Genomic DNA, 72089 nt, shown 5'->3' on the forward strand with positions numbered 1-72089 from the left:
AGAGCTTCATTACAGAGTGATTCTTACGATAACTATACATGACTCTTCTTTGGCCTTTGGTAAAAAACCCGTGTCCAGGAAATATCTTTGTCCTTACCCTGCCCAGAGGAGCTTCTGCCTTTACTGCCCTGGTTCCGTTTCATCCGCATCAATACACATTGGCTTATCCTGGATAACACCAGGCTGCTTCCTTTTTTCAGAGCTAGTATGTTAATTATGAAAGTTATCTTTCTGTCTGAAATTCCTTAGAGAAATCTCTAAAGCAGGAGATATAGACGATGACACGGTTTTCATCAGTCATTTCTCTTTTTGAAGATACATCCACTACAATTTCTTACACCTGCAAAACAACAAAGGTAGGCAAAGAAGATCTGTTAGGGTCTACTCAGTAACCCTTTCCAATGGAATCCCTTCCACAAAGTGCTCTCTGCAAAGTGTCTACTTCAGCTGTGGTGGAACCATTTTATTCACCTCCTTTATTCTTGGCGGGAAAATAACATCTTATTGTTATTGTTTTTAGGTACTGTCAAATCAGTTCCAACCATTAACGATCCTGTGTACAACAGAACAAAACACTGCCCGGTCCTGCGCCATCCTCACAGTGGCTGCTATGTTTGAGACCGTTGTTGCAGCCACTGTGTCGGTTCATTTGTTGAGGGTCTTCATTTTTTTCACTGACCTTCTGCTTTACCGATTATGATAACCTTCTCCAAGGACAAGTCCTTCCTCATAACATATCCAAAGTATGTGGAACATGCCTTGCCATCCTCACGTCTAAGGAGCACTGTAGCTGTATTTCTTCCAAGACAGGCTTGTTCATTCTTCTGGCAGTCCATAGTATATTTAATATTCTTAGCCAACACCAAAATTCAAAGGCATCAATCCCTCTTTAGTCTTCCTTAAGAATTGTCCAGCTTTAGCATGAGGTGATGAAAAATACCGCGACTTGGGTCAGGTACACCTTAGTTTTCAAAGTGACATCTTTGCTTTTTAGCACTTTACAGAGGTCTTTCGAAGCAGATTTGCCCAATGGAACACATCGTTTGGTTTCTTGACTGCTGCTTCCATGGGCATTGATTGTGGATTCAAGTAAAATGAAATGCTTGACAACTTCAATCTTTTCCTTGTTTATCGTGATGTTGCTTATTGGTCCAGTTGTGAGGATTTTTGATTTATATTGAGGTGTAATCCATACTGAAGGCAATGGTCATTGATATTCATCAGTAAGTGCTTCAAGTTTTTTTTTTTTTTTTTTTTTTTCCCTCTCAGTAAGCAAGGTCGTGTCATCTGCACATTGCAGGCTGAGTCTTCATCCAGTCGTGATGTTGTCTTCTTCTTCATATACTCCAGCTCCTCAGGTTATTTGCTCAGCATGCAGATCAAATAAGTATGGTGAAAAGGTACAACCCTGATGCACACCTTTTCTGATTTTAAACCAGGCAGTATCCCCTTGTTCTGTTCGAACAACTGCCTATTGCTCTGTGTACATGTTCTGCATGAGAGTACTTAAGTGTTCTAGAATCCCCATTCTTCCCAATGTTATCCATGATTTGTTATGATCCACACAGTCAAATGCCTTCGCATAGTCAATAAAACACATATCTTTCTGGTATTCTCTGTTTTCAGCCAAGATCACAATGACATCCCTCTTTCCATGTTCTCTTCTGAATCTGGCTTGAATTTCTGGCAGTTCCTTGTCAATATACTGTTGCAGCTGTCTTTGAATTATCTTCAGCAAAATTTTACTCATGTGTGATGTTAATATTGTTCAATGATTTTCACATCCTGTGGGATCACTTTCTTTGCAGTGGGCACAAATATGGATCTCTTCCTGTCAGTTGGCCAGGTAGCTCTCTTGCAAATTACTAGGCATAGATGAGTGAGCACTTCCAACATTGTATCTGTTTTTTGAAACATCTCAACTGGTGTTCCATCAATTCCTGAAACCCAGTTTTTGCCAATTCCTTCAATGCAGCTTGGATTTTTTCCTTCAATACCATCAGTTCTTGAAATGGTTGAACGTCAACCAATTCTTTTTGGTACAGTGACTCTGTATATTTCTTCCATCTTATTGGTTGTTCTATATTTTGCCCATAAAATCCTTCCAAATTGCAACTAAAGGCTTGATATTTTCTTCAGTTCTTTCAGCTTGAGAAACGCTGAGCGTGTTCTTCCTTTTTGTTTTTTTAATTCCAGGTCTTTGAACACTTTCTTATGCTTTACTTTGTCTTCTCGAGCCACCCTTTGAAATCTTCGGCTCAACTCTTTTACTTCATTTCTTCCATTTGCTTTAGCTACTCTGTGTTCAAGAGCAAGTTTCAGAGTCTCTCCTGACATCCATTTTGGTCTTTTCTTTCTTTATAATGACCTTATGCTTTCTTCATGTATGGTGGCTTTGATGTCATCTCCTGACTTGCCTGCTGCTCAGTCATTAGTGTTCGATGATTCAAGCGTATTCTTGAAATGGTGTCCAAATTCAGGTGAGATATACTCATCTTACCTGCTTAATAGGACTTGAAATACGGCCTACCTATCTTATCAGCTCTTCTCTTTATGGTGTTTCCCCCTTCAGTTAGCAGAAAACTCTGTCTTTGTTCCACGCAAGAGGTTGCTTGGATTTAATTGTATCCACTTGTACTTTTTCCAGGTGCTTATTGTTTAACTGGAAACCCTGGTGGTGTAGTGGTTAAGTGCTATGGCTGCTAACCAAAAAGTCAGCAGTTCGAATCCGCCAGGTGCTCCTGGGAAATTCTACGGGGCAGTTCTACCCTGTCCTATAGGGTTGCTATGAGTTGGAATTGACTCAACGGCAGTGGGTTTGTTTTTTGCTTGAGTGTTTAACTATTTAATGCTTACTTGTATGTGAGTCACACACATATTCTTCCTCTATTAGGCAGGGTATATCATCTGGCTACTATCGCATAGCCTCCACAATTAGCATCTAGTAAAAGCAATTCTGACCAGGATTTATAGAAAGTAAAATACCCTTTAAACCTGCCAATTTGATTCTTTTGACCATACCTTGGCAATGACTGTTAAAATATTCATTGTAGGATATCTTTAACATGAAGAAAAAAAAAAATATTCTGCATCTCAAAGTCCTTGACTTTCCCTCCTATATTTCAGAAAGAAGAGATTTTTCTTCGGCCACCATCGTCTCCTGTGGATTGCAATTTGCCACATTGAGAAAGTACATTGTGACTCCATGAAAGCCTTTGCCTTTCGTGTTGTTCTGTGAATGGGTTCTCACTACCAGCCTTGCGTGTGTCTAGTGATGTCACGCCATGCACTGCTGGATAATCTGTTGTAAGTCACAGTCTTTGGAACCTGTGAAATGTGTTCAGGGAATGCCTTATGGAAGAATACGATTGTCTTTATTTTAAATCAAAGAAAAGAAGAGTGACGAGAGTTTTTTTGGCACAATGCTAACTCTGTGTGACATTAACAGCTACAAGTATTCTATGCAATCTGGAATCCTGAGTCGAACAATGTTGATAGTGTCACCAAACCTATCATCTTTTCAGCTTTTTTAATAAGGCTGTTGAGTCATTGAAATCTAGGATTATCTCTCATCTATGTTCTAACAATCTCAGTGAAGACAACTAGCCACCTATTTTTGGCCCCTTTTCCTTTCCAAAATCAAACATATTATGCATATTAATTCACCACTGCTTTAAACTGCTCCTTGGGAGAGGCATAACCCCAGTTCTAGAAGCACTATGCCAGTACCAACTGCCTGTTCATACCAGAAAAGAATATCAGTGTTTTACTTTTCTTAAATAATAAACTGACTAAAGCTGATTTAGCAGACCATGTCTTGGTGATCTTTGTAGCCCCTCCCATCAATTTTATGGAATATCCATGTAATGTAGAATATGTTCTAGCTCTTTCTCTTTCTACATATGTGTGTGTATATATATATGCACATATATATATGATTTTTACTGTGATAAATACATACAACAAAAAATTTATTGTGATAAAATATATATAGCAAAAAGGTTGCTATTTCAACCATTTTTACGTGTACAATTCAGTGACATTAATTACACTTACCATGTTGTGCAAGCATCATAACTATCTTTTTCTGATTTTTTTTTATCATACTTAACCAAAATTCAGCACCCCTTAAGTAATATTGCCTCTTTTCTCCCTCTCAGCAGTCCCTGATAACTACTAATAACTACTAATAAACCTTGATCTGGGTATTTCATATAGGAGGGATCACACAATACTTGCCTTACGTGTCTATTTCACCCAGCATAATGTTTTCAAGGTTCATCCTTGAATTCCATTTTTCTTCATGGCTGAATAATGCTCCATTGTATGTATATACCACTTTCTGTTTATCCACTCATCTGTTGATGGACACTTGGATTGTTTCCACCTTTTGGCTATTGTGAATAATGTTGCAGCGAACAGTGGGGTACTAGTATCTGTTTGATTCCCTTCTCTCAGTTCCGTTGGATATATACATAGGAGTGAAATTGCTGAGTTATATGGTAATTCTATGTTTAACTTTTTGAGAGAAACCACCATACTGTCTTCCACAATAGCTGCACCATTTTGCAGTCCCACCAACAGCATATGAGGCCTCCAATTTCTCCACATCCTCACCAGCACTTAATATTTTCCATTTTTCTGATGATAGCTATTACAGTGTGGCTGAAGTGGTATCTTATTGTGGTTTAATTTGCATTTTCCTAATGACAAATGATACTGAGCATCTTTTCATGTGCTTATTGGGTATTTGTATATATTCCTTAGTGAAATGTATATTCAAGTCCTTCATCTTTTTTAATTGGGTTTATTTTTTTCCAAAGATTTAGTTAGAATACAATATGGTAATCTATAACCATATACAATTGTAAATCAAGTTATAATAGCTCAGAATGTCCCTTTGGAGAGTGGGATAACTGTTTATCTTCTAACAGTCTTAAAAAAATGGCTGAGAATCTTAAGTCACATGGCCCATTAGGAGAGTTTATCCTGAGGAAAGCCAACAAGAAAAAAAGGAGACGAGAAGGGGAATATGGGGCAATAGTGGGTGTTGAAACAGTTAAGACGTGATTAATACCTGACAGAAAGAAGGATTCCCAGATGATGTTACAAGGAGAACAACAGGAGGATCGCAACAGCAGAACAGTTAGGCTGAGTCCGATATTTGACTGTTCATCTGAATAAAGGCTATGAAAATATCGCTAATTATCTATAATTGAAAAGAGGGAAGAAATCAAAATAATGAAAAATGGAAGAAGGAAGAGAGACAGAACAGAGGCAGGAAAGTGTTACCGAATAAGAAGAAAAAAAAAAAGAAAAACCAGAGGTGTTTTTGTTTGCAGGTTTCTTTCTTAAAAGGCCACAAAGAACAAGATTTTCAAAGAGGAACAAAAGAAAGTAAAAAAAAAAAAAAAAAAGTCATAACCCTGCTGGAAGGGAGGAGAAGAGATACAAATTCTTTCAGAAGAAGATGTTGTCAGAGTCATTTTTATATATATTTCCACAGCTTTCCAAAAAGAAATCATGTACTGGGTTATGAATATTTATTCAATTTTAATGACACTAAAACTGCTACTAGAGTAATTTCATTGCTTAGGGCTTTAATGAAAGATTTGGGTTAGGAAACAACAAATATAAATAAATAAATAAAACTTTATCATCAAGAAAAAGGACCAGTTCAATACTGGCGGGGTTCTACTTAGTAGGTCAAAACCAAAAATTGTTGTTTCCCTTTTATAATGTGACAGTCAACACAAGGGAAATGGTGGCCTAGTTAAGGCAAGGTGGGATAAATTATGAGTTGTGGTAAAAGTAACATGTAGTTCTGGGATTTGGACTAGGTCATAGGATTATAAAATAAAGCTATGGAAGAGGAAGATAAGTTAGTTACTTTATATGTGCTTTTCATTGAGTGATGCATGTAAATGCAAAATTGTGTCCAAATAGCACTCAAAATGAGGCCTAGGAAATTGAACGTGGTGTGTAATCAGAGTCTGTGGTATAAAGAACAATTACACACAGATAATAACAACTACTAAATAGGAAGTTTATTTTTTATTTATTAACTGTTAGTAATACCCCAGGTATTTAGTAAAGAGCTCTACAAATAATATTTAATGCAAACACAAGCACCACGAGTTTTCATATGTACTAATAATATTACATGGAGCCATGGTGGCATAATGGTTAAGCACTCAGCTGCTAACCAAAAGTTTGATGGTTCAAAACCACCCAACAGCTCTTCGGGAGAAAGACTTAATGATCCACTCTCATAAAGACAAAAACAAGCAAATAAACAACAACAACAAAAAAACCCTGTTGTCATCCAGTTGATTCCCACTCACAGTGACCCTATAGAATAGAGTAGAACTGCCCCATAAGGTTTTCAAGGTTGTAATCTTTATGGGAGTGAGCAAACTGTCACATCTTTGTCCTTGGCAGAGGCACAACCCCAGTTCTAGAAGCACTATGCCAGTACCAGCTCCCTGTTCATACCAGAAAAGAATATCAGTGTTTTACTTTTCTTAAATAATAAACTGACTAAAGCTGATTTAGCAGACCATGTCTTGGTGATCTTTGCAATCCCTCCCATCAACTGTATGGAATGTCCATGTAATGTAGAATATGTTCAAACAACTGACCTCTTGGTTAGCAGCTGAATTCTTAACTACTGTGCCACCAGGGCTCCTTACTGCCTTACATTCCTCTATATCATTGAATGCTTTCATGTTGTCTTTGTGGCTCATCTTTCCTTGATACCCACCAGTCATTCAGTGGGAGAAAAGACCCGTCAATCTGCTCCCGTAAAGGTTACAGCCTATGAAACCCTATGTGACAGTTCTATTCTGTCACTTGGGCTCACTATGAGTCACAATTGACTCTTTGGTATCCAACAACAACAACAATAATATTATTATTATAGATGGAAAAAAAAATGAAGTAAGAAAGGATAAATGAAATTCCCTAAGAATTAAAGTATAGAAGTGGTAAAGTTGGGAGTCAAAAAAAGTTTGAGTCCAAGTCAAATATCCTAAATATTTATTTAAACTACCTCTCAGTTCTTTCTCTAAAATTCAAAGTGGGTATAACCTTTGTGATTAAAATTTCCCTAGAATATTTCTTAATAAAGCTGAGCAAACAGAGTGTGGTCAGTTTTATGGGTCTAAGGAGGAAAGATAAATTTGCCAGTTCATATCATGTGCAGGCAAGTTTTGGGGGGCTCTAAAAGACAAAGAAAACAAGAGCAGTTTTAAGAATAGATGTGGAAAATAAAAAAGATGGATTTCATGTTGTGATGAGAAAAGATGAGAGGCACAATGTAAAGTAGCTAGGAATGAACAAGAGTAAAGCAAGAGAACAGCAGGAGGAAGACAGTGCTTGCAGAGTAAGTGAGATAGAGCATGTTTATTTTCGAGCACACAGCTTTGTGTGAAGTCTAAATATGAGAAAAGCAAGGGGGATGGGGAAGGAAGACATTAATATGAAGCAAGGGAAGGAAAGCCAAAACAAAATCAGAAGGCAACTACAGATGGAAGCCAAGCTCCTAAAAAGGCATGATACAGGATAAGAAGCACGACATAGAAATCAGGTAACAGAAAATAGTCACATTTGAAGGGCGGAAAGTGAAAAAGAAAAATCTGAAAAACTACACAAAGTCATACAGTTATGGGTCAAGCAGTTCTTCAAGTAAGGTCATGTAACGCAAACAGCATAACCAGAAAGAAGGCACAAAAATGCAACTTTAGGGGTCTCTGAGAGAAGAGAAGAAGAAAAAAAAAAATTCAGTACAAGGAAAATTTATACGAAAAAGAAAATGCTAATGAAACAATGAACTCATTTTGGAGCTCTTCACAATGGTTAAAAAAGAGAGAAACACAAGCACAAAAAGGGGAAAATTGAATTCAGTGGATTTGTTTCCACAACTGGTAACCCTGGTGCCATAGTGGTTAAGAGCTACTACTGCTAACCAAAAGGTCGCAGTTCAAATCCACCAGGCGCTCCTTGGAAACACTGTGGGGCAGTTCTACTCTGTCCTATAGGGTCACTATGAGTTGGAATTGACTCAATGGCAACAGGTTTTTTTTTTTTTTTTGGATTCCACAATGTGAATGTATCAGGATGGGTATGCTCATAACATGTGTTATTAGTAATTTTTATAAATTTATACCATCCTCTAAATTTATGCTAAAAGAAAAATTTCTCAGACAAGGTATTTTTTGTACACCTACATAAAAGATAGAAATTCAGAGCTGATTTAAAATACAAGTAAGGACAAAATGATAGGACTTAAAATGACCTACAGAGAAAAATATTTGAAATCAGACTTACTATAAAAACATCAGTGCTTGTCAATTAATCTGAGACAATTCTAAAAGAAGTCGATATTGATAGTTAAAATTTTATAAACTATTCCCCACAGCTGCAATGTGGACCTTTGAGAAATTCTACATCTCCGCTGAAGTCTGATAGGGTATTCCCAAGACTATCATAACTTCTCCAAGTCACTCCAAATATCCCTGCATGCTTCCTTCAAAATTTTGTCAAGGTGGTGAGGATGACCTCCGGGATCATTATTCTGGGGTAGCAATCTAAATGTCCTCAGATCAGTTTGCAAAAAAGCCATTCGCCAACAGCCTTTCATCATAAAATCCATTTACTGCATGACCAATTTGACAAATTATTAACTCCTCCCAAATGTATATCTATTAACTAGTTATGAAGTTGATAGCAATCTCTATTTCACCGAGGCCACAAGGCCACCCAATTTTCAATGTCAGTTTAGATATTGCAATTTCTTTTGAACTTTGAACTTTAGTATAGGATATACCATTTATGTCCAAGATTTTTAATGCTATAGAGTGATTCCCTTATCACAAAACATTTTTAATCTAGTTGACATAAGGAATGAATGTAGATGTATTGCCTGGGGAATTTTCCATCTGTATGCTCTTTTTAGATATCCATGAGAACTTATACTAGATTCATACAAATCTTTAAAACAAAATTAAAATAATTCACAACGAAAGCAAAATAAAAATGCTTCAACCTTCAGGTGCTCAGGCTCATTGTGACATAGGAAACTAACGTTGTGCATGAAGTGTTATTTCTACTAGAACTGTTTGATTTATTTATTTACCAAAAAAAATAACAGCAATTGAGTAACATCAACCTGTAGCCATTATGAGCAATAGTTGACTACACAGACAAATGAAATAAGGAATATATATATATTCCAAATTTTTGGACACCCCTAAAATATTTAGCGTTTTATATATAGATGGGCAGATTTTTCCTTAATTGCATTTTAGACTGTCATGGATGTGTGAAAATAAACACTTGGTTGAAATTTTTACTTGGTGACTTTAAAAACAAGTTGGTTTCTGTGCACTTCTTTATCATTGTGTACCCAATCCAGTGTGTAAAAATGACACATTCTTACTACTCGGTTCTGTGGTAAATAATATTTACAAATTACTTTCATAAAGGTTCTTCATTGTCTTTGAGTATGGCCCCCCGACACATTTAGAGCTCAGCAATGAAGTCACTCCTGAGGTTCACTCTTCAGCCAAAGACTAGACAGCCCCATTAAACAAAATGAGACTAAATGGGCACACCAGCCCAGGGGCAAGGACGAGAAGGAAGGAGGGGACAGGAAGGCTGGTGATGGGGAACCTAAGGTCGAGAAGCAGAGAGTGTAATCATGTTGTGGGGTTGGCAACCAAAGTCACAAAACAATATATGTATTAATCATTTAATAAGAAACTAGTTTGCTCTGTAAATGTTCATCTAAAGTACAATTTAAAAAAAAACGCTATTCCTCGGGTTACCTATTTATAATATAGCTATAGAAAAAATAGGTCCCTAGGTGGCACAAACAATTTGCACTCAAGTGCCAACCTAAATGTTAGTGCTTTGAACTTTCCCAATGGTGTCATGGAAGAAAGGCCTGGCAATCTGTTTTCCTTAAGATTACGGCCAAGAAAACCCTATAGAGCAGTTCTACTCTACAACAGATGAAGTTGCCATGAGTCAGAATCAACTTAAGGACAACTAAGAGGACAACAGAAAAACTATGAAAGACAACTATAAAAAATTAAGTGTAACTATTGAAAAAAGTGCAATCTTAAAAGTAACTATTGGAATTTTGGAGGAGGAAACAGAAATGAAAGAAACAGTGAGCATATAATGTTCATCTTTCGTAGCTTTGTGAACTCAGTCAACAGTCTCTATGGATCCTTAAAACATAAAGACGGCTACTCACAAAACCAAAAATTACAGTATAACAAACCCTGGAAGTAATAGGAGAATGATAAGGCTTTAAATTCTCAACATTCATACTAAGAAGTAGAATATGCTTGCAAATTATAAATCATGAAATAGAAGCTTAAGGTCTGTGTTACCATAATAAAGACAGAAAAATCAGAGAGTTATCCCATCTAGAGTGGTCCCTGGGTGGCACATAGGGTTTGCTCTTAAATACTAACATGAGTCATTTTTTTCTTTTTTATTCTAATTTGTCAATGTGGAGGGGGCAGAGAGGTAGAATATAATGTAAATAAATTTACTCAACAAATATTTACACTTACTACGAAAGGTTGGTGGGTTACTAAAGTTTGATAAGTCAAGAAAAAGAGATACAAGAAAAGTTTGTGGCTAAAAATGGCAATTAAGAGTTCCAGCTTGTTTTTAGGATGTAGAAAGCATGCTGCTCCCACCTTAGCTGAAAGATAAAAAGTAGTGCAATTTTACAAAATATAATTGTTCTTCAATCCATCAGAGAGCTGAGGTCACAGGGCAACCAAGTAGCATGAAATTTAAAGAAAGGCAGAAGCTTCCAAAGTAAAATGTGGACATGTGCACCAGCTTATTTGGGGGAGACCAAGACAGGAATACGGGACTGTAATAAATGCAGGTGAGAAGATACCAGCACAACTTATTAACAAATTTCTAAAGGCTGTATGCCAGCTAACGTAAAAGTATAAAAGCCCTGGAAGCAGCAGACCCAGGGAGAAAATGTGTCTACTCTCTGGATTTTAACTCATGGATGCTCATGAGAGAGATTCATGCTATTGTGGGAGACCAAAGAAAGCCTTCCTCAAGGTGCCAGTAGGAGAAAAAAAAAGAAAAAGAGCCAAATGCTGAGGGAAAGGCAAGAAGCCCTGCCTAGATCCCTCTTTTCTAGGAAAGAAAAGCCTGAATTGCTGGAGGGAGAATGTCAAAAATGTCAAATTCTTTTCCCCCCCACCGCCTCCCACCCCCCCATTCACAGGTAAAGACTTACTGTGACTGAGGAAAGAAAAGAGGAGGGAAAAAAAAAAGAGGAAGAAGATTAAGTCAAAAACCTAAATCATTTGGAAAAATGTTAGGAAATCATCCTGCACCCAGACTATTTGAGGTTTTGGGTTTTTTTTTTTTTTTTTTCGCTCTGGGCTATGAGTCAGAATCCACTTAATGGCAGTGGGTTTGATTTTTTTTTTTTTTTTTTGTATAGCTCTGGGAGGAACAAGATTGCTAAAAAAGCGAGAACTACTAAGATTGCCAGCACAAACCCTCCTCACCAGGCTAGCATGTATCAAGGAATAATTATAGCAGTCTATTAATGGGAAAGGTCAAGAGGATGGAGAGAGACAATTTTTGACTTGCACATTCACAGGGGAAGCCTAAAGGTGAGATTAAAAAAGGAACATTGAGAAAAACCTGCCAACAATTCAACCCCTATCCTAAATACAAGGTAGTAACAGGAGAATTTGAAGCTGATGGTGTACTAATATCAACTATAACAAGAAAACTCAAACTTAGATCAATGCCTGAATACATTGATTCAATATCTTACAATAAAGACATTGCTGACAAAGAGACATACCCATTTCTACTTATAAATACATTTACTTTGCTCTCTACTGTTGTAAACGTATTGACTTGATGGCACTGGGTTGGGTTGGGTTGTAAACGTTATGTCAAACTTCAACTAAAAAGTACGAAATGTGAAAAAGAAAGGAAAAACAACGCATAGAGAGAAAGAAGCAATCAAAAGAATCAGACTCAGATATGACCCAAATGTTGGAATTATCATTCAGGGTATATAAAATTATGATACAAAAAGAGAATGTCAGCAGAAAGATGGAAACAATAAGAAACAAATGGATATGTAGAAAACAAGAGAGAGAGAGAGGTTGGGAAGGAGGTAAAGACTAGCTTTAAATGAGCTCATCAATAGATTCTACATAGCCAAAGAAAGAGTCAGTGAAATGGAAGATAGGTCAAAAAAAAATTACCCAACTGAAACACGAAGAGAAAACCCTGGGGCGGCGGGGGAGGGCAGGGGCAGGGGAAGCACTGAGCATTCTGGGCATGTGGACAATATCAAACAAACTAATATGTATATAATTCAGATCCCATAAAGAGGTGAAAGAAAATGAAGCAGAAGATATATTTGAAGAGAAAATGGCTGATGAATTCCAAATTAAAAAAATAAAATAAAAAGCAAAACATCAAACTACAAATATAAGAATCTCAGAAAACCCCATGGACAATAAATACCACGTTCTCTCCAAAATGCACCTAAGCACATCATGTTAAAATACTTGAATACTAAAGATAAAGAAGGAAGTTACACAAAAGTTGATAATACTATAGCCAGGCTGACGAAGGAAAAAGAGAGAAGACACAAATTACAACCTTCAGCATGAAGAGGGGACATCACTGCAGACCTATACACATTTAATTTAACTTAATAAGGGAATTTACATATTAAATAAGTAAATACTAGAAAAAATGTTATGCTGATAAACTCAACAACATAGATTAATGACTAAATACGTATGTGTGTGTAAAACCTTAATAATTCTATGTATTAAAAGATATCAAATTTATAATTTAAAAGCCTAACAACAACAATAAATTCTAGGCCTATTCTGACAAATTCTACCAAACAGTTAAAGGATAAATAATAACAATTTTATGTATAAACTCTTCCTGATAATTAAAGATGAAACACGTCTTAACTCATGTAATGAGACCAAAATTAATCCTATTATTAAAACCAAAAAAAAAAAAAAAGGACTACAAGAAAAGGAGAGCCTGAAATCCCTAAAGAACAACTATGAAAAAGTCCTCAATAAAATATTAGCAAATCTAATCCAGCAATATATTAAAAAGTAAATATAATGCAACATGGTGCTATAGACAGAAACGCTACGCCATCCCTTCACACCAAAGACCGGAGAAACTAAGTAATAAAACAGACAGACATCAATCCTGGAACCCTAAGCATCGAATGAAGAGACAAAGAAATCAGCCAAGCACCGAATGGAATAAGAAACTGACAGAGAACAGACAGCGAGAAGAGATACCAGCAGAGGTGCCCTATCAGTTAGCGCAGCACAGATTTGCCGCCTTGGACTCCTGCTGCAGATCAGCAGACAGGGAGTACAGGAAAGCAGCTTCACGGAGCTCCAGGAGGAGACAGAGCACCTGGTAAACAGCTATATACGCTTTCCCACACCCCCATCCTTCTCTCACCTGCTGCTGGGCCTCAGCTGCTTTCTAGTTGACAGTGGTCGCTCAGGTTAGTCAAACGCTGTGGGCTTTGTGCCACCACTTGCATTCGCCTCACCCACATCAGAGTGGTAGGCAGGGAGCATGGGAAAGCAGCTTCACAGAGCTCCCAACAGGAGACAGAACACCCGGTCACCCCAGTATATGATTTCCCACCTCCCACCCTTCCCCACGCTCGGGCTCGGCCACTTTCCTCCAGTGGCAGTCTCTTGGCTGAGAGGCACTGGCTCCAGCTCTGTGCCACTTGGATTCACCCTGCCCACACTGGCTGGTTCTCTCAGTTCCATTTCTTTATCTCTGGCTTTGTTTTTCTCTGCTTCTTTGATTTCTTCCCACCTCTCACCTCCCTGCCTCTCACCTCCTCCTCCTCCTTTCTCTCCAGCACCTGGATCCATGTGACAACTTTGCTTTTTCTTGAAAGGCTATGAAGCACCACTGGCTGGGGAACTGCTCCCCAGTGTGTGCTACCACACTGGTGGGAACCCCAGGGATCTTTTTTTGTTTGGTTTTGTTTTCTGTTGTTTTGATTTATTTTGTTTTCTTTTACTTTTTTTCAGCTTGGAAGCCCCCTCAAGCCAGGAGGTACTGCGTGGTTCGGGAACACTTCCCTGGCCTGTATAGCCACATTAGTAGATTCCCTGGGGGGCATTTCTTTCTTTCCTTTTATCCTTCTTCTTTTTCTTTATTTCTCAGTTTTTCATCTCTCTATACTTACCTTCTTTTCCTGTCTTCTGTCTACCTGGCACTGTGTGACATTTCTGCTTCTTCTAGGCAGGCTATACTGTGCTGCCAGGAAGCCACTCCTCCGTCTACGCAGCTGCACTGGTGGGATCCTGGGGGCTTTTCCTTTTTTTAATTTTTATTCATTTATTTTTTTATCTTTTTTTTTTTCTTTTTGTTTTAACACATTAATACATTTCCTTTTTTCTCATATCTCCACTCCAATGGTAGGCTCCCTTAACACTGTTTTTTTTTTTTTTTTTTGCTTGTTTGTTTTTGCCTCCTGTTTCTCTCTCCTCTCTATCTTCTTTCCCGTACCCATCTTAGCTACACACATCATAACCTCCCCTCTCCTTCCTGCCTACCTGCACTGTGCGCTGAACATCATTCCACCACTGAGCAGCACAGGTACAGCCTCCTGGAACCTGCCCTGCACTGACTCCTGGCCAGCCCTGTTGTCCAAGTACATGCCACAAACAACCTATCCCAGCCCCTTCCCTTCAGCTGGACCTGCCCTGCTGCACCATAGCTGAGTGATTGGCACTGCCCATTAGACAAGGAGGTGAAGGCTATAGTGCCCACAGGTGAGCAAACAACAAAGAATCCACAGCCCACCTCCTCAGACATAACCAAATAATACAAAAGAGCAGGATGAAACAAATAAATCTACAATTGATAAATGAAGAAATAACTACTGAATGTCTGGAAGACAGCAATTTCAAAACATATGTATAAAAACAGGACAGGATGTTTCCCGTGTTCATGCAAAACAAAACACCAGATGGCTTCCTAGTAGGAAAAAAGACACTGGAACTACCTGATATGGAATTCAAATATCTAATACTCAGAGCTATTCAAAAGTTGAAGCAAAATCAGACAAAGTGAGGAAAAAATAGACAAATTCATGGAAAATAGAAACAAAAAAATGGAACAATTCAGGAAAATAATACAGGAACAAAATGCTAAAATAAATTCACAACTAGAAACCATACAAAAACAATTAGAAATCCAAAAAAATAAACAACAGAATTTCAGAAATGGACAGTGTCATAGAAGGGCTGAGGACCAGATTTGGAACGATGAAAAACAGGACCAGCAAAATTGAAGACAAACACACGGATACAGCTTTGTTTGAGGAAAACTCAGAACAAAGAATGAAGAAAAATGAAGAAACCCTGAGAATTATGTGAGATACAATCAAAAGCAAAATGTTCAAGTGATCAGACTTCTAGAACAGGGAGAGAAAACAGAGAGGATCACTGAAGAACTGCTGGCCGAAAGCCACCCTAATGTCATGAAAGATGAAAAGTCTGACCATCCAAGAAGCATAACAAACCCCGCATAGGATAGACTCCAAAAGAAAATCACCAAGGCATATCATAATCACACTCAATAAAACCAAAGACAAAGAATCCTAAGAGCAACTTGAGAAAAACAAAAAAGTCACATATAGAGGAGAAACAATAAGACTAAGCTCTGATTATTTCCCAGAAACCATGCAGGTAAGAAGGCAATGGGATGACATATATAAAAACTTGATAGAAAAATAAAATTGCCAACAATAATAATATATCCTGCAAAACTTTCATTCAAATATGATGGTAAAATTAGGACATTTTCACATAAACAGAAATTAAGGGAATATGTAAAAACCAAACCAAACTTAAAGAATTATTAAAGGGAGTCCTTCTGTTTGAGAACAAACATCAGATGACAGCCTGAGCCTAGAATGCAAGATAGCACCACCCGTATACCAATCTAGGAAATGAACTCTCAAGGATTATCCAAAACAAAAATAATTACAACAGGGAATCAGAGAGGCTAATCTGTAAATGATAACAACGTCAGAACAATAAAAGAGGGAATAAATAGTATAGGTATAGACCTTTCTAATGAAGAGGAAGGCAAGGTGATTCCAAGTAATAATAGACTAGTTCAAACCTAGGAAGATAAGGATAAACTTCAAGGTAACCACAAAGGAGGTTAACAAACCTACTCATCAAAATAAAGAAGAAAAACATAAAGGAATTCAGCACAGAAGAGTAAGAGGAACAAAGAAAATGTGAGCACCACAAAAAAAAAGAAAAGGCTCTACAGACAGGAATAATGATAGAAATAAACTCACTCCTATCAAGAATATTACTGAACATAAATGGCTTAAATGCATCCATAAAGAGACAGAGAGTGACTGAATGGATTAAAAAAACATGATTCATCAATGTGATGTCTACGAGACACACCTTAGAAACAAAGACGGAAATGTATTAAAAATCAAAGAATGGAAGAAAACATACCAAGCAAACAGCTACCAAAAAAGATCAGAAGTGGCAATACTAATATCAGATAAAACAGATTTTAAAACAGAACCCACCATAAAAGACAAAGAAGAGCACTATATAATGATTAAAGGAATGATCCATCATGAAGACATAACCATAAAAAACAACTATGCACCCAATGACAGGGCTCCAAAATACACAAAACAAACTCTAACAGCACCAAAAAGAGAAATCGACAGTCCCACAATAATAGTAGACTTCAACACACCACTCTTAGTAAAGGACAGAACACCTAGAAAGAAACTCAACAAAGATACAGAAGAGCTAAAGGACTCAATCAGCCAACTTGACCTCACAGACATATGTGCTCCACCCAACGATAGCAAAGTGCACCTTCTTTTCCAAAGCACATGGAATGTTCTGCAGAACAGACCACATTCTAGGCCACAGAGCAACCTTCAACAAAATCAGAAACATTGGAATAACACAAAGTGTCTTCTCTGAGTACAACACCATCAAAGTAGAAATTAACAACAGGAAGAGCAAGGAAAAAAAATCAATTACATGGAAACTGAATGACACCCTGCTTAAAAAACAATGGGTAAGAGAAGAAATCAGAGATGGAATAAAAAAAAAAAAAATCCTAGAGTCAAACTAGAATGAAAACACATCATACCAAAACCTTTGGAACACAGCAAAGAAAGTCCTCAGAGTTCATTTTATAGCAATAGATGTACCCATCAAAAAAGAAGGGACAAAATACAACTCAAATAGAAAGAGAACAACAAAAGAGGCCCACAGCCACCAGAAGAAAGGAAATGATGTAGATCAGAGCAGAAATAAATGAAATAGAGAATAGAAAAACAATAGAGAGAAAAAAAAAAAGTTGGTTCTTTGAAAGGATCAACAAAATTGACAAACCACTGGCCAAATTGACAAAAGGAAAAAGTAAATATATTGTGATCAAGTGGGGTTAATCCAAGGACTGGTTCAAAATTCTAAAACTCCCATTTCAGCAGGTATAACAGCAAAGCCATATTATTATTTCAATAAATCCAAAAAGGCATTTAGTCTTCAGTTATGTGTATTTCATTATTCAACCTGTCTGTATTGTATTGGTAACTGAAAAACAGTCCAACATATACACTCTCATCCTAATAGCTTAAATACATGTGTGTGCGCATTTGTGTGTGTGTGTGTGTGTGTATACATAGACAATGTCTGACATATTAGTAGCAGCTACATCTGGGGAGTGGAATCGAATGTGAAGAAGCTACATGGAAAATTGAGCGTCCTATATTTTTCTTTGTACACCTTTATGCAGTTTGGATTGCTTTACAGAAAATTCCTTACTTAGGTATTATAAAAGCTGTGAAGACAATTGTAATCATAATTGCCTGTTAAGTGACAAACTCTAAATGAAGCTATCCATTATTAACAGACGGAAAAATTTCTAAGTAAATACCTTGGAATTGGTCAAAGCTTGCTGCTGTCTGATTTTTTTCCCACTGCTGCTAGTGCTTCAGTTAGGACTTGGAAGAGATGATTAACTCAAGTTTATGAAAGCTTTTATCCTGTGGAGAGAGTTATGGCTGAGAATAATAGCACCTGAGTTATAGGCGACGATGAAGCTGGCATGTTAGCCATTCGCTACATTTTTCAAAGAACATTCTTTTTCTTTATTGATTATACACAGTTGCATCTCATTGTCCATAGTCAATGAATTTTTTTTAAGGTGTAAATTAGTTATTTTGTAAATAGAGTGACACTGTGACTAACTGGATAAAACTTTTCAATGAATCAAAGGATTTTTAAGGTTGAAGATGACATTTGTGCTAAGAGCTGTTTTGAAAGAGGCATATCATCTTTTTTTGTACTTCAGAAGTGAGGGTTAGGGTGGGAGAATGTCAAAAGAAAACCAAATAGATTAGAGAGTGAGACCTTGTCACCCCAGTTTTTGAACTACTTTTACTTTTTTTATATTTTGGAATGCTACATTAAATTGTATTTATAAAAAGTGTTCCACTACACGAAAAAGTTTACATCAACTTATCTAATCTCCTGGATCCATTTAGAAAAAAGAGACTATAGCTCTGGTAATGCCTAATTTATTACACTTGTTTTTTATTTGTGACCCACATTGTTTCACATCTGTTGACTTACGTCATAGAAGCAATTCAAACCAAAAAAAAAAAAATCAAAACTATTGTGGTCGAGTGGATTCTGACTCCTAGATGCCCTACAGGGGTAGAGTGGAACTACCTCATAGAGTTTCCAAGGCTGTAATCTTTACAGAAGCAGGCTGCCACATCTTTCTCCCAGGGAAAGGTTGGTGAGTTTGAACTACCAACCTTTTGGTTAGCAGTCAAGAGCTTTAACCAACTGTGCCACCAGGCTCCTTTCAATGGGTTATTAAATGTATCTGTATTTTTTTTTTATATATTACAATGATTTTTATTCACACCGTTACAATTCATTGTAAACATCTAAGAATACAACTTAAGTTATAGTTCTTTTTATATACAAATTTTACTTGTGAAGGGAATAATTGCTCTTGTTGTTGTTGTTAGGTGCCCTCAATTCAGTTGTGATTCATAGCAACCCCATGTACAACAGAAGGAAACACTGCCCTGTCATGCACCATCCTCACAATCATTGCCATGCTTAAGTCCATTGTTACAGCCACTGTGTCGTGTCACTCCACCTCACTGAGGGTCTTCCTCTTTTTCACTGACCCTCTACCAAGCATGATATCCTTCTCCAGGGACTGGTCCATGCTAATCACATGTCTGAAGTACACGAGACAGTCTCACTATTCTTGCCACTGACAAACATTCTGGCGGTATTTCTTCCAAGACAGATTTGTTCATTCTTCTGGCCCAAAAAAATAAAAACCAAACCCACTGACATCCAGTCGATTTCAACTCATAGCGACCCTATAGGAGAACTTCCCCATAGGGTTTACAAGGAGTGACTGGTGGATTCGAACTGCCGACCTTTTGGTTAGCATCCTTAATGCTTAACAACTGTGCAGTCAATGTTAACTTCAATATTCTTCATCAACACTGTAATTCAAAGTCGTCAATTCTTAGGTCTTCTGTATTCATTGTCCAGCTTTCGCATGCATGTGGAGTGATTGAAAACATCATGGCTTGGGTCAGGCACACCTTAGTCCTTAAAGTGACATCTCTGTTTTTTTAGTACTTTAAAGAGGTCTTTTTGAGCAGATTTTCTCAATGCAGTGCATCTTTTGATTTCTTGACTGCTGCTTCCGTGGGTGTTGATTGTGGATCCAAGCAAAATGAAATCCTTGACAACGTCAATCTTTTCCCCATTTATCATGATGTTGCTTATTGGCCTAGTTGTGAGGATTTTTGTTTTCTTTACGTTGAGGTGTAATCCATACTGAAGGCTGTGGTCTTTGATCTTCATCGGTAGCGTGCTTCTAATCCTCTTCACTTTCAGCAAGCAAGATTGTGTCATCTGCATAATGCACATTGTTAATGAATCTTCCTCCAATCCTGATGCCATGTTCTTCATATACTCCAGCTTTTCATATTATTTGCTCAGCATACAGATTGAATAAGTATGGTGAAAGTGTACATTCCTGACACACGCCTTTCTTGACTTTAAACCACTCAGTATCCCCTTGTTCTGATCACACGACTGCCTCTTGGTTTATATGCAGATTCCTCATGAGTACAATTATGTGTTCTGCAATTCCCATTCTTCACCTTATCTATAATTTGTTATGATCAGCACAGTTGAATTCCTTTGCATAGTCAATAAAACACAGGTAAGCATCTTTTTGTATTCTCTGCTTTCAGCCATGATCCATCTGACATCCGCAATGGTATCCCTTACTCCATGTCCCTTTCTGAATCTGGCTTGAAGCTCCGCTGAAACCCGTCCACCAAGGGTGACCCTGCTGGTATTTGAAATACCAGTGACAAAGCTTCCAGTATCATAGCAACATGCAAGCCACCACAATACTACAACGTGACATACACATAGTGGTTGTTCTTGTCAATAACTGAAAAAAAATAAAACTGTACAACCATGTAAAATATCTCTCCTGCTCTCCTTAGATCCCTTCATCCCTTCTCAAGATACAATTACTTGTGGTAGCTTTTTTTTTAATATACTTCTAGAAGTTCTACATACACAAAGAATCCCATGTTTATGTAGATACAGGTATTTATAAATATGAATAGACTATTACAAAATTCATATGGCTGAATTTAACTTTCTTTACCTTGCCTTTTTTTCAATCATACATTTTAGAAATTGTCTTATGCATAATATAAGAACTTCAGAGTATAACATTATTTGGATGTCCCATAATTTGATTATAATTTTAGTTGATCAAATCATGTTTCTAAACTTAGCTGGTGAAATTAAATTAATTTAATAAGTGTAGCTGGCCAAATGAAAGTCATTTTGGCCAGTGTCAGCAATTTTAATTAAAAACATAATTACTAGTTTAAGTTGTCAGTTGCTCCAATAATGCTGCAACTTCTGCAAAGTTCAAAGGCTTGAAACAACGGCTATTTAATACTGCTCAAGAAAAGACAGCTTGGACAGGCCATTCTCCTGCTCTAGCTGAACTTGCTCGTCTATCTTCAATTAGCAGCGAGTTGAGGAGGCAGCTCTGTTGATGCAGCCTGGGGCTTCCGACAGGTGTAAATGTGTCTGGGGGTGGCTGAATTTTGTATGATATAAGACGACTCTGGTGAAACGACTTCCTTTTATGTGGCCTTTTGCCTTGGTTGTGTGAAAAAGGGAGAAAAATAAAACAGCTTGGGAGGTATTTCCCTTAGACTGTCAGGAGTTGTTACAGTTTCCATAGTGTTTTGGAGAAGCTTGTTATTTTGCCCAGCAAAGAAGCCAGTCCCTGCCAGCAGAAAATGTCAGTTATTATGCAGATAGATGGAGCCACTTTCAAGGTGATTGGTCGGTTTAGTCCAGTGAGGGAATTGGTCAGTCTACTACACAAATAGCACGCATAAAATCCATATAGTTAGAATTGAGCCACTTGCCTATATAAGCAGCCATCCCACAGAGGTTGAGGGAAGACCTCACTACCATCAAAAAGAAAAGCCTGGAGCAGAACGTGTCCTTTGAACCTGATGTCCCTGGGCTAAGAGCCTCCTAGACCCGGGAGACAGAGACAGCTGGAACAGAGTGAGATGGCATGAGACAGTGAGAAGCAGCAGCAAGCATGGCAGGAGTCCCCCAGCAGAGAAACAGCAGCAGCAGAACCAGAAAACCAGCACAAGACAGCTGCGGTAGGCTTCCCAGCCCATGGAACCAGGTGGCTATACAGTGGGCTTGCTGACCCATGGAGAGAGAGGGCTAAGGGAATTCTGGCAGGGGGCTTGCTGGGATAGTGTCTCTGGGCATAGTGCCTCTGGGCACTTGGTGGAGCTGAAATAGCTGTAACACCTGCCTGAGCAGGGCAGAGGCCTGTCCTAAGGGCCTAGAAAAGACCTGTCCTGAGGGGGTGTGCACAGCTGAGAGAGAGAGAAAGAGCTGTCCTACGTTAAAGAAGGGAGGGATATGCTCTTCAATTTGTGGGAGACTTCCAGACCTTGCCTTGTTCTTCCTGACATTAATTCTGTTCCTATTACTTACAAGCGAACCCTGATCCCATGTTACTTTCCTAATAAACCATTTCACTGTTAGTATGGTTCGTGAGGTCTGTGTGTCCATTGCCATGAATTATTAAACCCAGCAGCGAAGTAGAGGCTGCCGTGGGGAGGATGACGGGCGCCAGAATTGGTAGAAAGGTTGGAATGCAGGTATGTCTGGTCTCCACCTCATAGGAGTCAGCTTTGGGCTGATGCAGATGGTGAATCTCATTCTCTTCGAAGTGTGAGGAGGGACGACACTGTTGCTAACACATTACAATGGCTCTGACTGGGACAGATGGGATGACTATAAAGATGTCTCCATATATATCATTTATAACCCTTTCAGATAGCCCTGTGTCAGTTTTATGAGGAAAATACCCTATTGAATGTTTGTGAAGATAATGGTTGGAATTTGTTTTTATGTTTTTAACTATATTAATTTTTCTCCTGGAGTCAATTTCTTTGCTGATCTTGGGCCTTCTCTTTCATGCTGATGTTTTGTTCTTGGTTGTCCACTTACATTTATGAATGAAGGGTATTAGCATTAGCATAGGTAGTTGACAAAGGATAATATTATCTATCATAAAACCCACTGCCATGGAGTCGATTCCGACTTATAGCGACCCTATAGGACAGAGTAGAACTGCCCCATAGTTTCCAAGGAGCGCCTGGCAGATTTTATAGAAATATTTTGCAAACAAATCTCTCTATTGAATGAGACTGTGAACTATCTGTTTATAACCGGAGCTGACATTTCAACAGGCAGAGTTCATTAGAGGGACTATGGGAGGAAGGCAGGCAAAGTGAACTCAGATTCCAACGATTGCCAAAAGAGCAGAGCTTCACTCTGGAAAACTGAAGTGATTAAGTTTACTGCTCTGCCAAATTGTCTCCCCTATTCCACATTTTTTTTTAACCTCCTTTTCTTTGAGGAAGTTCAGTTGATTCTCAAATGATTCTGCTAGTCTATCATGACAAATATATCTAACTTCCTCAAAATACAGAACTATCAATTCATTCATTCAATCTAACTTCCTCAAAATACAGAACTATCCATTCATTCATTCAGTAGTTCTCAAGATCTTAATCTGTTGTTTTCTCTCCCCATCACTTTCCACATCCTGCTATACTGAGTCTCGACATAGACGTTCATTGAGGCTTCTTTGAGAAGAAACTCACTTAGTGCTAGTGACTTGGGCCATCATTTCTTTTGCTCTGAATTCTTCCCCGTTCATATTCTATCTTCTCTCAGTATTCCTGAAACCACTCGAAATCTCTGGCCCGCTGATGGCAACTATTCTTGCATTCCAAATAATTTTATAGTTTTTAAAAAACACGATTTTAAAGTAATTTATATACTGACTGAGCAGAACTGGGAGACAGATGTACTTGCTTCGCCATCAAGAACTAGAAATACGTATAAATGTTTTTAACAGAAAAAAGGGTAAATATAACATATATATTCTTTTTGATTCAGTGGAAAATAATTCAGAATGTACATTTTCACTAATGGAGTAATTTGTCCTCAAATGTGTTTAATTACAGATCTTATTCTGAACAATAGTTTTTCATTGCTATATTTTCTAAAGGGTAATCTACTTTCTAGGTGTCCTTGGATGGTGCAAAAGGCTAAGCGAACCACTACTAGCTGAGATTGGTGGCTCAAATCCACCCAGAGGCACCTTGAAAGAAAGTCATAGTAACCTACTCCCGAATGATCGTAGCCACTGAAAACCCTGCGGAACCAGTTCCCCTCTGAAACTCGTGGAGTTTCACGGGTCGGGGTCACCTCCACATCAACTGGGTAATCTACTCTCTACCCTTCCATTTATTAATGACAGATGAGATCTACTATGATCAGTAATTTTTTCATTAGAGAACAAATAGATTCATATTTTCCTAAATAAGTTTTTAGGGAGAGCTAGAGGAGGTATAAAATCTTCAGTTTTAAGCACCAAAGATTTCCAAATTTGATTATACAAAATTTGAGCTAATTATAGGAGTAGATTTTCCTAAGTTTATAGACGGATGGAAATTTTCTCTCCTATCTTAATGCTTATATGTATAAAATATCCTTATATCTAAAAATACAACTTTCTTGAAAATAACTACAAATGTAAGAATCTGAAATCAGTCGGAAAACTTTTTGCATTGAGAATTAAGCACTTACTTTTTAATAAATCATGTTCTCACAAAATTAAGTATTGTCGCCACTGTCTTTGAAAATGACCATTAAGACATATTCCATGCTTCTCTAATAAACTTGCAACAAATACAAAATTGCTTGTGGGAATTCTTCCCAGAATTCTGTTTCCAAACTGGACAGCTGGTAAAAAAAAAAAAAAAAGTAAGAAAGGAAAAAATCAGATGCCTGTCATCTTAGAATAGACCATTTATTTTTCAGTCCTCTCATGAGATTAACCCCTTTGGCAACCAAGCACTTATTGCCATCTGTAGCAGGTAGGACACGTGGCGACGTTGTGAAATTCTTGTGCATTTCACCAGTTAAAAGGGACATTTATAGAAAATGTTGTCCATCTTTTTTGGTAGAAATTTTATTAAAAAAAACAAAAGTCCCCTTCCCATAGTTGTCTGAAAGTCATCTCTCTTCCAAGTATATTATTGCTTTCCTTCTCAGAGATGTCCAGGATGGTGTGAGAAATTTGCCATTTTATGTAGTCAGAAATCATCCCAAGTGTTATTCTATAACCGTATTTCAAACTGTGCGTTCTGGTTTAAGTTCCATTATTATCTTATGCCACTTTAATCAACACCTAAAAGATTCAATCCTATTTCAAATTTGATCATTTCCCCTCTGCTTTTCTCCTCTCTCCTGTTCAGCAATCAAGAGCATGGTATGCAATACATGCAGTCTTCAAATGATTTGAAATTACCACACACTTTTTGAGTAAAGAGATAAATTTGTAAATTTTCTACTCTACAGGACTACCTACACTTTAATGTGTCATTCAGGACTGTCTTAGGTTCTATAATATAAATATGTGCATGAGCAAAACACCTTACCAAAAAACCTGTACTACCCAAAAGATATATGTAGAAATGTCCTTTCAACCTTTTGAATAAACACCTAAAAATGTGCTGTTCAGGAAGATGAATGAATTGATATTAACCCATAAGGAATCTAACTTACCACACAGAGAAGATTCTCAGTCAAGCTAAGCACAGTTCTCCTTTATAGTTGAATCAGTGTTCAAATATGAGAATTTCCAGCAGTGATTATCAAACCTTTTCCGAGTTAATGGAGCCCCTTACTTAAAAGAAACATTGCTTGGAGTATTCAGGGTGTAAAACAAACAAAAACTGAGCTACTTTGAGGCAGGAATGGTGGGCTTATGCCCATCCTCTTATACCTATCAACTCACCCTGTGGATGCAATTCATAACCTCTGAGCTCTATGCAACTTTACAGTCCAGTTTACACACTGGTATCTTATGGAAAAAAATCAATTATTGCTAATTACCGTGGTATACATACATTTTACATTACATGCCAACATGAGGAATAAAACTAAGGCACCTTATATCCCTTAAATTTTTAAATGTATTTATTTGATCATGAAAACATAACTCAATATAGAATAATTCTTGAAAATAAATAACATCGCTGGAAATATTTAAGCTTTTCAAATATTTTAGCTTACCCGAAGATCACAAAAATGAAAAAACAAAAACTGTAGTAAAGAGGCAAATTATGTCAGCATGTTAAAATTATTAATTAACTTTTTAGAAATATCACTGGCATGTTAATTTCCAGATATGATGAACTAGACATTAAGAAATAATTTCTTACCACATAACCTACAAAATCCTGTAAAATGTAGAAAACTTTTATTTAATTTTTTTAATATAGATAACAGTTGAGATGGTCATGAAGGAAAGAAAAGAACCTCTAGCCAGTAAATGTTGGGAAGCCAGGACCCAAAGAATAAGTGAGCCCTAGAAAATCATTGTCACTGATAATATCTGCTCATTCCTGGAAGCACAGAAACATCAAGAGCTTTCATGGCCTCTTGGCATGAGGGATAGAAGCAAATTATAGAGTCCAAGCAGAGGGGGAGAATTCACCACGCACATAAACTTGGACATAATTAAGACATCATTGCATAAAGAAAACAAACAAAAAAACCACCTGAGATCACGAGATTCTCAGAATAATAAACTATTATCTATTAAATCCTCCTGGATGTAAAGCCAGAATTCCAACTACCAGTGTAGGCGAAAAGATTCCCAAAAGTTTAGAGTGATGAGCTGGTCAAATGTTTAGACAACTGATCGAATCAAGCAGAAATTATTTTTAGAAGAGTTTTTTTTTTTTTATTAACTGTTATTGAGCTTCAAGTGAACGTTTACAAATCAAGTCAGACTGTCACATATAAGTTTATATACACCTTACTCCGTACTCCCACTTGCTCTGCCCCTAATGAGTCAGCCCTTCCAGTCTCTCCTTTCGTGACAATTTTGCCAGCTTCCAACTCTCTCTATCCTCCCATCCCCCCTCCAGACAGGAGATGCCAACACAGTCTCAAGTGACCACTTGATATAATTAGCTCACTCTTCATCAGCATCTCTCTCCTACCCACTGGCCAGTCCCTTTCATGTCTGATGAGTTGTCTTCGGGGATGGTTCCTGTCCTGTGCCAACAGAAGGTTTGGGGACCATGACCGCCGGGATTCCTCTAGTCTCAATCAGACCATTAAGTCTGGTCTTTTTATGAGAATTTGGGGTCTGCATCCCACTGATCTCCTGCTCCCGTGGGGGTTCTCTGTTGTGCTCCCTGTCAGGGAAGTCGTCGATTGTGGCCAGGCACCAACTAGTTCTTCTGGTCTCAGGATGATGTAGGTCTCTGGTTCATGTGGCCCTTTCCGTCTCTTGGGCTCTTAGTTGTCGTGTGACCTTGGTGTTCTTCATTCTCCTTTGCTCCAGGTGGGTTGAGACCAATTGATGCATCTTAGATGGCCGCTTGTTAGCATTTAAGACCCCAGATGCCACATTTCAAAGTGGGATGCAGAATGTTTTCATACTAGAATTATTTTGCCAATTGACTTAGAAGTCCCCTTAAACCATGGTCCCCAAACCCCCGCCCTTGCTCCGCTGACCTTTGAAGCACTCAGTTTATCCTGGAAGCTTCTTTGCTTTTGGTCCAGTCCAGTTGAGCTGACCTTCCATGTGTTGAGTATTGTCCTTGCCTTCACCTGAAGCAGTTCTTATCTACTAATTAATCAGTAAAAAACCCTCTCCCACCCTCCCTCCCTCCCCCACTCGTAACCACAAAAGTATGTGTTCTTCTCAGTTTATACTATTTCTCAAGATCTTATAATAGTGGTCTTATACAATATTTGTCCTTTTGCTGCTGACTAATTTTGCTTAGCAAGAAGAGAGCTTTTTAATGTAGTCCTCAAGTAACCCCCAAAATTAGGTTTCAAAACCACAATAACAACAAATATATACAAACTGAAACATTAGAGCTTCAAAGATCACATATGTTGGATTTGTAAGCTATAAAACATAAAATAGATGTATTTTATATATTTAATGATATGTTAAATAAATAAAGGGGTTACTGAAGCAGTAAAATAAAATTGACCAAAGACACTTGGGGAATGAACAAAATATAATTTTTAGAAATCGAAAATAAAATACAATCTAAATTTAAAATATTAAAAATAACAATGTCTGATTTGTTAACAGAATCAATAAAGATAAAACTGAAATTATAGACAGCAATATACTCTGGAAAGTATGTGATTGCAGTTAAAGTATTTTAAAGCCCTTATTTGTTTAGAGGGAGGGTAAGGTGAAAAATAATTTAATATTTGATAAGCTAAATAGTTGTGATCAATTCTAGAGAGAATAATCAAAGAAAAGAGAATATATAACTTCCAAACTAGTAGATACATAAAATATAGTGGCAGAAGGAACAAAAAACTAAATCAATGTAAATGAAGACAATAAAAGGGAAAAAATAATCCAAATAATATATGACAAATAAAAGGAACAAAATAAGATTGGTAATAGAAATAAATCTAACTGTATCTGAGATTGTACTAAATATAGAAAGAAAAAACTTCTACTTAAAAAATAAAGATGATTCAACCTGATTAAGAAAAGATCTAGTCATATGTAATGTATAAGACCATAAAATGAGAATAAGAATAAAGAAAGAAAAAGTATAATATAAATTATAAACCAAATACAAACCAAAAGACATTCATGCAAAGATGTATATATACATATTTTTTTATATTTGTAGGTGCCCTGGTGGCACAGTGGTTAAGCACTTGGCTGCTAACCAAAAGGTCGGTGGTTCAAACCCACTAGTTGCTCCACAGGAGAAAGATGTGGCAGTTTGCTTCTGTAAAGATGTACCGTCCTGGAAACCATACAGGGCAGTTCTACTCTTACGGGGTGGCTAAGATGTACACTCCTGGAAACCATACATGGCAGTTCTACTCTTACGGGGTGGCTATTAGCCAGAATCGACTCAATAGCAAGGGTTATTTTATATCATATATATATATGAAAAAACCCAAGCCTGTTGCCATAGAGTTGATTCCAACCCACGGCAGCCCGCCAGAGGAACTATTCCATAAGGCTTCCTTGGCTGTCACCTTAGGAAGAAAATCATCAGGCCTTTCTTTCACATCTTTGTCGGGGGGGCGTCCAGCTGCCAACCTTTAGATTAGTAGATGAGTGTAAACTGCTTGCACCGTTCAGGGACCGCCACGTATATAAAACCTGTTGTCCTTGAGTTGACTCCAACTCTTGGTAACCCCATTTGTGTCAGAATAGAACTGGGTACTACAGGCTTTTCAGTGGCTGAAATTTCAGAAGTAAATCACCACGTTTTCTTCTGAGGCACCTCTGGGTGGGCTCAAACCTTCAATCTTTCATTTAACAGATAAGAATGTTAACGATTTACGCCATCCAGGGAATTACATAAGTGTGATTTTATATATATATACATATATATAGTATGTATGAATATAAACCAAAAGACATTAAAGGTATATCAGGAAAACTAGAACTGCACTAGAGATAGAATCTTTCTGCATTAATAAAATGTTTAATTCATAAGGAAGGAATAAAAATTCTAAACTTGTAAGCACACAATAAAATAGCTTCAAAACTACAACAAATTTAAACATATTATTAGGAGAAATTCATAAATCAGACATCATTCTGGAAGATTTCATAACACTTTTGCTCACCAAATTATTAATACATAGGAAAATCATCCATTCAAGACATGGAGCTACAACTCTGCAATAAAGATGATCTGTTAATTTTTTTTATTACTTATTTAAAAAGTGCCCTATGTAGTGGGCTGAATGGCAGCCTGCAAAGAAATCAGACCCTAGTCCCTGGAACCTATGAATATTACATTTTTGAGATGAAGAAATTAATTGTCTGTTGTTATCTCAAGGCTCAACTGGGGGAGAATCCCCTTGCAAGTTGACTCAGCAGCTGTTGGCAGCCCTGAGAAGATCATCCAAGCAGGGCCCCCCATAGAGGTCCATCAGTACAGGGCAGCTGGCTTCCTCAGGGTGAGCAACGTGAGAAAGAACAGAGAAAGCAGCAAAGACGGAAGTAATCGCAGTGATGACGTCTCACTACGTATGCCATGTTCTGTTAGTTAGAACTGAGTCATAACTTCACCCTACGTTCAAGGGAGCAGATTGCTCAAGGGCATGAATCCAGAAGGTGTGAATCATCACAGACCAAGTTATAGGCTTCCTACTACACAAGCCTGGTTTTTATGAGGAAATATTGAAAAACAGAAAAACACTGAAGAAAAGTTTTATCTTAGCCCAGGGACAGATAGGGGTAAGAAAAAAGGGTGCCGCGGTGGGCCCAGTTAATGGGTTGCTTCTTAGAGTTCTGGTAAAATTCTGGATATTCTGAAAAAGGCAAAACTCCAAGGGCAGAAACCAGATTATTGGTTGCCATGGCTTGGCAATAGCCGATTTACTACATTGCATACTTTGAGAATGATGAAACTCTTCAGTGGTTGCCATTAGGTGGCTGCATATGTTTGCCAAAAATCACCAAGCTGTGCCCTACGATCGGTCAATATTGGAGTACGTAAATTATACCACAATAATCCTGACAAAGAAATAATCTCAGTGACAATATTCACTGAACAGATTAATATATATATTTTAAAAAAGAATACTTTTCAATTAGTTTATGATGTTAGAAAAACCTGTCTTAAAATCAGAAAATGAGACTAAAAAATTGAAACTTAAAAACCTTTCTTACTTACGCATATGGATACAAAAATTCTAAACAAAATGTTAGCAAACCAAATATTTTAAAATATAAAAGGAATAATACATCACTACAGACCATGAGTGTGAAATTGGTTTCTCACTTAAAAAAATAAATTAATGTAATTCACCAAGATAATCTTAATAGGTAAAGAAAATGTATTTAATATACTTCAACAACTTTTCAAAAAAAAAAAAAACCTCTTAACAAATTAGGAATAGGAGGGAATTGACTTTAACAAATTATACTCAGTATTGCCAGAAGAGTGTTGTTTTTTGCAAAAAATATTTGTCATCCATTTAAAAAAAGAAAACAAAATAACCTCCACCTCCACAGCTTGGAATAATAGGGTGCTGGCCTAAATGAGGAACCCTAACCTCCACCTCCACAGCTTGGACTAATAGGATGCCGGCCAAAATGAGGAACCCCAGCTGTGCAGTGGTTAAGAGCTTGGCTGCTAACCAAAAGGTCAGCAGCTGGAATCCACCACGCACTCCTTGGAAACCCTACGGGGCAGTTCTACCCCATCCTATAGGGTTGCTATGAGTCGGAATCAATTTGATGGCAACAAGGTTTTTTGGGTTTTTTTTGGTATGAAAGAGAGGTCATTGGGTGGCACAAACCATCAAGCTCTAGACTACTAGCAGAAAGGTTATGGATGCAAACCCACCCAGCAGCTCCTTGGAAGACAGGACTGGCAATGTGCTTCTGAAAGCTCACAGTCTTGAAAACTCTATGGAGCAGTTGTGTTCTACATACACGAGGTCTCTATGAGTCGGTATCAGCTTGACAGTAAATAACAACAGTGTGAATGAGACTCAAGCATACCAGCAATCATGAATATAGCACGGGACCAGGCGGCCTTTCATTCTTTTGAGCATAGGGTCACATCAATCCAAGTCACTGGACAAAAAGTAACAACAGCTAGTTGTTAAGTGAATTCACTCAAATTGCCAGATCTTTTGGATTGCTTACCCATCACCCTTTATTTCTTGCCCATAGAATCCAGTTTTGTTCAGAGTAGCATTGGTGTTCTGCTACAGATGGCTGACAAAGCCGAACCAGTCTAAGGCATCATGACAATCCTGTATTCTTTTGTCAGGTGCACAATTACCTACATCTCTTTGTAGCTAGTTACAGCCACGTGACCTCATTCAGGCAAATGGAACATAGGTCATGACTGCTATTTGATTGGAGTTGCTTCTAGGAAAGCTTATTTATATAAAAAGGGAAACACAGAAAATAGCACCTTGCCTGCCTTGAACATGAATATAATGTCTGAAACTGAGGCAGCCATCTTGTGTCCATGATGCAGAGAGTAGCTCACTGACGAGGATATCACAGGAGAATGAAAAGAGGATAGTTTCTTAAATCATTTTGCCATTATATCAGTACTGGGTTGTCTATCTGTAAATTTCTTGTTACGTGCAATTATTACTGCTGTCATTGCTTTAAGTAAGAAATTTCATACTTGCAACTGAAAGTAGTCTAATACAACCACTAATCACCCCAAGTTTTCTTATAATTAAGCACTCTTTATTTCCAACTCATGAGCATGAAGGGTAGCTTTTTCACAGAATTATAAGGTATAATGAGAAATAAAAAATCATTGTTTAAGTCACTGAGTTCTTAATTATTGTGTTACATGGAGATACATAACTGTAAGAAAAGGTTTTTTTTTTTAACAAAAATTGTTTGGTCCCAAAATCTTATGGCCCTGTACCCATAGTTGCAGAGTGGATTTTGATTCATAATGACCCGATAGGACAGAGTAGAACTGCCCCATAGGATTTCCAAGGCTGTAAATTTTTGGGGAAGAGTGCCACATCTTTCTAACAGACTGCCACATCTTTCTCCCACAGAGCGGCTGGTGGATTCCAACTGCTGACCTTTAAGTTAGCGGCTGAGCACTTAACCACGACATCAGCAGGGCCCCTTCCAAAATCTTATACTTGAAAATAAAGATATTCTTAAACAAACCATGTTTCAGTTATGTATTCCCATGTAACACAATAATTCAGAACTCAGTGACTTAAACAATGATTTATTATTTCTCATTATACTTTATGATTCTGTGAGTTAGCTGACTCAGGCTTTTTTTCCCCCCTGTATCAAGAGGTTACACGTTTGCATGTATTTGGCTGTCATCAGCTGGGAGTACGGCTGGGACAAAACAGCCAAGATGGTTTCACTCACACTTGTGGCAACTTTACTGTGGTATCCAGAATGCCCAGGGACTGGCTGAGCCTTTTTGCTTTCATCATTCAGGAATCACACCCAAACGTCTTCACTTTGTGGCTGGATCTCAAAAGAATGAAAACGGAAATTGCCAAGCCACTTAAAGACCAAACCCCAGAACTCACACATCCCTTCTGCCTCATTCTCTTAGTCAAAACAAGGCATAAGTCCAGCAAAAAATGCAATAGAGGGGAAATAGAATCACATCTTGATGGCAATGTGGGACAAATTCTTGGTGGCCATCTACTGACTGGATAATCTACAATAAAACACTGACTTTAAGTCACTCATACTCACTAGTGCTGCTATAACAAAAATATCACAAGTAGATGGTTTTAAAAAACAGACATTTATTCTCTCAGAATTTAGGAGGCTAGAAGTCATAATTCGGGGAGTCAGCTCCAGGAGAAGGGTTTCACTCTGTCAGCTCTGAAAGAAGGTCCTTGTCATCAATCTTCCCCTAGTCTAGGCGCTTCTCAGTGCAGGGACCCCTGGTCCAAAGGACTCACTCCCCTCTGTGTGCTACTTTCTTGGTTGTATGAGGCCCCTATCCTCTCTGCTCAATTCTCTCTTTTACATCTCAAAAGAGATTGACTCAAAATACAACCTAATCTTGTAGATTGAGTTTTGCCTTATTAACATAACTACCTCTAATCTTGCCTCATTAACATACTAGGATTTACAACACATAGGATAATTACATCAGATCACAAGATGGTAAATAAACAAACAATACTGGGAATCATTGCCTACCAAGTTGATACACATTTTGGGGGATGCAATTCAATCTATAGCATATACCTTCCTCCTACCCCCATAAGAGTTTCTTTTACAACTACCTGTGCCGCCTTATTGTAATATTTGTGTCTACTCTAATCATGGATTCCTGGTTAAATGGTTAAAGCTCTTGGCTGCTAACTGAAAGGTTGAAGTTTCAAGCCCATCCAGAGGTGCCTTCAAAGAAAGGCCCAGCAATCTACTTCCAAATGATTAGCCATTGAAAACTTTATGGAACACAGTTATACTCCGACACATGTGGGGCTGCCAAGTGACTCAATGGCAACTAAATATTCTGGGAGTACAATTGGCCCTCCATATCCACGGGTTCGGCACCCAGAGATGCAACCAATCATGGACCAAAAATATTCAAAAAGAAAATTCTAAAAAGCAAAACTTGAATTTGCCATGTGCCAAGAACTATGCTGAAGCCACACGAATGAAGTGCTTTGTAGGCATACCCTGCTGTAGCCTCCCACTATCTCACAGATGCTCAGTCTCTCTCCAGCACTTGTTGTCTGAGTGGTGTTCTCCTTGCATTCTGTCAATATTTCCCTGGACAATACGACAAGTATTTACATGGCATTTGCATTGCATTGTTGTTGTTGTTTTTGGGTGCTGTCGAATTGATACAGACTCATAGCAACCCTATAGGACAGAGTAGAACTGGTCCACAGGGTTTCCTAGACTGTAATCTTTATGAAAGCAGACTGCCACATCTTTCTCCACATTGTATTAGGCATTATAAGTAATCTAGAGATTATTTAAATTATAGGGGAGGATTATGTAGTTTATATGCAAATACTATGCCACTTTATGTAAGGGGCTTGAGCGTTTGCAGATTTTGGTATTCACAGGGGTTCTGGAACCATTTCTCCGAACATACCAAGGTGCAACTGTAATTGCTAAAGAAGGGAAAATGTTGTATAGCTACAAGTATATATTATTTAATCTATACAAATACAAGGTAAATCATAATTCTTTGTTAAAACTGTTTTAAGTGACCAAATAATTAACGAAGAGAGGCAAAAGTGATAGTGTTTCTAAATTCAGTTATTATTTCTTCATATTATAGATTCTCCCCTCTAGTTCTTCCTCCCAGTAATTTGACATTATCTTAGAATGGAGGTACTATATAAAATTATTTTACACTACTGTATTAAGGAACCCTGGTGGCACTATTATATTCAGGAGCCCTGGTAGCATCTAACCTAGTCAGTAGCTTGGGTGCTAACTGAAAGTTCTGCAGTTCGAACCCACCAGTCCATCTGGAAGAAAGTGTTGGCAGTCTGCTTTCATAAAGATTCCAGCCTTGGAAGCTCCTTGGGACTGTTCTACTCTGCCCTATTAGGGCACCATGAGTTGGAGCTGACTCAGTGGCAATGGGTTTGGTTTTTTAATAGATTCATTTTACACCAAAAATTTTCCTTCATTCAAATATTTTTGTTTACATTTTTCATAAAGATAATAGAATTTGGAGGCTGTGGATAAGTAAAGCATTACTGAAAAAGAACAAAGTGGGAGGCCTCACACTACCTGATTTTAGAACCTATTATACTGCCACACTAGTCAAAAGAGCCTGGTACTGTTACAAAAACAGATACATAGCCCGATGGAACAAAATTGAGAATCCAGACATAAATCCATCCACGTATGAGCAGCTGATATTTCACAAAGGCCCCAAAGCAGTTAAATGGGTAAAAGACAGTCTTTTTAACAACTGGTACTGATATAACTGGAAATCCATAAGCAAAAAAATGAAACAAGACCCATACCTCATACCATGCACAAAAACTACCTCAAAATGGATCAAAGACCTAAATATAAAATCTGAAATGACAAAGATCATGGAAGAAAAAATAGGGACAATGCTAGGAGCCCAAATACACGGCATAAACAGTATACAAAACATTACTAACAATGCACAAACACGGGAACAGAAACTAGATAACTGGGAACTCTTAAAAATCAAACACGTATGCTTATCCAAAGACTTCACCAAAAGAATAAAAAGATTATCTACAGACTGGGAAAAAGTTTTTAGCTATGACATTTCCTTTCAGCATCTGATCACTAAAATCTACGCGGTACTGCAAAAGCTCCACAAAAAAAAGACAAATAACCCAATTAAAAAAAGGGGAAAGGATATGAACAGGCACTTCAACAAACAAGTCATTGAGGTGGCTAACAGGTACATAAGGAAATGCTCACGATCATTAGCTATTACAGAATGCAAATCAAAACGACAATGAGATACCATCTCACTCCAATGAGGCTGGAATTAATCCAAAAAACACAAAATAATAAATGTTGGAGAGGTTGTGGAGAGACAGGAACACTTATACACTGCTGGTGGGAATGTAAAATGGTACAACCACCATGGAAATCAATTTGGCACTACCTTAAAAAGCTAGAAATAGAACTACCATATTATCCAAGAATCTCACTCCTTGGAATATATCCTAGAAAAATAAGAGTGTTTACACTATCTGATATATGCACACTGGTATTCATTGCAGCACTGTTCACAATAGCAAAAAGATGGAAGCAACCAAGGTGCCTATCAATGCATGAAAGGATAAAAAAACATTATGGTATATTCACACAATTGAATACTATACATCGATGAAGAACAATGATGAATCCATGAAACATTTCATAACATGGAGGAATCTGGAAAGCATTATGCTCAGTGAAATTAGTCAGTTGCAAAAGGGCAAATATTGTATGAGACCACTATTATAAGAACTCAAGAAATAGTTCAAACAGAGAATAAGATATTCTTTGGTGGTTGTGAGGGTGGGGATGGAGGAAGAGAGAGGCATATTCACTAATTAGATAGTAGACAAGAACTATTTTAGGCCAAAGGAAAGACAACACATAATACAGGAGAGGCCAGCACAACTGGACTAAACCAAAAGCAAAGAAGTTTTCAGAATAAACTGAATGCTTCAAAGACCAAAGTAGCAGGGGCTGGGATCTGGGGACCCGGATTTCAGGGGACATCTAGGCCAATTGGCATAATAAAATCTATTAAGAAAACATTCTGCATTCCACTTTGGTGAGTGGTGTCTGGGGTCTTAAACGTTAACAAGAGGCCATCTAAGATGCATCAATTAGTCTCAACCCACCTGGAGCAAAGAAGAATGAAGAACACCAAAGACACAAGGTAATTATGAACCCAAGAGACAGAAAAAAAGGGACACATAAATCAGAGACTCCATCAGCCTGAGACCAGAAGAACTAGATGGTGCCCGGCTACAACAGATGACTGCCCTGACAGGGAACACAACAGAGAATTAATGATGGATCAGGAGAGCAGTGGGTTGCAGACCTCAAAGTCTCATAAAAGGACCAGACTTAATGTTCTAACTGAGGCTGGAAGGACCCCAGAGGTCATGGTGCCCAGACCTTCCATTAGTCCAAGATTGGAACCATTTCCAAAACTAACTCTTCAGACAGAGATTGTACTGGCCTAGAAAATGATGCTGGTGAGGAGTGAGCTTCTTGTCCCAAGTAAACACATGAGACTATGTGGGCAGGTCCTGTCTGGAGGGTAGAAGAGAAGGCAGAGGGGGACAGAAGCTGGCTGAATGTACACAGGGAATACAGGGTGGAGAGAAGGAGTTTGCTGTCTCATGAGGGAGAGAGCAACTAGGAGTACATAGCAAAGTGTATATAAATTTTTGTACGAGAAACTGACTTGATTTGTAAACTTTCACTTAAAGTACAATAAAAATTAAAAAAAAGACATAGAATATGAAGATGATTGAAGAACATTCTTCTATTACCCAAAAGAGACTAAAAGAAGTAAAACCACAAAGTAACAAAAGATTAGTCTAAGAATGGAATGCTTATATGTGCATAGATTGCACAATGTATTCCTTTAATTTCTTGTTAAAGATCTACATCTGTTTTAGTTGAGGGCTTATTCTATAGAATTGAAATACATTTCTTGTTTTGATTTATTAGTTATGAAAGTTCTTTGAAGATCAGCAAGAGAGACCTATCTACAATATCATGAGTTGGAAATTCAAATATCCTTTTAAGGACCTAACAAGCAATTTTGATATACTACAGCATTCATTTTCTCCAGTCCAATAAATCTTAATTTCTTCATTGTGTCACTTATTTTAAAAATATTAGTGACTTTGTAAATCTAAATTACAAAAAAATTAATATTGTGTAGAATAGATAATATCATATTACATTTTATTGGTCAGCAATACACTCAATGAACCCTGGGTATATACACACACACATACATGCATATTTTGTTGTTGTTGTTAGGTGCCATCTGGTTAATTCCAATTTCTAGCCATCTGGTTAATTCCAGTTCATATAGTAGAACTACCTTATAGGGTTTCATTGGCTGTAATCTTTATGGAAGAAGTTCATCAGGTCTTTTCTCCCGCCGAGCCTCTGGGTCGGTTTGAACCACCAACATTTTGGTTACTAGCCAAGTGCTTAAACGTTACACCAGGGCTTATTCCATACGTGTATACGCACACATATATATACATCTATACATACATGTATGCCTTAATATACATACATATATATATATATACATGTAAACAAACAAACAAAAAACAAACCGGTTGCTGCCAAGTCGATTCCAACTCATAGTGACTCCATAGGACAGACTAGAACTGCCCCATAGGGTTTCCAAGGAGCAGGTGGTGGGTTCCAACTGCCGACCTTCTGGTTATCAGATATAGCTCTTAACCACTGTGTACGTATGTGTGTGCGTGTGTGTGTGTGTGTGTGTGTGTGTATAAAGAAAATTAAAAGACACTGGACTTAGAGAGTTATTAAGTCAGTACATCCAGTCGGAGAGTACAGCTGAGCTGGTAATTAAACAGCCATACTCCCACTGACAGGCCTGCAGCTATGTCACACTCATCCCAACAATACAACTGGATCTAGCCTCATACTGAAAACCACCATTAAATAGGCTTACTTCAGACAGATTCAATCTTGCCTCTCAGAGAGTGCAAATTAAAAATTTAGACTGAACTAAGTCGTGAAATACCCAATCTCGATGAAACAGAATGTATAAGGATAGAAGCTAAAAGGATATTGAACGATATTTTCCTGCGTTCATCTTTCAGCTTGAGAATTCCAACTTCCCCAAGTCGATTTACAGCATCGGGTGTATGGCGGTAAACTCGAACGGGAGGAACGGTCTCACAATAACGCTTGATGATTCTATTGACAAAGCTCTGGTTGTACCTGTGGTTCAAGAAAAGTCAATCACAACCCATTTCCTCAGTCATTACTAAAAAGTTTAACTGAAATTCAAAATTATCAAAACGTTAAATATAATGTAGACTGCTACTAATTCAGTCCTTAAAATTTCACTGACGTCTAAACATTTCTCAGTGACAGCAATCATAATGCAGCTGCTAAAATCTAGCTTTGCGTAGTGATTGTTTGCCTTAAGAGTCCCCTTTTCTTTTACAAATGCTATTCTGCTCTACATTTTCCTTTTGTGGAAGCAGGTAAAAAAGTAGGATTCCCACTTTGGATGGAAAACTTAAGCAAGAGAACAGGCTTATATACAGGCCAACGTCAAAGAAAACTATTGTTTGTGAATGAGAGCCCTGAAACAAGTTTCTGTCAAACTCCCTGTCTAATGCCTTCTCCTCTAAGTAAGCCCTTGCCAACTCCCTTTTGATTGGAGACTCCAAAAGTTTTCCTGCATGGTTTGCTGCCACCACTCTTTGCTCTGCCAAGAAAATGGGCAGCTCAAAGTCCATATTTACATATTCACAGTGGGATTTAGGCCTAGCCACACGAGTGCCAGGAGACACATTACTAGCATATCGCTACCTTTAGCCAGTTGGTTGATAACATGGTCTCCAGTGAGAATCGTGTTCCCTTTATACTGAAGCAATATAGGATGACATGGACTGATACATTGGCTACAACAATGGGCTCAAGCATAACGACGGTTGCGAGGATGGTGCAGGACAGGGCAGTGTTTCATTCTGTTGTACCTAGGATCGCTATGAGACAGCATCTAACAAGAGCAAAAATAACACAGGGAGTTCTTCTCAGGCCTCTGACCTATGAGAATGCAGACTGCAAACGACAAAATCGGACTGTACTTTACTCTTAAAAATTCTTCCCTGTTAGCATCATGGTTTTTATGTTTTTACACTTTTTTTTAATTGTAAAAATATGTATCACACATTTGCCAATTCAACATTAGCCTCACTGTTTTAACTGCACTTCCATTTAGAATCATGCTGATTTTTTGCTGATGTAGCCTCTGATTTAATAAGAAATTTGGCCTCCTTCTTTATAACTAGGATGATTTTGGTCCACAGCCTTACTCTGCGTTTGTTGTTGTTGGGTGCCGTCGAGTCAGTTCCTACTCATAGCGACCCTATGCACAACAGAACGAAACACTGCCCGGTCCTGGGCCATCCTTCCAATTGTTGTTTTGCTTGAGCTCATTGTTGCAGCCACTGTGTCAATCCACCTCTTTCGGGGTCTTTGTCTTTTCTGCTGACCCTGTACTCTGCCAAGCATGATGCCCTTCTCCAGGGACTAATCCCTCCCGACAACATGTCCAAAGTATGTAAGACACAGTTTCGCCATCCTTGCCTCTAAGGAGCATTCTGGCTATACTTCTAACACAGATTTGTTCGTTCGTTTGGCAGTCCATGGCACATTCAATATTCTTCGCCAACACCACAATTCAAAGGCGTCAACTCTTCTTTGGTCTTCCTTATTCATTGTCCAGCTTTCACATGCATATGATGTGATTGAAAATACCATGGCTTGGGTCAGGCACACCTTAGTCTTCAAGGTGACATCTTTCCTCTTCAACACTTTAAAGAGGTCCTTTGCAGCAGATGTTCCCAATGCAATGTGTCTTTTGATTTCTTGACTGCTGCTTCCATGGGGCTGTTGATTGTGGATCCAAGTAAAATGAAATCATTGACAATTTCAGTCTTTTCTCCGATCATCGTGATGTTGCTCACTGGTCCCATTGTGAGGATTTTAGTTTTCTTTATGTTGAGGTGCAATCCATACTGAAGGCTGTGGTCTTTGATCTTCATTAGTAAGGGCTTCAAGTCCTCTTCACTTTCAGCAAGCAAGGTTATGTCATCCACATAATGCAGGTTGTTAATAAATCTTCCTCCAATCCTGATGCCCTGTTCTTCTTCGTATAGTCCAGCTTCTCCTATTATTTGCTCAGCATACGGGTTGAATAGGTATGGTGAAAGAACACAACTCTGGTGCACACCTTTCCTGACTTTTAACCAATCAGCATCCCCTTGTCCTGTCTGAACAACCACCTCTTAATCTATGTAAAGTTTCCTCATAAGCACAATTAAGTGTTCTGGAATTCCCATTCTTTGCAATCTTATCCATAGTTTGTTAGGATCCACACAGTCGAATGCCTTTGCATAGTCAATAAAACACAGGGAAACATCCTTCTGGTACTCTCTGCTTTCAGCCAGGATCCATCTGACATCAGCAATGATATCCCTGGTTCCACGTCCTCTTCTGAAATCAGCCTGACTTTCCGGCAGTTCTCTATCAATATACTGCTGCAGCCGTTTTTGAATGATCTTCAGCAAAATTTTGCTCGCGTGTGATATTAATGATATTGTCCTATAATTTCCACATTCGGTTGGATCACCTTTCTTGGGAATAGGGATAAATACGGATCTCTTCCAGTCAGTTGGCCAGGAAGCTGTCTTCCACATTTCTTGGCATAGACGAGTGAGCACCTCCAGTGCTGCATATATTTGTTGAAATATCTCAACTGATATTCCATCAATTCCTGGAGCCTTGTTTTTCGCCAATGCCCTCAGAGCACCTTGGGCTTCTTCCTTCAGTACCATCAGTTCCTGACCATACGCCACCTCTTGAAATGGTTGAACATCGACTAATTCTTTTTGGTATAATGACTCTGTGTATTCCTTCCATCTTCTTTTGATGCTTCCTGCGTCATTTAATATTTTCCCCACGGAATCCTTTGCTATTGCAACTTGAGGCTTGAATTTTTTCTTCAGTGCTTTCGGCTTGAGAAACGCTGAGCGTATTCTTCCCTTTTGGTTTTCCATCTCCAGCTCTTTGCAAATGTCATTATAATACTTTGTTTGCTCAAGATGCCCTTTGAAATCTTCTGTTCAGTTGTTTTACTTCATCAATTCTTCCTTTTGCTTTAGCTGCTCGACTTTTGAGAGCAAGTTTCAGAGTCTCCCCGACATCCGTCTTGGTCTTTTCTTTCTTTTCTATCTTTTGAATGACCTCTTGCTTTCTTCATGGATGATGTCCTTGATGTCATTCCACAACTCATCTGGTCTTCAGTCACTAGTGTTCAATGTATCAAATCTATTCTTCAGATGGTCTCTAAATTCAGGTGGGATATACTCAAGGTCATATTTTGACTCTCGTGGACTTGCTCTGATTTTCTTCAGTTTCAGCTTGAACTTGCGTATGAGCAATTGATGGCCTGTTCCACAGTCAGCCCCTGGCCTTGTTCTGACTGATGATATCAAGTTTTTCCATCGTCTCTTTCCATAGATGTGGTTGATTTGATTTCTGTGTGTTCCATCTGGCGAGGTCCATGTGTATAGTCACCATTTATGTTGGTGAAAGAAGGTATTTGCAATGAAGAAGTCATTGGTCTTGCAAAATTCTATCTTTCGATCTCTGGCATTGTTTCTATCACCAAGGCCATAGTTTCCAATGACTGATCCTTCTTCTTTGTTTCCAAATGCAACACCATTCCTCTTCGAGTTGCCATTCCCAGCATAGTAGGCTATATGATTGCCTGATTCAAAATGGCCAATACCAGTCCATTTCAGCTCACTAATGCCTAGGATATTGATGTTTATGCATTCCATTTCATTTTTGATGATTTCCAATTTTCCTAGTTCATACTTCGTACATTACAGGTTCCAATTATTAATGGATGTTTCCAGCTGTTTCATCTCATTTTGAGTCATGCAACCTCAGCAAATGAACGTCCCGAAAGCTTTACTCCACCCACGTCATTAAGGTCGACTCTACTTTGAGGAGGCAGCTCTTCCTCAGTCATCTTCTGAGTGCCTTCCAACCTGGGGGTCTCATCTTCCAGCACTATATCAGACAATGTTCCACTGCTATTCATAAGGTTTTCCCTGGCTAATGCTTTTCAGAAGTAGACTGCTGAGTCCTTCTTCTTTGTCTTAGTCTGGAAGCTCAGCTGAAACCTGTCCTCCATGGGTGACCGTGCTGGTATCTGAATACCGTTGGCATAGCTTCCAGCATCACAGCAACACACAAGCCCCCATGGTACAACAAACTGACAGACACTTGGGGGTCCTCTGCTTTAGGGTGCTATAATCCAGACTCATATTCTATGTCTGTATCCCAGCACTACTTGACAACAAGAAGTTGGGAACTTCCTATACCTGACCACTCTTTCTGTGCCTGCTGTCTGACCTTTTGGTCCTCCAGATCTTAGCCTTCAAATGTCAGTATTTTCCCAGTAATGCTTTGACACTATCAAGCACAATTAATGCCTTTGTTATCTAATTGGTATCCATGACCTGGACCATTTGAGCCAATGAAACATAGTCCAGGTAGGAAAAAGTGAGAAAGTTTATTAGGGGGTGACACCAACAGGAAGTCCAGCAGCAAGGCAGGCTGTCTTTATGGATTCCTGAAAAGCAATTTCTACATCAGAGTTTATAATTCATTTTGGCAAGGATTGCCTAGTGTTTTCAAGCATGTAGCCCACAGATGGCTGTATACATCACAAAACAACTTCAAGAAACTCTTTATTAAACTAAAGATATGTATGCCAGATGTCTGAACTCTAATCTTTCTGTTTGTAACAGGCAAAAAAAAAACTTATTCAAAAATTTCTCAGCTGGTGGAACTGACCTACCAAGTTTACTCTGACCGAGACAAGGAGCAAGAAAGAAAGTTGCAGATCAAAAGCGCCAGACAGCCTTCCTAGCTGCTGTTTTGTAGGCTGAAGTCCACTTCTCAAAAGAACAAAGAAGTGGAGAGAGACCAAGGCCACAGGAGCCAAAAGCTCTCTGCACCCCTTTAGAAAGAGACCAGTACAGCTGGCGTAAAAAAAAAAAAAAAAACTTATAGGTTACTTAGTGTATCATTATGGCATTAGTTATGTCAAGCTCTCAATCGCCTATTTTGAAAAAGAGAAAACATGTTGTGAGGTATTAGGGTCACACCTTGACCCTTTCTTTCTCACCACCATCTCCTACAATAACATGTCTACCATCACTTTCTTACAGTGCCGACTGAATTAATTCAAGTGTTCCAATAAAGCACCCTCTTCTCCATGGCCCAATAAAGGAAGACTCTCCATTGGGTGCACTTTCTATAACGGGGATTCAGTGGCATATTTAATTCTCAGACATGTATCTTGTTTGGTTGACACATTGACATTAATAAAAATAATCAGTATTTGTATGCCTTTTGCCACTAACACTATGCCTTTTGCTATGCCCATTTACAAAAGCGAACTGTCCTTTCAATTTGCAACCTCTAGGTTAATGCTGAGGATGAGAAAGAGTTGGGTGCTCTATTTACCCTTCCTCACCCTCTTAAACGCAACCATAGGTCAATTGTGTCCCAGGGAATCCGTACTTACAGTTGTCTAGAAGATACAACCTTCTGAATTTGACTGATTGGAAGATTGAGAAAGAATTATTGATTCCATAAGAATGTGTGTGTGTGTGTGTGTGTGTGAGAGAGAGAGAGAGAGAAAGGAGCCATTACAATAGGAAGAGAGTTATGGGATTCATTTTACCTATTTCAGCTTACTTTAGTTGTGTTTAAACCAGTAAGAATTCTCTAATTGGAGCTCTCTGCCATTAATTCCCAATATTTCCATGTGCCTCTACAAGCCTTTGCCACTAAGGGTTGTGGTTCTATGACATACTGATTTACATCTTCTCCCCAATCCCTCACCACACAGAAATACACACCTACCGTAAAGAGCTACTCAGAAATCACTTGCTATTTACTCCCATTTGGCTTCTAAAATAATACTGTCTTGCCACCTTGCTGTATTTTTCTCAAACATGATGTATGGTTAGCTAGTTTCTATCTAGGAAAATAAATATTGTATCACTTACTGAGAGCTTTCTTCATGAGTTTTATAGTTTCCTTATCTACCACAACTCTAATCTTCTTGAATTTTCTGTTTTATATGAATTCCTTGTATACAAAAATAATCTCATGGGATTGTGAAACAGACTTAGGTTTTCTCCAAATCCTGTTTTCCCCTTCTCTCTTTCTTGCTTCCTTCTTTTCTTTCTTTCCCTTCCTTCTTTCTTTCATTCTTTCTATTTTTTCTTTCTTTCTCTCTCTCTTTTGTTTTCTCAGTCTCTCGTTCCTTTCTCCCTTTTCTCACTCTCTCTTTCTTTTACTTACAATAAAGTAAGGCCAAATGACTAAGGTCTAGATAATAAAATATGAACAGGAGAAATATGGCCAATTTCTGGGTCATGCTACTAAAGAGATACGGCATGCACTCCATGCTTTTTTTTTTAACTTTATCTTTTTACAGAATTTGTTTTTCCTCTCTTTTTTAAGTAAATTTTTATTTTATGACAGTTTTAGATCTACTGAAAATTTCAAGGAGAGTACATAGTTCCCACATAACCCACACCCAGTTTTCTCTATTGTTAACATCTTAACATCATTATGGTACATTGGTTACAATTTATCAATATTGAGTCATTGTTATTAACTGAACACCACCCTTTATTCAGATCTCTTAGTTTTTAGTTAATATTGTTTTTCTTTTCCAGGAATCCATGTAGGCTATCACATTATATTTACTCCTCAAGTTTCCTTAAGCTCTTTTTGACTGTGAGAATTTCTTAGACTTCTCTTTTTGCTGATGACCTTGACAACTTTGAGGACTGTTCAGCTATTTTGTAGAACATTCCTCTATTGGGAATAGTCTGATATTTTTCTCATGATTACACTGGGGTTGTGTTTTTTTGAAAGAGAAACAAACAGGTAAAGCACCATTCTCATCACATCATATCAACGGTACATATTATCAATATGACTTATCCCTGTTATGTGAAACTTGATCATTTGTCTGTCAACAGGGTTTTCATGTTTCTCCACTGCAAAGTTACTCTTGTTGCCCCTTCCCATGCTGCACCCTTTGGAAGAAAGTTGCCGCAAAAAGCCCACTCTTTGAGTTAAGGAGTTAAGAAAGAGTTAAGCTCCAACTCATCTAGGGCAGAGTATGTGCATAAAATATTTTTTGGAAATCTACACAAGAGATTTGTCTGTTCTCCCTCATTTACTTATTTATTCAGGCATTTATCAGTTTGGACTCATGGGTTTTTATTTTGTACTTAACTATTTTTTATTGCTCAAGTTGTTCCGGCTTTGGCCATTGAGACTTTCTGTAGGCTCCTGTGTACCTTTGACATTCACCACTAATTTTTTTTGAGCACTTCCTTTACTTTAATATCATCATTCTTAATATTTCTTGCTATAGTTCTAGAATCAGTCACTTCTCCAAGGAGCTCTGCTTCTTTTTATTGAAGAACAGTATCAAAAACTAGCAACTTGGCACTAGGTGTGCTCATTGCCACTGGGGTATCCTCATTTCCAGGTTGTCTCAGCTGACAGAGCAAGTATACACACAGACGTATGTCTATGCACATAGACATAAGTGCCTATCTATAAATACTTGTCCAAGAAATTTGAAAGACAGCTACCCGGCCAACAAAGTGGAAAAGATCCATATTGATACCTATTTCTGAGAAAGGTGATCCAACTGAATGCAGAAATTATTGAACAATATCATTAATACCACACTGAAATTTTGCTGAAAATCCTTCAAAGCAGATGCAGCAGTACACCAATAGGGAACTGCCAGAAATTCAAGCTGAATTCAGAAGGTGACGTAGAACCAAGGATATCATTACTGATGTCAGATGGATCATGGCTGAAAGCAGAGAATACCAGAAAGATGTTTACCTGTGTTTTATTGACTATACAAAGGCATTTGACTGTGTGGATCATAAGAAATTATGGAAAACATTGTGAAGAATGGGAACGCTTACTTGTGTTCATGAGGAACCTGTACGTAGATCAAGAAGCAGTCCTTCAAACAGAACAAGGGGATACTGTGAGGTTTCAAGTCAAGAAAGCAGTGCCTCAGGGTTGTATCCTTTCACCATACTTATTTAATCTGTATGCTGAGCAAATAATCTGAGAAGCTGGGCTATATGAAGAAGAACACAGCATCAGGATTGGAGGAAGACTCACCAACAACCTAAGATATGCAGATGAGGATTTGAAGCACTTCCTGTTGAAAATAAAAGACCACAGCTTTCCGTATGAATTACAACGCAACATAAAGAAAACAAAAATCATCAGAACTAGAACAATAAGCAACATTATGATAAACCGAGAAAAGGTTGAAGTTGTCAAGGATTTCATTTTACTTGGATCCGCAATCAACGCCCATGGAAGCAGCAGTCAAGAAATCAAAGAACAAATTGCATTGGGACAAATCTGCTGCAAAAGACCTCTTCAAAGTGTTAAAAGGCAAAGATGTCACCTTGAAGACTAAAGTGTACCTGACCCAAGCCATGGTGTTTTTAGTTGTCTCATATGCATGTAAAAGCTGGACAATGAATAAGGAAGACCAAAGAAGAGTTGATGCCTTTGAATTGTGACATTGGCACTGAATATTGAATATGCCATGGACTGCCAAAAGAACGAACAAATCTGTCATGGAAGAAATACAGCCAGAATTTGCCTTAGAAGCAAGGATGGCGAGACTACATCTCACATAATTTGGACATATTTTCAGGAGAGATCAGTCCCTGGAGAGGGACATCATGCTTGGTAGAGGGTCAGCGAAAAAGAGGAAGGCCCCCATTGAGATGGATTGACATAGTGGGTGTAACAAGGGGCTCAAGCATAGCAACTGTAAAGATGGCTCAGGACTGGGGAGTGTTTCATTCTGTTGTACTAAAGGTCACTATGAGTCAGAACCAACTCGATGGCATCTAACAACAACAACATAAATATTTGCATATATAACCGTCTGTATCTAGTTTAAGCGAAACATGAGTTTGTACTTACGTCTCCATACTAATCCATTTCCACGGGGATCATTCCGGTCTCTTCCCCTTGCTTATTTGTAACCTCATATTTCTTCAGGAAAAAACTTGATTCCCACCGTGCAACATTCATTTCTGTAATTTACATAATTATTCAATTCTAGTATGTGTGTATAGCTAGCAGTATCAGAATCTGTAACCCATACTTTCATGGGAAACAATTTTTATTAGCTTATTTGCAGTGCTTATGTCCAGTTTATTTTACCTTTTGTCTTATAGACTGCACTCCTTTTCAAAGTTACTTAGGTCAGTACAGGCTCCCTATTCCCTTCAGTAAGGTTGTTTCACACATTTGAAATACAGTTAAATTGTTTTGTCACTGCATTACAGTTTGGGATCCTGCATCCAACTAAATGATTTTTTTTATTTGCATACATTAAGGTTCATTTTTTGTGTTGTGAAGTTCTATGGGTTTTGGTAATTGTATAGTCTCATATAGTAACATACAGGATAGTTCCACTAACGTAAAAAATTTCTGTGCTTTACCTTTTAATCCATCTACTCACTCTGCTTCAAAACCCTGGCAACCACTGATCTTTTCACTGTCTCTACAGTTTTGCATTTCTGGAATGTTGTATAATTGGAATCATACAGTATTTAGACTGTGCAGACCATATTTTTTTTTTGCTTAGCAATATGCATTTATGATGCATGCCTGTCTTTTCACAGCTTGAAAGCTCATTTATTTTTATCACTAACTAATATTCCATTTTATGGATTACTACGTTTATCCATTCATCTATTGAAGGACAAAGTGGTTGTTTCTATTTTTCTTTCTTTTTTTTTTGGCTCATATGAATAAAATTACTATAAATATTCTCATACACGTTTACATAAGTTTGAGTGTGGACATAAGTTTCCAGATCAGTTACGCAGGAACTCAACTACTGAATCTTATGGTAAGACTGTTGAGCGTCGTAAGACTTTACCAAATACCTTCCAAAGTGGCTGCACCATTTGCATTCAAACCGACAATAATGAGAACTCCTGTTGGTCCACACCCTAACCAGCACTTGGTATTGCCTTTTTTTTTTTTTTTAATTTTAGCCATTCGGATAGGTGTGAGGTAGGATCTCATTGTTTTCATTTGAAATTTCCTAGTGACAAATGATGTTGTGCAACTTTTCGTAAGTTTATTTGTCATCTGTATATCTTCTCTGGTGGGGTATCTATTCATACCTTTTGCCCTTTTTTTCTTTTTTTTAATCAGGATGATTGTTTTCTAATTATTGAGCTTGCAGATAATTTTGTATATTTTGGACACAAGTCTTCATCAGAAAAATGTTTTGCAAAAACACTTACTTCCAATTTGTGCTTTGTCTTTTCATTCTCTTGACAGAATTCAAGAGTTTTTAATTTTAATAAAGTCCAACTTATCAACTTTTTCTTTCATGGATTTTGTTTTGTGTTCTGTCTAAAAACTCTTCACTAAACCAAATGTCACATATATTATCTCCTATGTTTGCTTTTAGGTGTTTCTTTTTCAGTTTTGCATTATGCATCTAGGTATATTATCCTTTTTTATTTAATTTTTATTAAAGTTGTAATGTATTTGGCTTAGTTCATCTTTTTGCATATGGGCATAAGGCATTATTGAATACCTTTTCACAGTCAATAAAACACAGGTAAACATCCTTCTGGTATTCTCTGCTCTCAGCCATGTTCCATCTGACATCAGCAACGATATCCCTGGTTCCATGTCCTCTAAACTCAGTTTGAACTCTCGGCAGCTCCCTGTTGATGTGCTGCTGCAGCTGCTTTTGAATGATCTTCTGCAAAATTTTACCTGTGTGTGATATTAATGATATTGTTCAATAATTTCCACTTTCTATTGGATCATCTTCCTTTGGAATAGGTACAAACATGGATCTCTTCCAATCAGTTGACCAGGTAGCTGTCTTCTAAATTTCTTACTGTACATGAATGAGTGCTTCAAGCACTGTATCCATTTGTTGAAACATCTGAATTGGTGTCCCATCAATTCCTAGAGACTTGTTTTTCGCAATGCCTTCAGTGCACCTTGGACCTCTTCCTGATCAACTTCAGACTGCAGAAGTTGGTAAAAATCTTCAATGTCTTCCTTTGGCCTATAGTGGTTGGTTTGTAAATTTGCATAATAGTTGTATTAATTGGTCTTCCTTGTAGAGTATGGATATTATCCTATCACTGACAGCGTTGTACTTCAGGATAGATCTTGAAATGTTCTTTTTGACGATGAACTCAACACCATTCCTCTTCAATTTGTCATTCCTGGCATAGTAGATCATACAATTATCTGATTCAAAAAGCCCAATACCAGTCCATTTCAGCTCACTAATGCCCAGAATATCAATCTTTATGCATTCCATTTCATTTTTGAAGACTTCTAACTTTCCTAGACTCATGCTTCATACATTCTACATTCCAGTTATTAAAGGAGGTTTGCAGCTGTTTCCTCTCATTTTGAGTCTTGCCACATCAGCAAATGAAGTCCTAATGCTTGACTTCATCATGTTATTAAGGTCAACTCTACTTTGAGGAAGCAGCTCTTCCCCAGTAGTATTTTGAATACCTTCCAACCTGAGGGCCTCACCTTTCAACGTTATATGAGATAATGTTACGCTGCTGTCCATAAGTTTTTCACTGGCCAGTTTTTTCAGAATAGACTGCCGGATTCTTATTCCTAATCTGTCTTAGTTTGGAAGCTCAGCTGAAACCTGTCTACCAGGGGTGACCTTGCTGGTGTTTGAAATACCAGTGGCAAACTTCCAGTATCAAAGCATCAAACAAGCTACTGCACTACAAAAAACCGACAGACATGAGGTGGATAATGATGTTAGTTCTACATTTTTTGTGGATACTCCATATCAAATTGAAGAAACTCCACTCTATTCCGTGTTTGCTTGTTTGTTTTTAAATAGTGAAAGAGCTGTAGATTTGGCTAGATGTATTTCCTGGGTCAATTGATATAACCATATGATTTTTTTTTTTTTAGCATGCCGATGTGGTGGATTACCTTGATCGATTTTCTAATGTTGAACTAGCCTTGCACAGTTGTAATAAATCTCATTTGATAATGGTGTGTAATTCTTTTTATAAACTATTGTGTTTGATTTGCTAATATACGTTCATGAAAGATATTAGTCTGTAGTTATTCTTTTCTGCAAGATCTACATTTGGTTTTGCTGTAAGGGTAATGCTGGCCTCACAGAATGAGTTAGGAAGTACTACCTCTGCTTTTTCTTCCTGGAAGAGCTTTTGGAGAATTGATATAGAGCCTTCTTTAAATATTTTGTAGAATTCACCAGTGAAACCAACTGGGCCTAGTGATTTCTTTCTTGGAAGCTTATTAATTACTGATTGAATTTCTTTAACACAGATATAGTCCTATTCAGAATATATATTTCTCCTTGTAAGAGGAGAAATATATAAAACTCCTTTGGTTTTGGTAGTTTGTTTCTTTTAAACAATTGATCTACTTAATATAAGTTATCAAATGAGTAGACATAGAATTGTTACTAACCCAAAACCAAACCCATTGCTGTCAGGTCAGTTCTGACTCAGAGTGACCCTATAGGACAGAGTAGAACTGCCCCATAGGGTTTCCAAGGAGAGGGTGGTGGATTCCAACTGCCAATTTTTCGTTAGCATAGTTCTTACCCACTGCACCATGAGGGCTCCAGGATTGTTACTAGCACTACTTTATTATCTTTTTTATGTCCATGCATGGAATCAGTAGTAATGATTGACCCTCCCTTCCCAGTCCCTTCTTTCATTTTTTGTATCATTGATTTTGTCTTTTGTTTGTTTTTATTTTGTTTTGGGTAGCCTTGCTAAATGTTTATCAATTTTATTTATCTTTTCAAAGAACCAGCCTTGGTTTTCTTAATTTTTTCTGTTTTCCTGCTTTGAAATTCATTGATTTCTGCTTTAATTTTTACTTCTTATTTTTGCTTGACTTGGGCTTAAATTATTCTTATTTCTCTAGTTCTCAAGTTAGACACTTAGGTGATTGGTCTTGGATCTTTCTTCTTTTCTAATATATGCATTTAATGCTATAAGTTTTCCTCTAAGCACTTCTTGCACTGGATTCCACAAATTTTGATAATTTGTATTTTCATTTTACTTTACTACAAAATATAAGTTTCTAAAACATCATCTTTGACTTATGTGTTATTTAGAAATAGTTTATTTAATTTCCAGATATTTGGGATTTTCTAGCTATCTTTCTGTTATTGATTTCTAGTTTAATTCCGTTGTGGCCTGAGAACATATTTTAAATGAGTTATATTCTTTTAGATTTATTAAGTTGTGTTTTATGGCCTGGAATGTGGCCTATCTTCTTGAATTTTCCATAGAAGCTTTAAGATAATGTGTATCCTGTTCCTGTTGGATGGAGTATTCTCTAAACATTTATTGCATTGGGTTAATTGATAATGTATTTCAGTTTAACTAGATCCTTACTGACTTTCTGGCTGCTTTATCTATTGATTATTGATAGAGGAGTCTTGAAGTCTCCAACCATAATAGTGGATTTGTCTATTTCTCCTTTCAGTTTTATCCATTATTGATTTACGTGTTTTGATGCTTCATCGCTAGGTGCATATGCATTTAGGATTGTTAAACATTTTTTTTTTTTTTTTTTTGGAGAATTGACCCTTGTATCAGTATGTAACATCCCTTTTTATCAGTAATAATTTTCCCATTCTGATGTCTGTTTTACCTTTTAATTACAGCTGTCATGGTATATCTTTCCTTATCCCTTTCCTTTTAACCTAAATCTATACATTCAAAGTGGATTTATTGTGAACAGCACATAGTTGGATTTTTAAAATTTGTGTTCACACTGATTGATTATCTTTTAATTGGGGTTTTTAGACTATTCACACTTAAAATTATTATGGATTTAGTAGGATTAGTATCTACCATGTTTATAACTGTTTTCTATTCATTGTATTTATTCTTGATTTTTCCTTCCACCCCCTCTTTTTTGTGTTCTTAGGTTTTAGTTGAACATTTTATATGATTCCATTTTATTTCCTTTCTAAGCATATCTGGGACTCTCTATTGTTATCCCTGTGAGAGCAGTCGATGGATGTAGCCAAGCACCATCTAATTGTACTGGACTCGGTATGGTGGGGGCTGTGGTAGTTGTGGTCCGTTACTCCTTTGGGCTTATCTTTCCTTTGTGTCTTTGGTTTTCTTCATTCTCCCTTGCTCCAGACAGGGTGGGGCCAGTGGAGTATCTTAGATGGCTGCTCACAAGCTTTTAAGATCCCAGACACTACTCATCAAAGTAGAATGTAGAAAATCTTCTTTATAAATTATGTTATGCCAGTTGAGGTAGATGTCCCCAGCCATCAATTGTTCACATCTATCTTCTAAAATTATTCTGTGTTTTTTTGTTTTTTCTCTTTGCATTTTAGCTTGGAAAGGTTCTATTCACATATCTTCAAGTTCACTGATTCTTTTCCTCATTATGTTGTATGTAGTCTGCTGATAAGCCCACCAAAGACATTCTTCATTTCTATTACTGTGTTTTTCATTTGTAACACTTTACTTTAGATTCTCTTTTAGACTTTCCATCTCTCTGCTTACACTGTCCATGGGTTCTTGTTCTTTGTCTTCTTTTTCCATTAGAAATATTAACATATTGGTCACAGTTATTTTTAATTCCTTCCTTGATAATTCCAAAATCTGTCATGTCTGAGTATAGTATTGATGCTTGCTTTGTCTCTTCAGGCTATTTTCTTTTTTGCGTTTGGCATGCCTGTTGAGTTGCCAGGTCTTGAGTTGGTCAGTTACGAGCCAAACTGAAAGTATTAATCAAAGTTTCATTCCTTTACCACAAAAGTATAAGCAAGAGGCAAAAATCGATGCCAGCTCCCCAGTTTTCCATTCTTCCCCATGAAATGGCACTGGGTAAGGGTCAGATGACATGTAGTTCAGGCAGGGAGAACCTGGAACAAAAGGCTTCTGCCCTTTTATAACCCAGCGCCCAGCATGAGGAAGAGGTAAAAGAACTAGGAGTGAACAAGTATTGAGTCATACTGTGAAAAAGTGCCTCAGCTAAGGTTCCCCAATAAAGCTGTCTTGGTGGAGACACCTGGGGAGTGCCTCAGCCAAGGCCTCCAATAAATTGGGGCAGGAGCTGAGTCTATGACTAAAACTCCCTCCAGAGAGGAACTGACTCTGCACCATGTCTGGTGGTATGGGAGAGCAGCTTCCCCCTATAAGGCCAGGCAAAGCCTTAAACTGCCTTTAGTCAGGCATGAAAGGTCACACAGGATTTTGACCTGTAGCTGGACTCCTCAAGGCCTTCTAATTTTCCATTGAAAGCTGACTTCCCCTCCAACCCAGGTAACAGAAACTGAGCTAAATAGGCCTTTAATGTTACTCTGTCTAGGAGTTGGCTGTGTTTAACGTTTGCTCTAGTTGTAGGTGACAGAGCCTTCAAATTCTTCTAATGTCCTTGTTTTTTTCTCCCGTCTTGTCTTTGAGCTTCCCTAAGTACTTCTCTCCAGAGAGATTCTTTGTTCTGCAAGCCTTTCAGCTGCAATCCAACGTTATTATACTGGAGCCCTACTGGTGTGGCTATCAGGCGAGTTGGGAGGCAACATTCTGTAATATTACAACTAAACCTTAGTCTTGTACTGAGCCTGTGTTTCTGAGCTGTGACCTTCACAAGTATTTTTCTAGCCGTGCAACTTTTTCTTTCCTCCCTTAAGTAAGACAGGAATGCTAGAAAGAGGCTAAATTGGAAGGAATGATCTTCTGCAAGTGTGATAAGGCTCTGATAAATTATCTTTCCCTAGAGAGTCGACCTTTGCTGTGGAGAATGCTCTGGGTATATTTTTTAACGATCACTCTCCGTCTTTTCTTGCCAGAGCCACAAGAGAATCTTTCTCAAATATTCACTATGAGAATATGGTTGGGTTCCTGGAGATAACAGTCTCAAAAGTATGACGGGTGCCCTGAAACTGGGTCTTTTAGTAGTTTTTCACTCTCATCCTAGTCTATAAGCTCAGTACTTAATCAAAATTTCCATTTAAGCATGTGTACCAGTTTATAGGATTTGTTGGGTGGCACAAACTAACCAGGAGTTTGGCAGTTCAAACTGACCTAGTGGTGCCTCGGAATAAAGGTCTGGCAAACTGCTTCCAAAAGGTCACAGCCTTAAAAATCCTATAGAGCACAGTTCTACTATGAAAAAGATGGGGGTGGAGGGGTTGCCATGAGTCAGAATCTACTTGATGGCAATTAGTATAAAAAAAAAAATTAGTATAGAGAGATAGAAATAGATATAGCAGGTCATGGCTCCAATGGCTTCTGTCCATGTAATCAGATTTGGGTTGAGACTCCCCTGCATTGACCTATCTCTCCAGATTTTGAGGAGGCAGTTTGTCGAACTTCAGTTTTATCATGGATCCAAGAAAAGTCATGATTTTTAGTTCCTTAAGCTTTTTTCTTGTTAATGTCAGAAATGAAACTAGGAATCTTTTACTTCTTTTTTTCTTGCCTTTCCACTATCTTGAAATGTGAACTTGACACCATATCAAACAAGAAAATAAAAGTAACATTTTGGAATTGGTAACACACTAAAATGGAAGGAGGTTGGATCCTTGAGAGGCATCATGGAGCAAACCGCCCTACCAGCTAAGATTGTCTACAAAGAAGAGAAATCAACCTCTATCTCATTTAGGGCATGGCATTTGGGGGCTCTTTTTTTGTTTGTTTTTAATAAGAACTTAAACAATATGCTGACTAACAAAGAGGTATTTAATTCATATTATTATTTTGCATCAATTATTATGGCCCCACCACACACACACCCAGATACTCTCTGTTTTTACAAACAGACATTTATTTGTTCACAACTCTACATCTCATGAAACATCACTTAGTTGCACTGAGAATCCTTCATAACCTTCCCTCAAATATTCCTTTTCTAAAATTCTACTCATTAAATATTTTTAAACCTTACAATTCTATAAGTATATCATAGCACAGGAAAGTACATCTTCTTCAGTCTGAAATAGACCCCCTCACTTACAATCAGGCTTCAGAAATTACCCCCAACAAACATGAGACTAATAAGCTATCTCTTTGGGAAGTATTTTCCCTGGACTCAATTTTCCTTTGTGGTCCAACGAATTCTGGTTTTCAAAGATATTAAAAGATGTTCTCCCAAAAAGGAAAAAAACAAGCATATGGTTTTTACAGTAAAATATCTTTGGACAATATTGGACACTATATTCTTTTCCTAAAGATTCACACTGTCCTTTAGTATTTTATTGCCCTGAGAATTTCTGCAGTAAAGATATGTTACTAATCACAGTATCTTCCAAATGCATTTGTCACAGATCTGTTTTTTTTTTTTTTTCTTTCCAGAAAATATTTAATTAATAGCTGAATGAATCAAAGAACGTTTTGGGAAAGGCGTACTATTGCTCCATGGTAGAGAGATAGATTATACTCAGAAACTCAAAGGCAAGAAACATTTTAAACAGTTAAAGTTGCTTCAGATTCAAATATTTCTCTCAATACTTCTGCTCCTCTGGGTGATTCTGACATAGTGCCGTCTGAACAACAAAGTGGAAGTCACATTTTAGAACTGGCAGCACATTTCAGCACATTCAAACAAAAGAGAAATGGCTCTGTGTGGCTGCCATCCAAGCCCTCGCTGTCCTGTGGAACACATTTATGGATTCTTTCAAGAGCGCTTAAAGGAGCCTTCTTACTGCACAGTTTCCTGGTATGGCTAACGTCACTCCACTGCTTCTCGTTGCTGGGGTTCCTTCAGTCAATGTACACCCTTCTTGGGTGGGAAAGTGAAAAGAAATGGCTCAGCTGCCTGCCTTGGTGTTTGTTTGACTTAGAGAGACTTCCCCTATCTATCCAATTTTAAAGGATGTGTATGAGGCGTGCAGGGCCCTTCTGAGCTAACACAGGAGCAGGTCAGCAGGTCTGCTGGCTAAAAGAACATGTCTCTTCAGGTCTTCTTCTTTGTTCTATCATCCTCAATTCTGTAAGCCTCAAAGGCTGTACAGCCTCAAAGGCTTCATGTCTTCCCAGATCTCTTTTCATATTTATTTGGATTTGAGCGTAGTGAGGCATTTTTAGTGCGAAAAGAAGATAGAGAAGCATTTGGACCCAGAAGCTGAAAGCTCTCTGAACTTAGAAAATTGGGCGTTTAATACCTTTGGTGTTCAGCTTTAGTCCTTAATTGTAATTCAGGGAGAAACAGAAAAATATGATAATTTTGCTAAAATAAAATGCTTTGCTCGTAGTTAGTGATCTCCTTTTAAAATTATTTTTGAGTCTTTGGAAATATATAACAAAAAGTTCTCTTTGAAACAAATTTCTCTAAAATACGATTTTTCTTACAAACTTAGAGCATCTATAATTTTATCTGCCCCTTTTCATAGGCAGCATTTAATTTTATCTTACTCAAATTCAAGAATTGAGGGTCCACTTTTTTTTTTTTTTGAGGCTGAAAACACTTGGATTAATTTTAAAGACACATTTTCAAGATTCTTTGAAATCTCAAAAGCCTTTCCAACAGTAATTATTTACTGGCAGCTCAACATTCTGTAATCATCTTATTCAGAGCATTGCATCCAAAACCATCCTCGAGTGGGTGCAAAAATACTTAGTAATTTGTGAACTGCAAAGAAAAATAAACCATGTAGATTCAGACCATCAGTGCTCTGGTTAAGAGAGTGCTCTAAGGAACCACACGTGGAGCCTGGAATTCCACCTTCCCCAGTCAGTTAAGTGACCTTGAAGATACTTGAAGGTATCCATATTCCCATATAGTAACTCAGCAAATTCTACTGGAAAAGGAAGAGACAACTATCCAGATGACAACATAATATAATCTTAACTAAAAATAATTTTCGAAGTGTTAAAATTATAACAGAAAGTAGAATATAGAAAGTAAAGTCTCTACCATGTATATTTTTTTTAAGAGCAAACTTGATATAGAAAACATACGTCATTTAAAATAAAAAAAGACAGATTGAGGAAATGGCTATAAACTTTACCCTTACTTCATGTATTTATCAAAAGCGTAATAAGATCATTTCATATCAAACTCCTCAATTACATTTGGAAAGACATTGTGGGTATTTTTAATACTGCTTTATGTACACAGAATGCTCATTTACATATAATGTCTAAATCCTAGAAAGAACCTGACCCTTTGAGGATTGCTTTACAGAATCTCAGTTCTCTCTGACAGGAAATGTAGTTCCATTTGCCCATTGAAAATTCTACCTTTTTAATATGACCCTCTCTGCTCTTCCCCGTCTCCTTTTCCCTTCAGCCCAGTGAATTCAGTTCACATCTGAAAATTCATTGACTTCCACACGTGCCACAGAGTAGGAGTGGTCTGGAAAAGAAAAGGGGGCAGGGGTTACTTGCACTACCTCTGACCTTTATGTCAAACATGAAGATAAGCTTACAACTTTATCTTTTCCAGCATGAACAGTCTAGGCATTTTCCAATATCAAGCTGGGACAAGTCACCACCAAGTAAAAGCTGTAGGAAGTCTGTTAGGGACAACTGGGGAATTCTAATTCAGACTTAATAGTTTTTTAAAAACAAATGTGAATTAATGTCTTCACAGATTTTAAAGTTAATTACATAAAGTTTGATTTTTAATGTGTACTTTGAAGCACACAATCATGTAATATTTGGATCATGTAAATGTTTTCCTCAAAAATGCAATATAATCTTATTTTTAAAAGTAATTAAGAGAACAGTAAAATAAGAACAGTAATAGCTGTTATGTAATTAGTGCTTACTACGTGACAACCACTTCAAACTCTTTACATAGCTGTCATTTAATGTTAACAATGACAGATGTTAAAACGGAAGCTTGAAGAGGCTAAGTGACTTGTATATAAGTAGTAGAGCCAGTACCCAACCTAATGATGCTTGGTTCCAAAGCCGGTCCTTCTAACCATACCCCTAAATGCTCATGAATAAATATGGATTGTCAGCAAATTTCAGCTTTCGTTATATACCTAAAATTCAAGTTAGGTGACACAAATAAGAGAACTTTATGTACAATTTAAATTATATACTGTATCATTAGTAAAAAATGCATATTTCTCTTTCAAGTAGTAATTTCCTGCATTATTAAATACTAAAATAAAAGGACAAATTTTTCCTGAAAAGTCTTTAATTAATTTAGTGTCCTAGCATTTTTTCTTTGTGGTAACCATACTAATGCCTTTACTGTCGAAACACAGGCAGTCAAAATAGAGCATTATATGGGTGTGTTTACTCCAGACCTCACAAATGCTCAGTGGCATTCATCTTATAGGCAGAATTTTGCGCCCAATCCTCTGAATAGGTTTGAAATACAGAAAACCTTTTCATCATTTCTGTTAGTACTGTCAAAGATATTTAAAATAACCCAATATTAAGCATCTTTTGTCTTCCCCAATCTACATGGCAAAAAGTGTATACAGTATTTGAACAGACACTTTCAGATAGCATTATAAAGACTCACGATACATGCACTTTCTCTACTACGTGGGGAACCACACCTTTCTGAATCACTGTGAAGGAATTTTTGCTTGAGTTACTAAACAACCATTTTCTTTTCTTTACAGCTGAAATTACTTGGTGATCATCATACTGCTAAACTGTCCACGTATAACAACTGAAAAGAAAAAAAAAAAGTTGCCTAACAGATTCCAGAGACGGCCTACATTTTGTATTAAATGACACACTTCTCTGTTTCATTTTCCAAAATAGCTAAAATTACTTAGACTATTTCTGGGAGGAAAACAGATAAAACTCAGTGTGTGGAGTTTCAGTAGGGGTTAGATATCTTTTCCCATGAATCTGGGTTGCAGTAGAACCCCTCAAGTTACTAGTTCTAATTAACCAGACCCAAATCCTTCATCAGAAGACCCTCAGAGAGAAGTAGCATCAGAGGGAGAGTAAGAAGTGTATTGATCAAGTTTGATTTGTGACATAATCAAAACAAATGGCTTGCTGCCCACAGTTCCTTCAGGGTTTATTAATGGAGGTAATCCCCCTTGCCTGATGGGCAACACCATGACCTTTGTCTTCTGTCTTAAGCAGTGGCCATACAGGATGGGTTGCGTGTTCCTACGATTCTGAGAGGTGTTCCACTGGTATTTCAAACACCAGCATGGTCGTCTGTAGTGGACAGGTCTCACCAGAGACTCCGGACTAAGACAGACTAGGAAGAAAGACCCGGTGACTTACTTCCGAAAATCAGCCAATAAAACCCTATGGATCGCAACACAATATTTTCTGACATACTGCTGGAAAATGAGCCCCCTAAGTTGAAAGTAACTCAAAATATGTAGTGGCCATAACAATGGACTCCAGCATAACAATGATCGAGAAGATGGTGCGGGACCAGGCACACTTGGTTCTGTTGTGCACAAGGTTGTTGTGAGCCAGAGCCAACTAGATGGCAATTGGCAACAACAAAGCGCATACAGTTGGGGTTGCTTCTTTAAGAAATTCATCACAGGAATACAAATTACACTAAAAATGAATATTTAGAAAGAAAAAGGGAGCCATAACATCTTACATATTTGAAAAATCTTGCAAATACCACAAACTCCACAAATTCAAACCAAAACCCCCACATATTTTTATCAATTACTTGCCTGAAACACACATGTAATGACTTTTTCTTACCTATTTTTGGCTATATGTTCTTTAATTATCTTTGGATTTCAATGATTGTATAATGTCATTTTTCATACAAATATAAATCAGTCTTTATCATGATTGAACAAATAAAATTATTTTTATTTTAGAAAGTTTTTTCAACTCCACACGTTGTGCTAAATTTCTAAGCTCATTTCAAATTCGCAGAAACATCTATCAATTTTATTTTTTAAATTAGCTTTCATATTCAGATTGATTGTTCACAGGCCACATCAAAGATGTGTTGAAATCCATCTGAAATTGTTCCCTACGAATTAGAAAATAAGTACAGGTAAGCCTGTGCTTACCTTGTTTATTGAGTGATCCTCCCCTGAAGGTTTCCCTTGTTTACACTGATGCTCTGCTTTACCAAACCGGATGTCCTTTTCCAGCTTTCTTGATTAAACCCAAACCAAATCCGTTGCAGTCAAGTCGATTCCAACTTATAGCGACACTATAAGGCAGAGTAGAACTGCCCCACAGGGTTCCCAAGGAGTGGCTGGTGAATTCCAACTGCCGACCTTTCTGTTAACAGCCAAGCTCTTAACTACCAGGGCCCCAAATAACCTCATGCTCCTTCTCTTTCCCGTGTGGTCCTTGTCTAGTCCACAGAAAGCGCGCACGCTTCCCTGCCCAGATAAGCTTTTAGTGTCCTAGCTGATCTGATTGTATCCACTTCTATCTAGCAGCACAGGTTACATGGTTTTCTGAGCCACCAGTTAGCTATAATCCCTCTGTGTCTTCCAGTTTTGCAGAATGCATTAAAACCCTGCAAGTAACTTCTTGTAAATCCCTCTCGCTTATCTGGAGAGAAGTTTGCATTCAAGCACGCTCTTTGCCTTGAATGGGGTGAAGAGGAGATGTATTACCAAATCCCCCTTGTCTCTGGTCTCTGACACTTTCAAATCCCTGAGAGTCTGACAGCTTTAGAACTGTCCTCAAGCATTTCCCTTATACATGCTGCATATAGTGGTCAGGCTTTGGGACACCAGAGACTCTGTCATCCTGTCACATATGTATAATGGATCCAGAGCCCACAGCAGAAGGAGGATCTCAGAAAATTAGGGAGGTTGATGTGACTCAGTTTATTTCAAGAGAAGGTAGCATTGTGACTACTCTCTTTCTTGCCTATAATCCTTGAACTCTGAGTAATCACTTTGGTTCTGAGAAACCAAACTTTCATTTTCCTTCGTTTTACTCACCTACCAAATCCAGAATACTGTTAGTAAAAAGAAGCATGAAGAATGAATTTCTGACAACTTGCTAACACAATACTTCACCATTTTTAAATCAAAAACAAAGACTATTCTGTATAATTTGTTTATTCTCTGACAAGGAAAGATTATATTCCATTTTTAGAAAATCAATTTCCTGTTAATTAATTAATTTTAAAGATATATGATTCACTAAGTGGAAATTTTTTCCCATCTTGCTAAACAATTTGGAAACAATGATCCTTTTGTTATTTCAGTACAATATGTCACTGCTCCCAAAATCCATTGCCATCAAGTTGATTCTGACTCTTAGAGCCAATATAGGACAGATTAGAACTGCCCCATAGGGTTTCCAAGGCTCTAAATCTTTACGGAAGCAGACTGCCACATCTTTCTCCCATGGTGCAGTGGTGGGTTTGATCCATCAACCTTTTGGTTAGCAGCCAAATGCTTAACCACTGTCACCAGGGTCCCTCTTATATCTCTGCTGAGTAGCGAAAAAAGTTTTAAAGCTTAATCCACAAACTCAACTGTATAAAAAATGAACTTCCTTTATTTTCTGAAATTCTGTTTCTGCTCGATGTCAGAGGGTTACACTTTGTCAATTTTGGAGTGGCACAGTGGTTAAGAGTTCAGCTGCTAACCAAAAGGTCGTCAGTTCAAACCCACCAGGCGCTCCTTGGAAACTCTATGGGGCAGTTCTGCTATGCCCTCTAGGGTCACTATGAGTCAGAAATGACTAGATGGCCACAGGCAATGGGCTGGACACTTCTCCAAGAAGTTTGACTCTCTCTGGGATCATGGCATAGGTCCCTACTCTTGAATTCTCCTAACCCATGTGGTGTTTTTGCCATTTCTCTCCTCTACTTAAATTAGGAGTTAAGGGTAGAAATCTCCCAGAGTTTGAGGACCTTCAGTCACACCTTTACCTTCTACCTTTCAATATGCTTACCTTTCCATATCTTTGCTGTTTTGCTCTTCAGCCACATCTATGTGCGAGCACTCAACTTTAAAATAATGCAGAAAAAAATTAGCATGTCCTACAGCAGTGCCTTGAATAGAAACTCAGTGAATGGGCTGCTGAGGAAATCACAAGTTTTTCAATTTTTACTGCTTTCTCTGGTTATGGCTAAACAATATATATATATATATATATATATATATATATATATATATATATATATATATCCCTGACAGATCCTCTGTCATTATCCACAGTCTGTAACATCAATCTTTCCAGTGCTTCTAAATTCACATTTCCTTACCCACTTTCACTTTCAAAAATAGCCTCATATCTCACTTCATAGAGAAAATGAATGTTGCATTCATGGTCTTCTTCAAGCTCTCATTCCTATATCTGCAAGTTCAATTGTATCTCTATCTGTACCTATCTGGCATCCTTTTCTGTACTTTCAAAGAAAAAATTAAACAGGCTCTTATTCAAGGATAACCTTTGATATTACCCCATTGTCTTCACTGTTCGAACACAAGTACCACTTCGTTAACATGTGCTTATCCTTTCTGTCTTAACTGAACAATTCCATATTTACAGTGTAAAAAATCCCCACACTTAGTGCCTCAAAACAATGCAAATTTAATTTCTTATAGTTCTGGGAGACAGAATTCTGAAATGGTCTTATTAGGTTAAAATGAAATGCTGTTTCCTTTCGGAGGCTCTAGCAGAGAATTGTTTCCTTGCCTTTTCCAAATTTAGAAATTTAGAGGCTGCCTTTATTCTTTGACTTTGACCTCATCCTCCATCTTTAAAGCCAGCAGCATAGCATCTCCCAATCTCTTTCCCTTTCTTACTCTAACCTTCATGCCACCATCTTTTAAGGACCCTTGAGTTGGAAGCCACTGATGGGCAACAGTTTGGTTGGTTGTTAACTATATTGGGACCACCCAATAATAACCCAGGATAATCTCCCCATTTCAAAATCTATAATTTAATTATATTTGCAAAATCCCTTTTTCCAAATAGTGTAACATATTCACAGATGCAGGAGACTAGGACATGGACTTTTTTGGGGGTTGGAGGGGCATTATTTGGCCTACCACCAGGCCATCAAATTGCTCAATAATGACATAGTTAGGAGTTCAGATTTCATACTTATATGGACCTTTATTTGAATTCCTTTTCACTAACATAATATCTCTATGACCTTAGGAAAGTTGCTTAATCTAAGTCTGGGTTTCTTTTTAATGGGAAAATAATATTGTTTACCTGGTAGGTGGGTTGTTAGAGTGAGATAAGAAAATGTTTATAATGTTCTCACCAAAGCGTCTGGCATATAGTAAATGCTCAATAAATTTTAGCTATTTTTATGCTTATTGAAAATAACTAAAATAGGTTTATCTCATATCCTCGCCCATTTCACAATCAGTGCTCTTAAATATCCCTGATTACAAGTATTTTCTGAGCACTAGTGTGAACCCTGTTATACTTCAGACTTTGCTCAAAGCATTAACACAAGCATTCTTTTTGACATTTCTGATTAGATACCTCATGTATGTCACATAGTAATGCATACGTTCTAATTTATTTGGGCTATAAATTTTCCTTGAATTCTTTAACATTATAAAATGTCAACCATAATAGGCAAAAATGTGGCATTCATGCCCATTTCTCATCTTCTCAGTTAGAATGCCCTGCTATGTGAATATCGTCAAATGCAATTCTGATTAAGCCTCCTTTAAACCTCCTCAAAGATTAAAAAAAAATAATAATAATTGCCTTAATTCCATCTGCTTTCTAATCAAATCTCACTTATAATCCCATTTTACATTTTTCTAGACTACCATTAATGGTATCAGGACTGGACTGTCATGACGGCGTCAGGATTGAAGGAAGACTCATTAACAACCTGCATTATGCAGATGACACAACATTGCTTGTTGAAAGTGAAGATGACTTGAAGCACTTACTGATCAAAGATCAAAGACTACAGCCTTCAGTATGGATTACACCTCAACATAAAGAAAAAAAAAATTCCTCACAACAGGACCAATCAACAACATCATTACAAATGGAAAAAGATTGAAGTTGTCAAGGTTTTTCTTTTACTTGGATCCAAAATTAACATCCATGGAAGCAGTAGTCAAGAAATCAAATGACGCATTGCATAGGGCAAATCTACTGCAAAAGACCTCTTTAAAGTGTTAAAAAGCAAAGATGTCACCTTAAGACTAAGGTGTGTCTGACAGAAGCCATGGTGCTTTCAATCGCCTCATATGCATGTGAAAGCTGGATGATAAATAAGGAAGACCAAAGAAGAATTGACACCCTTGAATTGCGGCATTGGTGAAAAATATTGACTATACCACGGACTGCCGAAAGAAGGAACAAATCTATCTTGGAAAAAGTACAACCAGAATGCTCCTTAGAAGCAAAAACCCAAAAAAACCCACTGCCGTCGAGTCGATTCCAACTCATTATGTCTTACATACTTTGGGCATGTTATAGGAGGGATCAGTGCCTGGAGAAGAGCACCATGCTAGCTAAAGTAGAGGGTTGGTGAAAAAGAGGAAGACCCTCAAGGAGATGGATTGACATAGTGGCTGCAACAGTGGGCTCAAGCATAACAATGATTCTGAGAATAGCAAAGGAGAGGACAATGTTTCGTTTTGTTGTTCATAGGGTCTCTATGAGTCAGAACTGACTTGATGGCACATAACAACAACAAAAACAACCATTGGTGAACTCATTTATCCACTGCTTTGTGCACACACATACACACATCCCCACAGTACTGTCCCTACAGTGATGCCCCTTAACCATTCCGATGACAGTGGTAACACCTGTGCTTCCCAGTAACAGACTGTTGGAAAGTAAAATAAGGTAAAAAATGTAAAAGCCGCTTGAACAATACGGGGGGGCGGGAATCAAGTGTGACTGAGTAGATTCTGACTCATAGCGACCCTATAGGACAGATTAGAACTGCCCTATATGGGTTCCGAGGAGTGTCTGGTAGGTTCAAACTGCTGACATTTTGGCTAACAGACAAATAAATGCTTAACCACTATATCAACCTAGAAAAAAACCCACTAGAGTGCTCTATAAATGGATAATATCAAAATCAATGCACTTACGGTCATCTAGTATTCTGTTTATTCCTGAAAATTTTCCTGTTAATGGAGGTTTGATGTATAGAAATGGCACTATCTCATCATGTTCATATGCTTTATCCTAAAACTTTGGTAGCTATTCTTATTTTTATAACCAAAAAGTAGTTTTCTGTTTGTCCTATTTATTGTTTCTCTGGAAGAAGATTGTCTTGGTTATCATCTGGAGGGAAGAAAATTTAAGAAGGTCTTTGAAGTGATTTTGTATTTAAAGTCAGGGCATTCTCCTGTGTCTTTGCCTCTATAGTGGTTAGAGGAAATCCAGTAAAAATGTATGCTTTAGGGTCTATGTGAATGTTGCCACAATATTTTCGTTGCTTATTCTTATTCCAAATTAAATATGAAACCATGTGCATGCTGCATGCTGGCTCTCTGAAGTGACCTTCTGGCCTTTCCAGATCACAGATCTTGGCACCACGCTGGATTGCAAGTTTCCGGTAGCAGTACTTTTAGCACTACATCCACACATCTTCCCATTTTAAAATCGTACCTTCGAAGCATCAGTGGCTTTTTAAACAGACTGCCAAATGCCTCTACCAACCAACCCAATAAGGTGCTGCCTCTTCAAAAGCCAGTTCCATGTATGTTCTCCATGTAGGTCATAGAGAGGGATTAAAATTTAGCCAGTTTTGAAAACTAACATCATGTAACATTTCAAAATATATACAACATATCAGCACAAATAATAATGTGCCAAAAATAGTTGTTTTGTTTTTTTTCCTATGCTTTCCATAACTTTTAGCCATAGTATAGAAAGAAAATCTCGTAAGTCTCTTAATACATTAATTAAGAGCATGAATCAGTGTTCTTGAAACAATGGGATCCAGAAGTTTATAGATACCCAAGTTACTTACAAAGTGATGAGATGCAGCAGATGTTCTCTCTCAAGTACTCTCAGAACAAGTAACCTGGGTAGCCAAGACTTTCCATTAAGTGTTTTTGACTTTTGCATCTGCTATTCCTTCCCCCCGTAATGACCTCTCCACATCTTTCTAGTTACATATATAAGACCACCTTCTTTGTGAAGGCTTTTCAGATTTCCATAGGTAGTAAATTGCAAAAGTGCTTGCTAATGTTAAATTTTACTGTGTTCCTTCTACTGCCCTCGCAGGAACCAAAACAAATAATGTCCTTGATTCTATGGAGCTTTCACGCCAATGTGAGACACAAATCATTTTTCAAAAAGTATTATGGGTTGCATTGTGTCCCTCAAAATATGTGTTGTAATCTTAATCCTTATACCTGTGAGTGTTAGCCCATTTGAGGATACAGTTTTATTTGTGACTTTAATGTGGCCATACCAGTGTAGGGTGTATCTTAAACCTAATCGCTTTTTAAAAAATAATTAACTAAGTTTTTTATCTAATCTTTCGAGTTGTTGTTGTCAATTTGATCTCGTATACATACATCTCAAAAGAGTACAATGCTCAAGGCAGACATTTTTTACTAGGTAAGCTAAATTATTGTTTGGTTTTAAGAAGACTTCAGGAGATATTTTTGGTTGAAGGTTTAAAGATTATCTTAGGGCAATAGTTTCAGTGGTTTATCCAACCTCCATGGCTCCAGAAAATCCTGATTCCAATAGAATTTGAAATTCTGTTCTACATTTTCCCCCTTTTAACCAGGGTTCTCCCAGAGAATCTTTGATCAAATGTTCAGTAATGGTAGCCAGGCACCATCCAATTCTTCTGGTCTCATGGAAAAGGAAGCAATTGTTCATGGCGGCAATTAACCTCACATTGCATTTTATCCTCTTATTCCTGACTCTCCTTCTTTCTGTTGCTCCAAGAGAAGAATATAGATCAATTGTTGTGCCTTGTATGGCTGCTTGAAAGTTTTTAACATCCCAGGCACTACACGATGAACTAGTAGGTAGAGCAGAAACACTAAACACAATATTAGGCCAATTAACTGGGATGTCATGTGTAACTATGACCCTAAACCTCCAAACGAAGAAATTGAATCCCACTTTTAAGGTATAAAAAGAGCAGATCAGGCATAGAAGCAAACATATACAGAGGAAGGTACAGATATAAGAGGAAGGTACAGATACAAGCAGACATATGGAAGCAAAAATAGGGCGTAGTGTCTTCAGATAATATGAAGATGATGGGGGAAGATGAGCCTACAAGACCAGGAACTCTAAGAATTCTCTGTAACTAGAAGCTGAAATAAACAAAAAATTACCTTTCCCTACAGCCAGCACCCTGAATTCAGACTTCTAACCTCCTGAATTGTGAAAAAATAAATGTATGTTCTTTAAAACAACTGACTTGTGGTATTTGTCATAGCACTAGCTAATTAAGACAAAAACTCTGTGTGTGTGTTTAGTGATAATTATTTTAAATAAAAATAAAGTAGAATAAGAGAGTATAGAGCCCCAGGGGATATTAGCAAAGTCTTCTAAAATGAGATAGTATTTGAGGAGTGGCCTGAGGGAATTTTTGCAAAGAATCTGGAAGTCAACTAGTGAATAATATGCAAGATGAGACAAAAAAGGCAAATAACCTCAAAAGGTATAAAAGAAAAAAACAAAAATAGACATGGTTTATATTAGAGATAATGAGGAAGCCAGCATAACTGAGTCAGGGTAAGAATGGTTGAAAATAAATTGAAGAGGTAGTCAAGGCTTACATCATTTACAATCTTGTAGGCTGTGATGAGGTCTTTGGATTTTATTCTAAAGGCAAATGGATTTAGAGCAGAAAAATGATGTCATCTTGGAGATGGAGCCAACATGATGCTATAGACAGAAGCACCACACCATCCCTCCACAGCAAAGACCTGAAAAACTAAGTAAAACAGAGACAAATGTCAATCCTGGCACTCTAAGCACCAAAAGAAGAGATAAATAACTCAGCAAAACACCAAATGGAGTAAGAAAACGACAGAAAATGGAGAGTGATACCTGCGGTGGTTCCCTATCAGCTAATGCAGCATAGATACTCTGACTCCTGTCAGAGATTGGCAGACTGGGAGTACAGGAAAGCAGCTTCATGGAGCTCTCAGCATGATACAGAGTACCTGGTAACCAGCGATGTATGCTTTCCCACCTCCCATTCTTCTCCCCCCTGTGGCTTGGCCTCTGCCACTCCCTAGTTGGCTGCAGTTGCTCAGCTAGCTGGGAAGAGCAGGGTCCATGTGACTTGGACTCACCCAGGCAACATCAGAGATCAGTGGGGGGGGGGGGTTCAGAAAAGCAGCTTCACATAACTCTCAGCAGGAGACAGAATACCAGATAACCAATGATATGTGCTTTCCCACTCCCCAGCCTTCTTCCCCCCACCTGGGCCCCCACCATTTCTGCTGACAGCAGTCTCTTGTCCATGAGGCCCCATGCCACTCAGATTTGCCCTGCCCACACTGGCCAGCACCATCAGTGCCATTTGTTTGTTGCTAGTGTTGCTTTTTTCCACTTCTTTTGGTTTTGTCCCTGCCTCTTACCACCTTCCGCTCCTTTCTCTCAAGCACCTGGCTCTGTGTGCCAGCTTTGCTTCTTCTTGAACGGCTGTGAAGCTCTGCTCGGCTGGGGAGCTTCTTCCCCAGACCGCATTGCCACATCAGTGGAATCCCTGGGGACTTTTGTTTGTTTGTTTCCTTTTAATTTTGCAGCTTGGGAGCCCCTTCTAGTCAGGCAGTACTGGCCGGCTGGGAGCCAATTCTCTAGACTGCGCAGCCCCGCCAGTGGGATACCTGGGGGCATTTCTTTTTTTTTTCTTCTGAGTTTTCATTTGTTTTCTTTCTCTTTTTGAGGCTTAGGAGCCCCTTCTAATCAGGCTGTACTGTGTGACCTGGGAGACACTTATTCAATCTTTGCAGCCACACAAGTGGGATCCCTGAGGGATTTTTTTTTTTTTTCCTAATTTATATTTTTCTTTTTTTTCCCTCCATTTTTCAGTTTCTCATCTCTTCACTCCAGGGACAAGTTCCATTAGCACCTTTTCTTTCTTTCTTTTTTATTTGTTTGTTTTTGGCTCCTGTTTCTCTCTCCTCTGTCCTTCTTTCCCATATTCATCTTAGCTCCACACATCAACCTCCCCCTCCTTCCTGCCTACCTGCACCATGTGTTGAACATCACACCTCCAAGCAGCACAGGCACAGCCCACTGGAACTTGCTTTGCAATGATTCCTGGCCCACACTATTGGCCCTAATGTGTACCACAAACAACACATCCCAGCCCCTCCCATGCAGTCTGACCTGCCCTGCTGCACCATAGCTGAAGGACTGGACCCACCCACTGGACAATGAGGTGAAAAATATAGTGTCCGTAGACAAACAACAAAGAATGCACAACCTGCCTGTTCAGACATGACCAAATAAACAAAAAGCAGGGTGAAACAAATAAATCTACAATCAATACTAAAAAAAAAAAAGATGAAGAAAATAACTACTGAATTTCCTGAAGACAGCAGACAATATCAAAACATATAAAACATGGGACAAGATGGTTCCAGTAGGAATCCAAAATAAAACAACAGATAACTTTCTAGTAGAAAAAAAGGCATTGGAATGACCTGATAGTGAATTCAAATCTCTCATAATCAGAGCTATCCAAGAGTTGAAGCAAAAAGCAGACAAAACTGAGGAAAAAATAGGCAAGATCATGGAAAAGGCAGAAAAATTCATGGAAAATACAGACAAAAAAAATGGAAGAATTCAGAAAAATAGTACAGGAACAAAATGCCGAAATAAATTTGCAAGTAGAAATCATACAAAAACAACAATTAGAAACCCAAAATATAAGCAACAAAATTTCAGAAATGGACAGTGTCATAGAAGGGCTGAGGAACAGGTCTGAAACACTGGAAGACAAGTTCAGGGAAATTTAAGGCAAACACTTAAATACCACCTTGTTTCAGGAAAAATGAGAAAAAAGAATGAAGAAACCCTGAGAATGACGTGGGATACAATCAAAAGCAACAATTTGCAAGTGATCAGCATTGCAAAACAGGGGGAGAAAATGGTAAACACAGAGAGGATCAATTTTTGCTGACAGAAAATTTCCCTAATATCATGAAAGATGAAAAGCTGGCCATTCAAGAAGCTCAATGAACCCCAAATAAGATAGATCTCAGAAGAAAATCACCAAGGCATATCATAATCGCACTCCCTAAAGCCAAAGACAAAGAATCCTGAGAGCAACTCGAGAAAAACAGAAAGTCTCATACAGAGGGGAAACAATAAGACTAAGCTCTGATTATTGGGCAGAAACTATGTAGGCAAGAATGCAATGGGATGATATGCATAAAACCTTGAAACAAAAAAAGTACCAAGAATAATATACCCTGCAAGACTCTCAGTCAAATATGATGGTGAGATTAGGATACTTCCAGATAAACAGAAATTAAATGAATATGTAAAAATCAAACCAAACTTAAAAAAATTATTAAAGGGAGTTCTTCAGATTGAGAACAGACAACATCAGACCACAGTCTGAATCTAGGATGCAAGATTGTACCAACCAGATGCCAGCTTAGGAAATGAACTTCAATGACTACACAAAACAAAAGAATTACAACATGGAACCAGAGAGGTTAATCTGTAAATGACAATGTCAGAACAATAAAAGAGGTAATAAAAGGTGTAGGTATAGAACTTTCTAATGGAGAGGAAGGCAAGGCAATACCAAGTAATAATAGGCTGGTTCAAACCTAGAAAGATATGGACAAACTTCAAGGTAACTACAAAGAAAGTTAACAAACTGATTCATCAAAAGAAAAAAGAAAAACAAAACAAGTCTCAGTAAAAACAAAATCTACAAAAACAAAAGAAATTAAAAAAAAAATCTACAAACAAAACAAATTCAGCACAGGAGAGCAAGAGAAACAAAGAAAATGTCAGGATCACAGGAAAAAAAGAAGCACTAAAAGTCACAGACACACACTCACAGCTATTAATAATTACATTAAATGTAAATACCCTAAATGCACCCATAAAATACAGAGAGTGACAGAAAGGATTTTGAAAAAAACAGGATCCATCAATATGCTGTCTAAAATAAACACACCTTAGAAACAAAGATGTAAATTCATTAAAAATCAAAGGATGGAAAAAATATATCAAGCAAACAGCTACCAAAAAAGAGCAGGAGTGGCAATACTGATATCAGATAAAATAGACTTTAAAACAAAATCCACCATTAAAGACAAAAGAAGGGCACTATATATGATTAAAAAGATGAGTCATCATGAACACATAACCATAAAAAACATCTACACACCCAATAACAGGGCTCCAAAATACATAAAACAAATTTTAACAGAACTGAAAAGAAAGATTGACAGTTCCACATTAATAGTAGCAGATTTCAACACACCACTCTCAGTAAAGGGCAGAACATCTAAAAAGAAACTCAACAAAGATACAGGAGAGTTAAAGGGTATAATCAGTGAACTTGCCCTCATAGACATACATAGAACACTCCACTCA

The sequence above is a fragment of the Elephas maximus genome, chromosome 18 (assembly GCF_024166365.1).
Source record: "Elephas maximus indicus isolate mEleMax1 chromosome 18, mEleMax1 primary haplotype, whole genome shotgun sequence".
Taxonomy (NCBI): domain Eukaryota; kingdom Metazoa; phylum Chordata; class Mammalia; order Proboscidea; family Elephantidae; genus Elephas; species Elephas maximus.